At 40.6% G+C, this 72,089-nt stretch overlaps 3 protein-coding genes and 1 pseudogene across 6 annotated transcripts; 1 reads left to right on the forward strand and 3 right to left on the reverse strand.

Annotated features, from left to right (window-relative positions):
* Positions 1-718: 718 nt before the first annotated feature.
* Positions 719-5,003, reverse strand: LOC133720575 (abscisic acid 8'-hydroxylase 4-like). 2 transcript variants are annotated; one of them, XM_062146962.1, is made up of 9 exons: positions 4,688-4,996; positions 4,247-4,568; positions 2,596-2,745; positions 2,261-2,509; positions 2,085-2,174; positions 1,931-2,009; positions 1,430-1,536; positions 1,216-1,334; positions 720-1,006 (listed from the first exon to the last, which is right to left on the reverse strand). In XM_062146962.1, exons 1-9 carry the CDS (start codon positions 4,870-4,872, stop codon positions 874-876), a joined length of 1,434 nt encoding a protein of 477 aa, XP_062002946.1. In that variant the 5' UTR covers positions 4,873-4,996; the 3' UTR covers positions 720-873. The 2 variants fall into 2 exon arrangements, with proteins under 2 accessions (XP_062002955.1, XP_062002946.1); XM_062146971.1 differs by lacking the exon at positions 2,596-2,745 and having other exon boundaries at positions 719-1,006; positions 4,688-5,003.
* Positions 5,004-10,350: 5,347 nt separating this feature from the next.
* On the reverse strand, positions 10,351-14,509 carry LOC133720585 (uncharacterized). 3 transcript variants are annotated; one of them, XM_062146992.1, is made up of 9 exons: positions 13,700-14,509; positions 12,993-13,215; positions 12,607-12,693; positions 12,006-12,113; positions 11,761-11,879; positions 11,617-11,688; positions 11,433-11,499; positions 11,067-11,137; positions 10,351-10,565 (listed from the first exon to the last, which is right to left on the reverse strand). In XM_062146992.1, exons 3-7 carry the CDS (start codon positions 12,656-12,658, stop codon positions 11,473-11,475), a joined length of 378 nt encoding a protein of 125 aa, XP_062002976.1. In that variant the 5' UTR covers positions 12,659-12,693; positions 12,993-13,215; positions 13,700-14,509; the 3' UTR covers positions 10,351-10,565; positions 11,067-11,137; positions 11,433-11,472. The 3 variants fall into 3 exon arrangements, with proteins under 3 accessions (XP_062002976.1, XP_062002985.1, XP_062002970.1); XM_062147001.1 differs by having other exon boundaries at positions 11,433-11,515; XM_062146986.1 differs by having other exon boundaries at positions 11,433-11,522.
* Positions 14,510-28,583: 14,074 nt separating this feature from the next.
* On the forward strand, positions 28,584-31,319 carry LOC133712261 (1-aminocyclopropane-1-carboxylate oxidase homolog 1-like; annotated as a pseudogene).
* A 5,777-nt stretch (positions 31,320-37,096) lies between these two features.
* On the reverse strand, positions 37,097-40,134 carry LOC133720597 (heat shock factor protein HSF24). Its single transcript, XM_062147010.1, has 2 exons — positions 39,484-40,134; positions 37,097-38,094 (listed from the first exon to the last, which is right to left on the reverse strand). Exons 1-2 carry the CDS (start codon positions 39,694-39,696, stop codon positions 37,420-37,422), a joined length of 888 nt encoding a protein of 295 aa, XP_062002994.1. The 5' UTR covers positions 39,697-40,134; the 3' UTR covers positions 37,097-37,419.
* Positions 40,135-72,089: the final 31,955 nt, after the last annotated feature.

Here is a 72,089-nt window from a genome sequence, read left to right on the forward strand (position 1 = left end):
CCCCTAACATCTAAAAGGAAATGTAAAAGGGTAAATTTGGTGTTGCAATAGTATGATGTGACAAGATATATTATGTGGAATTGAAAATAAAATTTGTATTTACTTACATGGCATGACACCTAGGATTTGAGGCTACAAATCTTAGGCCTCATTGAGACCCCATATCATTGCCCATTTTCAAAATTTGTAGGAACCCAATAAAGGTTGAATTCATATACATGTGTTCTGCAAATCTATTAATTAAATGTACATGCAAGTCTATTGACTGAATTACATGAAATTTTTTCTATTCTTGATTAAAGAAAAAAAAAATTGTTGTTTAAATCTAACATGAGTGTAATGAAAAGAAAAAAATGAAAGAAAGCCAAAATTTGTTTCTTTTTAGAAGAAGCCAAAATAATTTAGAGTCATTAGATTTTGGAAGGATAAGATGGTATTTTTCTCAAGAATTACATGGCATGATTTGACAAATAGGTGATGTGTACAGATGACAAGGCATGACACCTAAAATTGAGGCCACAAATTTTAGGCCTCATTGAGGCCGCAAATCATAGGCCTCATTGAGGCCGCAAATCATTTTCCTACCAGTAACTACTCTGAAATCTCTTTCGACCAAAGCAAGATAGTGTTCTTAACCATTAAGCAACTAGATTTCATACGAGATCAAAATTGTGGTCACCCAAAAACTGTGATCATGAGTTTCTATGTCAGCAAACGTTCGATCCACGTAATAACTTAATTGTGTTAATGCATGTATTAAAATGGCAACTATAGTAGGTTTTAACAGACAACCAATTAAGTAATCCATATTCCTCAAATCTTGATAATTAAATTCCATTTAGGATCTACTAGCTAGGTTAATTTGTACATTCACTAGTTTGCTCTTTTATCATACAGCGCTCCTTGGCTGCCGGAATACTCTTTCCAAAATTTGGCCGGAAGTCCTTGCTGAGGTACCGGAAATGGGTCATAATGAATCCCACCATCGGACGCTGCTGCTTCCCACCTTCAACATATACAAACAAGAAGTGAACAAGTTAAATTGCTGGGAAGTGATAGATCATTACAAGTTGCATGAAACCGAAAGTCACGTCGATCTCTTTCTCGTGATGTTACATAGATACCTAATTGTTTGGTAATAATATGTATCAAGCTTCCTAGTGAGTAGTGGATAAGATCGGCACAATAGATATCCATGCATAAAGCCATAAATACCTGAACTTGTTAACGAGGTGGTAGATGAAAATAAGTATCTCAGTCTTGGCAACTTCATTTCCAGGACAAGTATGAACTCCATTGCCAAATGGCACGAACGTATTGGGTCTTATTCCAAGCTTGATGCAGTTTCAAAGATAAGAGTTAGAAGCTCATTTTCTTCTATATAATTCAAAGCTAGCACAAGCAATAGCATGGATCGAGCCACATATACCTCAAATCTTGATGGATTGAAATTATGGGGTTCATTGAAAAAATCAGGATTGTGATGAATGTTCCGGAACAAAGGCAGTACCTTCCATCCCTTTCGGATCAAGTATCCTGTTTAGCAAATGCAATATATTAACGAGACTTTCTTCGTTACATTTGATCCATCAATTTTCAAAATTTCTTAGGTTAGGTGAAATAGTTTACTGAAATTTCCAACATACTCACATGAATATGTACGAAAAAGGACTTAATTCGTGTGGCTATAAAAAGAGTGGGGTACTAGTAAATATTGATCAGTCACTAGCTAGTAATGTCCTTTCTTCAATAATTGAGCTGGATCTTTCCACAACTCGCCGGGAACGTCTCAGATTTGAACTATCATGTGTCTCCTATAGTACTGATCGATCTATCTCTTCGACTGCCCCTTTCAAATGGCTTCCATGCATGGTAAACTAAAAATTACCAGTGTAATTAATATTTTTTGTTTGGTACATGCAATATATACCTTTATATTCAACGTCTTCAACGGCTTCTCTGAAGGTGAAAGAAATTATGCTTGCCATCCTCAAACTCTCCTTTATAGCCTGAAATTGATACAACTCCATGTTTAGTTAGTTCAAAGTACACGAGCTTTAAGGAATAGATTTATCAAAACATACCCTACTGGTAAGGGGCATATTTCTAGTTTGAGCCCAACTGAGCGACTGGTTTCCACCCTCATTTGCTGCAAAAATTGCCTTCTGTTCTACCTGTATATAGTATTGGTAACTTATCTTTACCATAAGGTAATTATTGGTATTTAGTTTTGATTGAAAGCAAAAATTATAACTCTGACCTGAATAGCTTCTAGAAGTTCAGAGTAATCGTGCATGTATTTGAGAATCCAAGTCAGGAGAGTAGCTGTGGTGTCCTGAGCAGCAAACAATACCCCAATAATGTTATCAAGGATCTGGTTGTGTGTTAAGGTTTGACCCTGTTCATCCTTGAACTTCAATAAGCTTCCCAATAGATCTTTCTCGACCAATTTATTTTCCTTTCTCTCCTTTATTATCTCACCGAGAATTAAGCTTAGCCTTCTCCTTGCCTTCAAAGATGAATTTACATTAATAAAGTAGAAGTATTCAGAATAGTCACTATATAATTGTGAATGGGATCGATTATTTGCCTTACCAAGACCGACTTATTGTATGAAGAGCCTGGTAGGTTTATAGGGAAACAATTGTAACCTTTGTCTAGAGTGAAGTAGTTTTTCTTTAGCTGTTCTTTGTAGTGAGTGTTCAAGCGACCGAAGATAAACAATGCAGCAACATCAAAAGTGAACTGTCATGATTAAACAAACACACATCATATTAATTCATAAGTACTTAAAGTAGGATGAAGTCAGAACCTACTCAATTTCATGTTAATTACAGAAGCATTTAAGGATTGGAGGTTCTCCAAGATAATTAGGTAAAAGTTAGTTTACCAAAAATATTAATGGCATTTTACTAAAAAGGTTTATAAATTAGGAAAATGATTAAAATTTATGACCTCAATCTTAGGTGTCATGTCATGTCACCTACACACGTCACTTATTTGTTAGATCATGTTATGTAATTCTTGAGAAAAAGACCATCTTATCCTTCCAAAATCTAATGACCCTAAATTAGTTTGGTTTTCTTCTAAAAAAAAAATTATTTTGGTTTTTTTTTTTTTTTTTCATTTTTCCTTTTCATTACACTCATGCTTTGATTTAAACAACAATTTTTTTTCTTCAATTAAGAACAGAAAAAATTTCATGTAATTCAATCAATAGATTTGCACATACATTCAAACAAAAGATTTGCATAACACATGTATATAAATTCAACCTTTATTGGGTTCCTGCAAATTTTGAAAATATAATGTACGTTAAAAATACATATTCATATGATTATTATATATTCTTTTGTTCATTTTTTTTTCTCTTTATGTAGCTAGGGTTTAAACATTGAAATTGAGTTTATTATTTTTTGTTTGTTTTTTCCCTAATATTTAGATTGTAGATGATAATTAATGACTGCTACTAACATGGAATTTTTTCTTACCTCTTAATTTAGACATACATATTTTCCAAATTCAATTTATTAATGCTATTTTTTTTTATGAAATTAATCAATATTTGGAAAGAAAATTTAATGCATATTTCTTGACACCTAATTCAATATATTAATGCTATTTGGAAAGAAAAATTATAGGAAAGAATTTAATTAAATGAAGAAAAATATTGGTCAAATAATTTGTAGACATATCTCTAAATTAGTACATAATTAATAGTTGATATTTTTTTCATCATCTAATTAAATTCATTAATGTAATTGATTCACCCCCTACATCTAAAAGGAAATATAAAAGGGTAAAGTTAGCATTGCAATAATATGATGTGGCAAGATATATTATGTGGAATTAAAAAAAAAATTGCATTTGCTTACATGGCATGACACCTAAGATTTGAGGCCACAAATCTTGGGCCTCATTGAGGCCCCATATCATTGCCCTATAAATTAATTCTAAGAAAAAAGAAAACGCCAAATTTGAAATATATATGCATGCAAGACCCGTTGATCTATATATACATTCACATGTTTTTTTTTTTTTTCAATCATCAGTTCAAGTCTTGTTTGTATATTTTAAGTGTCGATATTGTCCTTATGTCTTTACATAAACAATGACATTTTGAAATTGGACACAAAACTATGTAATTAAACACAAACACTAGTAATATACTGTAACAAGCAAAGAAGCATTCAATTAACTTTAGCTAGTAAGTAGCCAAAAAAGGAAAGACAGAGCTTTAGCCAACCTTCTTCAATTCATAAAAGGTGTTGACAATTTGCCCACCAGACCATGAGTCCAAGGTAGAAATGGCAATGGCTTCAATATCCGGGACTAAGTTCTTGATAGCATCCAAGGACAGTGATTCTTGGACTAATCTTCTCATTTGAGTATGGTAGTCATCTTGGTGGAAGAAAAGTGCCGAGGGGCCAATCAATTTTTCCTTACTTTTAGGGTATGTTGGCTTAAACAAATGTGCCTGAGTCACCAACACAAACCGGATAGCCTCTGGGCTACACAGCATCACACCAGGGCTCCCAAGAATATGGGTCTTGAAAATTTCTCCATACCTGTGCACAACCACCCCAAGATAAGGACGACAAACTTGTACGACAGTGTGGAATGTCAAGAACAGTACGGTTAAAAGATGACACGCACATCTTTAGATTTGATAAGATAGATATATTACCTTTGCTGCCTAGTGCCAAAGAAGACATTTGGATTTTGAGAGTAGAGTTGCAGGGTTTCTCCAAGATATGGCCATCCCATTGAACCTGGAGGAAGCTTTGCTCGGGGTTTGTTTCTCGTTTGTTTTCCAAGTAATATGAAAGAGAGTAGAGCAAATACAAAACAGTATAAAAGAACAGTATTCATTGCTCCCTTCCTCACTTTCTCTAACTGATGATGGTGTGGTCTTCTCTCCAAACTAGCTAGTTACAGGAAAAGGAAGATGGGCTGTGCTTATATATAGGAAGGATCGATCACATATTAAGCAGAGCTGCCTAGCAGTCCGGCCGGTAGTGACAAGTGAGTTCACCCATTTAGGCTATTCTCTTCCACCAAATTTTTCTCTTTCCTCTGTTCTAAGTGCACAGTGTGAGAAAATATGTGGAGTCCTGTCCCCTATCAGTTTAAGTTAGGCTTATACTGTCTTATACATAGTTCGGATCAGTGATATGTTTATTTGGAACATAACTATATCAAAATAAGGAAAAACATATATTCTGATTTAGGTTTATGAGTTACTGTTCGTTTACTAACACAACAGAATCAAAATGTTTGTAACACAACAGAATCAAAATGTTTGTGCCCCCTATACCTTCAGGAATGAGATTGATGAATTAGTAGGTAATTTCATCCTCGTTAGTTATTTCTTCAGCAGTTTATCTCGTGATCGAGTGTGTTTCTTTCATTCTAATATTTGTTTAAGAATGATTTGTCCACTTAAAATGCATGATGATGTGCATACGTTTATCTCAATGCAACCAATATTCTGTTTTGGCAATTCTGTTAAACAATTTAGCCTTCTTTGTGTTTTTTTTTTTTTTTTTTTTTTTGAAAGGGGTTTGGAACCCAGCCTAGCTGGGAGGCTCAGCCCCACGCCCGGTTCCATTTATTATATTAATAGTAAAATTTTACATCGGGGGGGACATAGCACCTATACCCCGAGCTACAGATAAAGAATGACAATAATCCTTATAGAGAACATCCTGTATAATAGCAGGTGTCTCCCCTAACCAAACATCATCCACGGAACAACTACTAGCAAGATGTGCAAGCCTATTTGCAACACCATTTGCTTCACGGTAAATATGTCGGATTCGAATGGATTGGAAAGCGTCAAAATACTCTTTACAATCATCCAGAACCCGACTTACCTCCGAGAAATTCTTTTCCTCACTCTTGAGAGCAGCAATCAGGATGGCAGAGTCGCTTTCAATGTCAATGTCAGCCCAACCTTGGTGAATACCAAGAAGTAGACCAGCTCTACACGCCTCCGCTTCCATATTTAGAACCGAGTGTGCATGTACAAAAGGTCTAGCCAAAGCAGCAATACCCATGCCAGAATCATCCCTTACCACTACTCCAATACCTCCACAACCATCCTCCAAGCAATAAGCCCCATCAACATTAATTTTAAGCCTTCCACTCGGTGGACATTGCCACTTAACCTTTGGCCTGCTCTTGTTCTTCACTGCTTTAGGATGGTATTTTTGAAAATCCTCCATCAACCTCATCGTCCACTGTATCAGATTCATGGGTTGAAAATTGGCCCCCTTCCACAGAATATTATTCCGCTCCGTCCAGACTGCCCATAGACCCATGAAAAAATAATCCCTCTGATCCACCATTAGAACATCTAGCACCTCCATTACCCAATCCACCATATTACCCGCTGGGTGTGTTAGAGTATTTAATTTCAAAGGGCCAAAAAGCCAAAAACAATGAAGTGCATGACATGATTTAAATACATGCGTACCTGTTTCTAATCCATCCCTGCAGAAAAGACAAAGTGGGTCCTCCACCCTCATTTTCCTTCTCAAAAGAGCAGACTTGGTAGGCAAAATATCATGCAATAAACGCCAAACAAAGGACTTCACCTTTGGAGGCACACGGGCCCCCCACACCACCATCCAATATTTGTTGTTCACTTTGCCGCACCCATTCCAAGAGGTGGAGGCCTTGTCCTTTTTGTCCATTAAACTATTAAGCACATGGTACCCACTACGAACACTGTAAATGCCTTTTTTATCAAAATGCCAGATAAGACGATCCTGCGCCCCACGCAAACTTAAAGGAATGCATGCAATTTTCTCAACCTCACCCTCCGTAAACAACCCCCTCAGAAGCTCCAAATCCCATTCATTAGTGTCAACATCAATCAGATCCATCACCCTCAACTCCTCTGAACCCTCCATCATAGGAGAATAAGGTCTAAAATGACATGGCTGCGGGACCCATGGGTCTTTCCACACTAAGATATTTTGGCCGTTCCCCACCTGATACCGCAACCCCAATTTCAGAACCTTCCTACCAGCAACAATACTCCTCCACGTGTAAGATTCTCCTCCTTTTAGTGTTGCATCCATGAAGGAACAGTGAGGAAAGTACTTGGCTTTTAGAAGCCGTGCAATAATCGACTGTGGTTGCTGGATAATACGCCATCCCTGCTTCGCCAAAAGTGCTTGGTTAAAGACCACCATGTTTCTGAATCCTAAACCTCCTTCCTTCTTCGGTCGACAAAGCTTCTCCCAAGCCATCCAGTGAATCTTCCTAGATTCATCCTCATCCCCCCACCAAAACCTAGCCACCAAAACCTAGCCTTCTTTGTGTTTTACATCTTTAACTAATTTTATTCTTTTATTTTTTTAATTAAATTTTATCGGGCATATTATTAGATACTTCATTCAATACCGAACTAATTTTTTTTTTCTTTTTCGAAAGACTGAATTAGTTGACAGGAGCCAAAAAATAGGGTTTAACTCATTCAAGCACAAGAGCTTGACGTACTGTGGCCTTTACTAATAGCGTAGACAATATATTCATCACAATTTTATACTTTTGTCCTTTTCAATTAATCATATGATTCACATGATACATATGTTTGAAGGAGTTCACAATTGTTAAAAAAAATAAGTGTGACCTTTTTTCTTTTCAATTAATTGATAAATGTGATTTGTATGTTTTAAGGGATTAATTAGATATAGGATGTGATTTAACAAATAATTAGCCTAAACCTCGTCACATGTATTTCAAATAAAAGTTACTAGCTAGATAAACATAAACTACGAGATTTTATCTCACCTTAGTTTTTCTCCCCAAAACCCTAGCAAACAGCTACCTTGTCGTTCTCCCCTACCAACCTCACGTCTTCCTCCTCCATGGCATCCATTGACGTTGTCACTGCTTGCTTTGCTGCCTCCTTGGCCCTCGCTAACGGAGGTCAAGCCCTAGACCTAGCAAAGATTGGTGGAGGCCCTGTGCACAAATTCTCCCAATCTTTTCTCCTTGGAAAACCCCTCACTCGCAGGCTTGTGGACTCTGTAGCCTTCAAGTCTCACTTCCTCTGAACATGGATGGTGGAAAGGGATTTTAGGGTACAGGAAAGAGATGACAACCTTTTCTTGTTCTCATTCGAATCAACCCGGGACCGGAATAAGGTTCTCAGAGGAGGAGTTTGGTGTTTTGATCGTGCTTCGGTCTGTTTGGAGGAGTACGACGGGGTTCTACCTATTGCTGAGGTTCCGATGAAACATGTTATGTATGAAGAACCTGATAACTTTATTCTCATTGGGAATCTCTTGGGAGGTTTTTTGGATTATGATAAGAAAGAGTTTTGGAAAGGAATTATTCGCATCTTCTTCTCACATAATATCTCAAAACCTATTCTGCTTGAACGCAAGATTTTATTGGCTACAGGGATTGAGATTGTATTGAAGTTTCAATTTGAACATCTCAAGAGTAGGTGCTCTCAATATGGCATTATTACTCATTTTGGGGCCAAGTGTGAGGAACCTAATACGGCAATCTCTACTTCTAGGGTTTTGCACTTTGGTGGCCCTTCAACATCTGGAGGATCATTCTCTTTCTTGGCCCAGAATATTCGTGAATTACCTAAGCCTTCCTCTGCTTTGCTGAAGAAAAAGAAACATGTTATTCGAAGGTTGGAGAGATCGTCATCAAGCTTAGACCCATCTGGTGTTACCGTGCAAGACATAGATAAGGAGGAGGCAAGAGAGCCTACTGCCTGTTGTGCATGGTGTGGAGGCTTCGGTCTTTGCATCAATGGATGGTGTTTCTGAATCCACTCCTCCTGCTCAAGCTATGCAGATGGAGACTAGGGTTTACAAGAAACGAAGTAGGAATGGAGGTTGTACTCCCTCCCCAAAGAAGTTTAAAACAATTCTGGGTGGTAAGCTTCTTACTCTTCAAGCAGATGCTCTTGGTTTGGTTGAAGCTGACAATGAGAGTGAGCAGGGAATTTTGAAGAAGAAGGTAGGAAGGCCTCTTGGGAGCAAGAACAAGAACTTTGGCCCACAAAAGAAAGTGAGTAGGGCTCCATTGCGTCTCACTTACCCTACTGCTGCTGCTGTTCAGGAGGTTAGCCCTAAGGACAAGGGCAAAGGAAAGCTCTAAGCTTTCTATTTCTCAATACCTAGCTTTTGGATTCTAATCTTTTGCTATTTAAGTTAAGCTTCTCTAATTGTACATCAATTGATGGCTCTAGGCGATTAGGGTTGCTCTAGTAAGGATTTAGGTAGTGTTGGATTTGTTTCATATGGCTAGGTCTAAATATTGAGCTCATTCTGTTTACAATGAGGGTTACATGTCATTTGCTTGGTAGCTTAGGCCATATAGATTTTATTTGGTGTAAGACAGCATATGATGTATGTGTTTTCTGGCCATAATTAAGTAATGAAATTATTTATTTCTCAAAAAGAAAAAGAAAAATCACTAGCTAACAAATAGATCTGTTTAATGTTTGAAGGTAGTTAATTTTCTTTTCAATTATGATTGACACAAGCTTCTAGTACTCCGGTGGTAAACTTTTTTTTTTTATTTATCAAAAAAGAACTTCATTGAAAATGAATCAATTACAACGAGTTGTGGAAAGCTTTTTAGCAAACACCCAAGTGGTGAATTGCCCACAAGATTCCCATACTAGACTTCACACTGAAAATCCATACTGACACACTGATGGAGCCAAGCATGCCCTGACTCCAAACAAAGGAAAGGCTGACTAATTTTTAACGCTTCCTTTGCTAACCGGTGAGCAATACCCACTAGGCCAAAAAAGCTAACAGACAACGGACCAAAATCGTTGTGTGATTTGGACGATCTCCGTTGTGTATCGGAGCGTTGTGTGATGAAAAATGGCACAACGGTGGAAAGCCGTTGTATGAAACACAAACAGTCGACAGTTTCTTTGTTATCAGCGTTGTACCTTCCCTCGGCAGATGTCAGGCACAACCATGCCGCGCAGCCATGCTGTGCGTGGCATGTGCATCCTTCATACAACTGAACTTGTTTCCAAGCTGTTGTTGGAAAACCTAGTCAGACAACATTTTTTTTAATTTCTCCGTCGTCTGATATACTATCACACTTCAGTTGTACATTATAATTGTTGTGTGAATTGATTTTGGACAACGGAGTTCAGTTTTTACCATTGTGTGATTGTAAAGAGTGCATTGAGTGAATGGCCTAATTTTGTGTATTCAGACAACGTTGAATTGCCACGCTATAGAACTGTTGTACAATCATTTTCATTTCCTATATTTTGTGCACAATAATGCTCCATTTTACCTAATGAACGCGATCAATTGGAAAGAAAACACATTACAAACCATCAAATGAGTAATCCAACCCATTATGTATACATCAAATGTTAAAAGGGAGCATTTCCCAATCATCCAAGCCAACATTAAAAGATTAAAAGAAAAAAAAGTATTCTAATACATGCCCATCTACTTGGGATATCTAAAACTGATACAAATTATTCCAAAACAAGATAGCATTCTAGTGCCATGCCATTCTGTCCTTCTTACCAGCTTGAGGATCTCAGTTATCTGCGAAAGCAAGAGGAGGCTGGATTAATATAGAACTTTAATCTGTACATGTACGCACAATTGGGACTTTCAAAGTGATACTACTATGTTAGTTAAGTCCACAACCTATGGTATTAGCTGAAGCAAAAGAAAAGGCTCAATGCATACAAAGCTTTAAGTTGTACATGTATACACACAATTGGGACTTTCATAGTGATAGTACTATGTTAACATAGCATATGCTATCTGTGAAAGGAAGAGAAAAGATTGGATTAATAGAGAGTTGTAAAATCAATTCCAATTAGTTGTGTATTTCAATTCCAGGTTTCTTTCAAAACAAACATATATAGATCATCAAGGTCTCAAGTGTTTTCCCAAAGTCACAACATCAGTCAATAAAAACAAACGAGAAAACCCAGAAATAATGAAAGGCTCACTGAATCGAACAAAAAAAGTTATTGAAATTGATTAGCAGCTGATCAGATTCAAAATTGCAAACCATCATAGATCCAGAAAAATTACCATGCAACAAATCTTCACACTCTATCAACTACAATTAAGTTTCTTCCCACCAGCTCCAAGCTCTCAGCTACCTACAAAAGCAAGAGCATGTCTAAGGTATAGCACCAAGCAAGAGAAAAGAGGTAGTATTTGGCACTTCTATTAAAAAGAGCATGAAAGGTATCAAAGTGATAACAGGATCTTCAACCGCTCATATTATCAATTGAGAAGAGAGAAATATAACTCGTTTTTTTAGGAATCTAGAATTTCAAATACATAGATTTAAAATCTGAAAACATAAAATCAAAGGGGAAATCAAAATACAAGCCTAGGAAATAAATTCATAATGGAAACGAATTCGTATGAGAGAGAGAGTTTTGTTATTACCGAGAAGCTGCATGAAGGAGCTCATCCTGCAAATTCTTAATTAAGCTCCTCCATATCCTCTAATCTCCTGTTCCAACGCAAGTCTGCCCTCTTCAAAAAGTTAATAAGAGATATAGCATCAAATAACTAAATAGAAAGTTGGCATACAGCCTAAACTAACTTTTTTTAATTCTTATACAATCACCTTGGAGAGAACACCCAGTCCAGAACATGGAGCATCCAACAGAACTTTATCACACTTCATAGTATTATTGTCCTGGAGAAAAGATAAGGACCATAAGAAATTTCCTGTCCCAAAGATCAATGTTGTATAGAGGTGATAACTTACAGTATAACTACGCATATCAACATTGATAGTGGTGATGACACCATCTACTTGGTGCAACTTAGCCATTTCTTTGAGGATTCTCAACCACCCTTCATTTATGTCAATTGCATATACCATACCTGAAACCCAATGATAGTAAAAGAAGATTAGAAAGTAAGATCCAATTCATGATACAAGAATAAGAATTTCAAAATTCTTCCTCAGTGGGTTAATATAGAAAACTAATAATTTAGATAATGAATTACCTTGGCCACTCAAAAGTGACGCCATGTAAAGAGTCTTTTCTCTAGGAGTAGCACAACAATCACTAATGCTTTCACCCTGTTGAGGATCTACAACATAAACTACCAGACCTGCAATGAGATTGCAGTATACAGTTTAAGAAGATAGGCATATAAAAGGTCCACCAATAATAACTTAAAAACTAGAATATACTCTGAGCAAAATGGAACATAGTATAATTCATACCTGCATGGGTTGAATTCCTTTATAGTAAACACAAGACAACCAATTATAGGTAGTCTAGTACAATTGAATTCCCAAAATGAATCAATCATGCATTGCAAATAGGGTCGCACAATCATCAGATTGTGTGCACTTGTGAAAAAAGATGAAGAGCATACCTTCTGGGTTCGGTCAGAGGCACACTAAACCAATCTTATCATCAGAAACTATACTTCAGAGTTAGAAATAAAAAGAGCCACAGGCAATTGATTGGTTGATAAAAAAGCAATCATAAAATAATTAGAAATCATATAAATTTGTAAAGAATATAATATAGAACCCTAACATACAGAAATTGAAATTGAAATTGTAGGGAAAAAACTTGGGATATGAACAATATACCTGATAACAACACCGCTATTGGCTTGGAAAGCAACGAATGAACTCCAGTCATGGTAATGTCACAAATTATGCTGCCATACCATTTGCCTGCAAAATTTACAGTTTACATTAGAAAAGGAAACTTCAAATATACATGTGTAACTATAGTACTAAAATATGGCATAAGTTTGCTTGTATTTCAAAGAATTAGAAAACTGAAAATTTATAGTTAACACTTATCTTAAGAATTCCAGAACAAAAGATGACAAACAGGACTATGAGTTAAACATTTTGAAATCTACTGACTCGTGTAAAGCCAAAAAGTGTAGAAGGCAAAGCTATGTAAACCCTTATTTTTGTAATCACTTTGGCAAAGCAGTTTGACAAAGGAATCAAGTGCCAAGCACCTTGTAGACAGGCCGATACCCAGCCGGAGATATTGGTCCTTCAACCTTTTTTCCAGGTAAAGGCAGCTGAAGTGCAGCCTCAAAATTTGCCATAACATGCGATGATTTTCCAGGCAATGGCTGTAGGTCTTGGCCATATGTCAATAAACTTTGCAGCCCATTTTGTTTCAAGTAATCCCAAGTTTTAAAAAGAGAGCCATCAGCATGTACCATTGTATACCATCTGCAATTAAGTATCAAATTCGAATCAGCATATAATAGGTTTACTGAGTCAAATAATCAAAGAACAACACTTGATGTTTGAAGCCTAATTCTTTGCATTTTGTCATCAACCAAACAAAGCATTCCAAAACAACAGAAAATGAAACAAAATTAAGACAAAAAGCAATCAAGTTCTCAACGGATTTGCATGAGACATAAGCTTCATATACAACTTCAAGCCTTTCTATAATAAAAAAAGCAACAATCTTACACTTCCCTTTCTCTCAAAACTATAAAATTCTCAATCTTTAAACATATGAGATTTGAATTTCTTTCACAAACCAAAGAAATAACAAGAAGTCAAGAACCCATTATCACCCACGATCATTCAATCTCAGCAAACCCAATTTCACATGATCAAACACCAAAATCGAATCTTTACAAAATAAAAAAGAAACCCAAAACACAAACGATTGATACACATAGAGATAGAGAGAGGAGCTTACAATAATGACAAATGGAGGGCAGAAAGTAAGCAGTGAAAGCATGGAAGCGTAAGTCACCAATGGCGAGTGTACAGTCTTGCTCTCCACCATTGTTTCTGAATTGGGTCTCTGAGAATGTGGACTGCTGAAATGAATCTGAAATGGAGTTGACAGACTCACTCAGAGAAGACTTGGCTTTTGTGGTACCACTTTCTGGTACCACAATCCCATTGGCTTTTGTGAATCTTAAATTTACAACCCAATCCCTGGCGGCAGATCTGAACAGTCTCTGAACCTCCTCTATCTCCTGATTCGTATCATCCTCTGTCAAAACAAACAACCAAATTAATCCATTTCGAAAAAGAGAGACATAATGAGTAATCGATGAGCTGTGAGGAGGCTCTCTCTAGAGGCTTCGATTGGGTCCAAGAGGAACGTGGAGGCCTTCTTCTTTAGCTTCTAGGTAGTCTTGGATTCGAGCGAAGACTTCGACAGGGTGCTCTGACTGAGATTCTTTTAGGGTTGACTTAGGGTTTGGTGACGGGTAGGCTTTCAAGAACTGGAGTCGATGGCTAGGTTGTGGAAGAAGGTGTCGGAGCCATTAAGGGGTTAGATATGGAAGATTTAGGGTTAATTTGCAGAGAAAGAAGTGAAATTAGGGACAATGAGGACTCGAGAGAGAGAGAAATTCCCGAAGCGCGATGTTGAAGGATAGTTGAGATTTCTGGGAGAGAAGAGAATGAAGAGAAGATGAGAGTGAGACAGGAGGGATGAGAAGAAGTTTTGTTGTATTTTGACCGAGTGTCGAAGACAAAAAATGAATATTGGTTAGGGGTGCTTCTTTCTTTCTTTCTTCAAGGACGCATATCGTTTTTTTTTTTTTTTTTTTTTTTTTTACTCATGACTCATACAACGGATGAATCAAGTTCTGTTGTCGGATTATCTACGTGTAAAATTTGAGCTGAGAGCCTGAGAGGGAAAACTCCCGCCTATGTACTATCACAATATCAGTTTTGGTGTAAATGCTTATCCTTGCTCATTCAGACAACATAAATATATCATTACGTTGTAAGAACCTAAAATCATCACACAAGTAACCAACATTTCAAGCAAAATTTCGTCATTTTGGGGCACATCCAAATGTTGCCTCCTACATTTCCCTCACTTGGACAACACAAAGCTAAACACTACAGTATGACATTTTACAAGTAACACTCATACAACATAAACAAGTAAACTGTTGTACTATGTAGTAAAAATCAGTGCATGTGAGGTGAAATTTGGAGCCAAATTTGAGTGAAGGTCGGAGGGAAATCAGCCGCTCATTTTTTTTTCATTCACACAACAGATTATTCTTGTATTTGTTGTGCAATCACCTTCCAACTAAAATCTTTTGAATTTTAACAGGCTTATACAATGAAATTTTCTTATAAGAGTTGTATGATTCACTTTCCCACATCACACAACGAATTTTTTTTTTCGTTGTGTAAAAAGTGTTGTATGTTAAGGTTATTGGCCTAGTGCCATTGCCTTCTCGTTTCACAAAGTGCCCACTACAAGAATTAACAGACTTAACTTCATCCAAAATATGTCCTTCCAAACTCAAATCATCAGAACTATCACTGAAGCTATTAATAACTAAGAGTGCATCACCTTCCACCTCAAGGTTAGAGAATCCCACATGCAGCGCAAACCATAAACCATGCAGCAACGCCAAGGCTTCCACCGGTCTTGGAGGGAGATTCCCAACTTGTGGTACTGCCATAGCTCCTTTCAACGCACCATTACAGTCTCTAAACACCACCCCCAACTTAAGGCCCTTCTTCACATCACAGGCTCCATCAAAATTCATCTTAAGGTAGCCAACAGGAGGAGGTTGTCAGGTGACTTGAGTTGGAGGAGCTACCTTCTTCATAGGTTGAACCTTTTGTGTAGCATTTTCAAATTCAAACTGCCATTCATCTACAGCCTTAATTAATGCATCCGGTCCCAAACTTTTCTCCCCATGTCTATGGAGGTTTCGGTTACGCCAAAGCAACCATGTGATATAACAAAATTTAGATAACTCAGAAACCGAAGCAGTAGCATGTACATGATGTAGTAGATCTAAGAATGATGGTTCAATCCAAGAGGCATACTTAGTATCAACTCCGCTTCATGAGGTAAGAAAGTAGATTGTACAAGAGGCACATTCCATGCTCCAGAGGCCGTGAACAAAGTCTCCACTTTCTGATGTATCAGAATTGAAACTGGACTCACCACCTTAAAGCCAATTGGACAAGGCAACCACCGATCCTTCACTATACTTACTCGTGTTCCATTTCCAATTCGCCAACGAGTACCATTATCTATCACTTGCTTACCCCATAACAAACTCCTCCATATAGCTGAAGGCGTGAGCCCCAGCAAAGCATCTAAAAAGCAAGATTTTGGAAAGTATTTAGCTTGAAGTAATTGGCTTACCAAAGAGTGTTTACCCCAAAAAATCCTCTAGAGCTTGCTAACATTGCTTGATTAAAGGCCCTCAAATCTCTAAAGCCAAGACCACCCTCCTCCTTCCTTTTGCAGAGCTTATCCCAACTACACCAGTGGATTCCTCGCTTTTCACCTCCTTTTCCCCACCAAAACCGGCTCACTTTTGATTGAAATTTCTTACAAACTCCAATAGGCAACTGGAACACACTCATTGAATAAGTGGAAATTGCTTGAGCAACAGATTTAATTAACACAAGCTTACCCGCTCTTGAGAGGAACTTCCCTTGCCATCCTTGGAGATGAAAATCAAGCCGCTTGTTTAACTTTCTGAATACTTCCTTCTTATTTCTTCCTATAGTGGTAGGAAGCCCCATATACTTTTCATGAAACTCAATGATCGGCACATTCAGAATATCTTTAACTTCATTCATCACTTGACTATCTGCATTCGGACCAAATGACAAAGCCGATTTCTGGAAATTGATCCGTTGACTTGCTGCAGATTCATATAGAAGTAAGCACTGCTTTAAAGACACACTCTCCTGAACCGTAGCGTTGACAAATAAGAGGCTGTCGTCCGCAAAATGCAAGTGTGAAATGGAAGGAGCTGTAAGCGCTACCTTTACTCCTTGTATCAACCCAAAAGAATCAGCATGATGTAGCAGAGCCGAAAGACCTTCAGAAACAAATAGGAACATGTAGGGTGATAGTGGGTCACCCTGCCTAATACCTCTTATTGGCCTGAAATTACCAATTGGCTGACCTTTCCATAAAACTGAAAATGAGACAGAGCTAATACACCTCATTATTAAGTCTACCCAATCCTCCACAAAACCCAACTTTATCATCACTGCCTTCAGGAAATTCCATTCCACCCTGTCATACGCCTTACTGATATCCAATTTAAGAACCATTTTAGGAGATGCAGTGCTTCTTTGTGTACGGATCGTATGAATAGTTTCAAATGCTGCAATAACGTTGTCTTGAATGTTCCTTCCTGGTACAAAAGCACTCTGTGTACAAGAGATTTTGTCCGGGAGAAAAGCTTTGAGCCTATTAGCTATAGCCTTTGAAATTAACTTGTAAACAATGGAACAGAGACTGATAGGCCTGAATTTTGTCACCTGCTGAGGACTTACGCATTTGGGAATCAGAGATATATAAGTGTATGATTGAAATCCTGAATCTCTTTACCCTCATTCAGTACTCCAAGGCAAAACGCGCACACCGAGTCACCCACCACTTACCAATAACTTTTGAAAAATAAAGCAAACATACCATCGAAACCAGGAGATTTCTGAGCAGCCATATGTTTCAAAGCATTTTCCACTTCCCATCTAGCAAACTTTTTCAAAAGCTTTGCATTCACCTCATCTGTCACTTTCTGTGGAATCTTGTCCATAATGAGATTAATATTGCCACACCCTTCAGAACTGTGAAGGTTTGTAAAGTAGGATACGAAAGTAGATTGAATATCAGACAAGTTTCACACCAAGTGCCAACCTCATCAAAAACCCCCAGTACTTGATTTTGGTGTCCTCTGCCTTTAGCATGTGCAAGAAAGAACTTGGTATTGCGATCTCCTTTCTTGAAGCCAATCAACCCTTGAGCGTTGTTTCCATAAAGTCTCCTCATAATTAGAATATTTTTCCAGCTCCTCTTTGATTAGCTTACGCTGTTTCTGATCTTCCTCCAATTTGACGTCAATAGGAAAGCGTTGGAGATTACTTTTGACCCATTGAACCAAGTCCCACACTACAACTAAGAGCCATTAGTTTCTAATTCTTCCTCTCCTTGCCAAGTGTTTGCAATTTCTGTTCTTGATGAGATAAATGTGAATGAGGATCTCGCATTGAGTGAGGAGCATTATTAGAGCTATGGGTGGTGGCTATGGTCTTAACAAGTTTCAAGGTGTTTCCATTGCCTCACAACCGGAGGAGAAGAAGAATGCAAGTGAGGATGTTCTTTCTTCTATGTCTCAATGCATTACTATACTATCCCAAGGTCAAGCCACCATCCAAAAACAAATGGGACTATTAGAAGTGCAAATGAGTCAAATGGCAAAGGAGCTTAGCACACGTCAACAAGGAGCCTTACCTTCACAATCGGAGCCAAACTCAAGAGGAAAACTCCATGAATGCAATGCCGTCACCACTCTACGTTCGGGAAAGGTATATGATAATCAAGTTTACATGCCCTCATCTTCTACTTTTCATTCAAATCCTTTGTTTGATGATGATGTTGGTTTGCATTCATATGGGGCCAAGAGAGAAGAAAATGTACCTCTTGGCCATGTTGTTGATAACCAATTGCATACACATCATGATTCTATTTGTCATAAGGAGGATGGGACCGGAAGGGAAGAAAATGTACCTTCCGGTAAATATGGAGTGAGTGATGTGACTTTGAATGCCACAAGAAGAAATAAGGGGGTGGATAAGGTAGCCGGAGGGGAAGAAAATGTACCCTCCGGAGGAGCTCTTCTTGGTAAAGGTTATGGTTTCTTGTCCTTTGAGAATGATGCGAGAAAATATGGTTTGATTGATAGTGACAAGGAAACAGCTTTATTGAGAAAGAACACTTCTAGGGATGAGGATATTTCGGCCTCAAGATTAGATGGTGAGGCCATGAAGGCTAGGGACCCATCTAAGGCCGATGACACCTCTAGGAAAGTTCTTAATGATATTAGACCCACATCCTATGAGTTTGAGTCATCTACTTCAACCGAAAAAGAGGGGAGAAATATGGAGGAAGACCTACATGTGCATGATAGCTCTAGGGATAGGAGTGGTCCGGTCTACTCATCACTAGGCGAGGCCTTGAGGGCTAAGAACCCTAGTGGGACCGTGACTACCCTTAGGGGCACCACCAAGAGTCTCACCTTTGATCCACCTCTTGATTTGAGTACACCGGAGCCTCAACTTCCTTACCCTAATGTGCCAAGAAAAGAAAATGTGAAGAAGGGTGGGAAGAAGAAGAAAGTTGGCTTGATGTCCGAAGTGCATGATATTTTGAAGAATGTCAATGTCAATATACCTTTGATTGAGCTCATTCGAAAAATGTTGGTTTATGCAAAATTTCTAAAGGACTTGTGCACCCATAAGAGGAAGATAAAGAATGATGAGCGGTTCGAGATTTGTGAGGAGGTTAGTGCTATCTTACAAAGACGGATTCCCCCAAAACTCAAGGATCCGGGGAGCTTCAATATCTCTTGCACTATTGGTGAGAAAGTCTTTGATAGAGCTTTGATGGACCTTGGTTCAAGTGTTAACATTATTTCTTTTGAGACTTTTCGGAAACTTGACCTTGGGCCTATTAAAGCTACTCCTATATATTTGTAACTTGCGGACCGGAGCATTATTAGAGCTATGGGCGTTGTTGAAGATGTATTAAACAAAGTTGACAAGTTCTACTTACCGGCGGATTTGGTGGTATTAGATATGGATGATGAGCCTCATTGTGACAAGGACATACCTATCATTCTTGGTAGACCTTTTATGGCGACCGCGGGGATAAAAATTAATGTTCAAAAGGGCACTATCAAAATGAAGGTATTGGGAGAAAAAGTATTACTCAAAAGGCTTGAACCCATTTACCCTCCGGAGGTGGTAAAAAGTGTGCTTTCTATTAACTTGGTCAAGGGCAATGAAGCAAAGAGAGATAGAATTTTTGGCCCATTAAACCAAGTCCCACACTACAACCAAGAGCCATTAGTTTCTAATTCTTCCTCTCCTTGCCAAGTGTTTGCAATTTCTACTCTTGATGAGATAAATGTGAATGAGGATCTCGCATTGAGTGAGGAGCAAAAGAATCAAATCAAGACAATAAGGGAGATTTGTGGGTTGGACAAGAAGAAGAAGAAAGGGTATCTTGAGTGGAACGCTCCGGTGAATATCAAGTTTCTTGCATCATCTTGTGGAGGTTCTAGTTCTACCAAAGCTTGTGTGGGTGGTGGTGGAAAGAAGGAGCCACCTTGAAGAGACTAAGTTCTATAGACTGGCTTGGGGTCTTTAAAAACAAGCGCTTCTAGGGAGGCAACCCTACGTGGTTTTGAAACTTACTTGTTCATTTTGCATCAATAAGGCTATTTAGCCATCTTTTTGGGAGGATGGGAGGTGTCCGGAGTTTGAAGTGTGAAGAAAGCAAGAATGTAGTAGTGTGCAGTTTCAGTCTAGAAAGTTCAGTTGATTTTGGGTGGCTATAGCTTCTGACTTACATGGTAATTTGAGCTGAAATTTTCTGGAGCTATTCTCCTATATGTCTATTGTCCTGTGCCAAAATATCAACCCCTTTGAGTTACTGTAACTCTAGTTAATTAATAGTCAATGCATAGAGGTCAGAACAGAGACAGCTACTGTAGAGTGACTTTGGGAAGCTACACCTTCTACATTCCCAGCAATTTGGAGTTAAAATTTTTCAAAGATGTGTCTTCACATGTCCTCTGTATACAGGAGAAACAGTTTTTTATTTGAACCTTCCTACCTTAATATTTTTATGTTCCAAGTGACAGAGGTTAGAAACAGGGCACACCAGAAACTGCAGAACAGATCAGTGAGTTTGGAGGCCAACTATTTTTGACTCAGAATTGATTTTTCAATGAAATTTTAGTAGAAGGTAACCCCTTGAGTCTAGTTTCATCTGCAGTTTGTCTCACCCTCTTTTCACCTCTGGAGCTTCAGATATTTCTGTTTTGGTAATTGAGGGTCAGCAGAAGACTTCATGACAGATCAACAACTTTGACCAGCTATAGATTTCTTCTCGGTCGGACATAGGTGGATCATTTTAGTTGGATAGAAAGCTCTTTGAGTCTCCTTTCCATTTCATATAGTATCACTTAATTATCTCTTTCTGTGTTTGAGATATGGGTATTTGAAGACATAAAGGTCATTGCTGGAAGTTTTCTGCACTCACTAGTTTTGTTCACTCGGGTTGGTTGAACTTCTTTGCACTTTCATTTCATCTTTGGAGGCCATTAGAGGGTTTTTGTGAGGTGTGTTGGATGTGTTCAAGACCATGAGCTTAATGGAGGACTCTTTTCCTTATTCTTTGAAGTGGTTATTATGTGACGCATTGCTCAAGGACATTTATGTTCTAAATGGAGTCGATCTTTTCATGAGCACCTAGAGCTAGCTTGGAGCATACGTTAAGGAAGTCAAGGCCTTGTGCCTTGAGGTTGGTGTCTCATATTTGTCTGCTCCGAAGGTCATGAGCAATGGAGGTCTACAAAGGGGGTTTTCCGTATCTTTTCTCCGTATTTAGATTTTCATTTTCATAGTTAATTTTTGTGCCTTCGCCCGGACTTTACTCTCATGCCTAAATCCGACACGGATTTTAGCTTTCGAGCTCATTTTACAACATTGAGGTCAATGTTGGTTTTAAGTGTGGGGGTGAGGGCTCGGATGCCCTTTTTAAAAAATAATAATAAAAAAATATATATATAAAAAATTAGATTAGCTTTTTGTAATTAGAATTTAGTGGTTAATGCCTTTTTCAACCCCAATGACGAGACATTGACTTAACTTGTTATGATTGTGGATAGATTAACCATGATCTAGAACTTTGAATTTGTTTTGTGATTAAGTGTATATGTGATCTATGCTTGATTATATGTGTGCACATAGCCTATGTTAGGTTCGTTCATCATAGTTAGAGAAGCATATAGATTATTCGATTAACTTGCATGCCCTTATTTGTGAGATTTTGAGCCTAATATCTATAGTGTATGCATCGTTCATTCACTTATTCTTTCATGTGTGTACAATTTCATGACATTGCGTATCTAAAACTTGCTTGAGACCTCTCGAGGCTACTTTTAGCTTACGACGGGATAGAAAGGATTGAGGCATTTTGGGTTTACCACCATGGCCAAAGAAGCATGTGCCCAAAGATATTTACCACTAGATTGCCACTTTGAGCCTATTTATATATTTAACCTTTTTGTTCATTTGCACCACAAATTTCTATACCTAGCCTATACACTTTTATCCTACCCCTCCGTGGTAGTCGGTGAAGCAATTTGAGAGAATGACTTTATGTTTGAGTGCTTCAAAAGAAAATAAAAGTCAAAAGTGTGAGGTTACAAAAGAATAAGTGTGGGGGTGAGTGATTTGTATAGAAAAGAAAGTTCTAAAAAAAACAATTTGTGAAAATAGAAAGAAAGTTCAAGGAAAAGAAAAGTAGAAGAAAAAAAAGAAAGAAAAAAAAAGAAGTTGTGTGAAGAAAAGAAAAAAGAGTATTACGTAGTATAGTGTGGGTTGTACATTGGGATTAGAGTGAGTGAGTTAGCATTTGAAAGCAAAAGTCTAAAATCTCTATAAGTGAGAGTTGCTTCACCGATTTCCTTGGACTTTGTTTTTCCTTATTTTTCATTTCTATTAGCCACTCACCCTTAGCCCCATTACAACCAAATAAAAGACCTCTTGATCTTGAATGTTGTGAGCTACCTAGCGGAGATGAGATCGAAGTGCAAGCATATGGCGACGCGTGTTATGAAATATCTTTTGAGTGAAACACATATAGCCCCTAAACACTTGAGTGGTAATATTTAGTAAACCTATGTGAGTTTAGCGGGTTATGTTGGGTCTTTTATATGCCCATTTGATTATGGTGGATTAATTTGACACATGGTCAACACATGCATATACTTGAGCATCTATTACATGTGCATCTTAATTGCCTTACAAATTCAAAAATCTTATGTTGTGCTTACATCTTCTTCATGGTCATCTACATAATTAGTTCTCCGAGGGTTATGGTTGGAAAGACTAATATTGCACTTCCTTTATGTTTGTGAGTTAGTAGATTTTCGGATTATGCTTACATTTAGTTTGCTTGGGGACAAGCAAAGTTCAAGTGTGGGGGTGTGATTACATGCATTTTTATGCACGTAGTTACGTTCTAAACACTAGAATTAAGCTAATCTCCAAAGTAATTATTATGTAATTATTATATTTTTATTTATATTGTAGTAAATAAGTGGAGTTGTGGATTTCGGAAGAAGTTGTGCGAAATTGGAGCAAAATGGGGTTTCCGACAAAAGGACGAAAAGTCAACTGATTGACCATCGGGTCAACCAAGTCAACTTGACCCGATAGCATGAAGTCCAAGGCCCAAGACCAAAGAAGCACAAGTGAAGACCCAAGTCCATTTGTATTACATCTTTGTATTCAAATTTCAAATTCAAAATTGATGTAATGACAATAATAATTAGTGGACCACACACATCACACATGTGGATGGAGATATTTATTTGTGTTCACACTAGGCACACACTCACTTACACTTTTGCCCTCCTATTTTCTTTATATTTTCTAAAATGTTTTCTACACTTCTAATTCTCTACATTTTTATTAGGTTGTTTTAGTCTTTTCATTTTACCCATTTTCTACTTGTTTTTGAGTCATTGGATCTAGGGTACAAGTCCAATCTTGACCCTAGAACCCAAGGGGGTATTTAAACACCTTTGCACACACATTGTAGTATTGCACAAACTTAACACCCATTTTTCTACACCCTAGGCCTTTTGGCCGAATTTAGAGACCTCTCCTCCATTTTCCATCTTCTCTCTCATACTCTCTCTCTCCTCCATTTTTAAATCTCTTATCATTTTCTCTCAAAATTGGAAGGAGCAATTAAGGAGCTTTCACTTCACATCATCAAGGCTTCATCACCACAAGGGATTTTGGCTTTGGTAAAGAGTGGGGGCTTAATATCAAGTTGGGTTCATGTTTGCCTATAGCAAATTGTGAGCTTAATTTGTGTTCCCTCTCTCCTCTATCATTTCTCTTAATTTCTTATGTATTGGATGATGTATTTGAGTATGGGTAGTGAGTAGTTCAATTTTGGGAGTTAGGGTTGTGAAGCCCTAACTCATCTTGTATAAATATTGATGCTTTAACTTTAATAAATGCAATTTCCATTGTGTATGCTTCAAATCCGAATTTATTGGTCCTTAGAAGCATGTTTCTAGGCTTTGTCACCCTTTGAAATTATGTTGTGGGCAATTGTGATGAATAGATTGATAAATTGACAACTTATTAGTCTTGTGGCATCTAGGATTTAAGTGTGGTGACCATTAGCTAGCTTAATTGTAGCTAAGCTTGCTTGGGTCTCTATTATCTTGCTCTCTAGGCCTCTAATTTTGGATATTGCGGCCTTAACCGGCGTAACACCCAAATTAGAGAGTTGATTGTGGCCTTAACCGGCATAGTCAATACACCGAAAGGATAATTGGTTTAGTAGCTTTAACCGGTACTAGATACGGGACTCGACACATAGAGGAAATGCATGCATTTGTGTAATTGGCATAGATGTTTACAATATAGTTAGTGTGAATCACCCGACACTCCCATGTTCCCATTAATTTGAAATCCAAATTTAATTTCTTGCTTGATAATTAGTTGTTTGGTTTTTGTTTCTGGTGGCTTTCTCCGGGTACCTCACACAGAATGCTATACCGTCTGGGGTACCGATGCACCTCCTAAATCCTGTACCAAGAACACACGCTTAGAGGGGTAAACCGTACCGGACGGTTTACACCTCTCCGATGCCTGAGTGAGAAGCTAATATAGGTGTATAGTAAGTAAATAGTAGACAAAGGAGTTATTACCCGTAAAAGGTGGTTGTGCTAATGCCTTTATACTCGAGCATGTGAAGGAAGTCACCCCCATCTTCGATGTGGGACACTAGTTGTTCTTCTGATGCCATATCAGTCCTCCTATGTGTAAATAGTTGGGCTGTGCTGGCCTTGCCCAGGGCCCTGGGTGCCCGGGGTGGCATCCCAAATGAGCCCCGCCATGGTGGGTCGTGAACCCGGCCCATGGCATAGTACATGGGAGTACCGATGGGGCCCAGCCGATAGTGCCAAACTTAGTTGAGACTTCCCTAGTATGTACAGTTTTATTTTAGTTTGCATTTAATTTAGTTAATTCCCAATTCAAAACTCTCGAACAAAATTCTACCTCCCATTGTGCATAACTCATTTGGGTTACAAGTTAGTGGTTTTGATTAGGCTTAGTGTGAGCTAAGCCGAGCATTGCCAAGGCTTGGTGCCTTGTGAATATTATTTTATTTTATTTTATTTTTCATTGTATGCTTTTAAGTTATTCTAGCGCCAATTACCTCGGTTAGGTCCAACACCTAATCCCCGAGGTACGATAATTAAGGTTTTAATACTTCCCTTACTTGACAACGATTCGTACGCTTGTGAGAGTTTATGTATCAAGTCAAACGTCAATGTGGAATTCATGCAAATTTGGGAAAGCCACTACTGCTGCATTATTTTGGAAACCCCTATCCAATCTTTCTTGAACAGTTCCATTACTCCAGGTGAACAGAGGAACAGAAAAAGCAACTCCCTAAAGGGAACAATCATCAATAGCTCTACTAAATCTCTCCATCTGACAAGCAGGACGCAATCTTCCTTCACTTTTCTCCCCATCATTTAGAATTTCGTTGAAGTTCCCAAAGACAATCCAGGCTATATTAGGAAAAGATTGTGAGAGACGCCGAAGTGCCTCCCAAGAATGGTGCCTCTCACTTGTTTCTGGATTACCATTATATCCTGTTAATCTGACTTGTTTATTGTCAATCATGACCAACGCATCAATAAAACCAATTGTGGCATCCAGAATCTGAACTTGCCTTGAATCTTTTCAACAAAAAGCCAAACCTCTCCCTCGTTTACCTGTCCTCTCTACTACCTTGCAATTACTAAACCCCAATGAACTACCCAATTTCTCCATAGCACTCTTCTTCTTGTTTGTCTCCATCAGGAAAACAAAGTCAGGATCTTGAGCCCTTAATAACTTTTTCAGGGCATTAAATGTGAACGGGTTCCCAAGCTCGCTAATACGCCCAAAATAGGCGCTCAACATAACCCTGCAAAATGTAGTCGTTAGCAATATAGAGTAAGCAAGGATCGTTCAAGCCTGGGATTGAGGGTAACAAATTAATCACACAAAATAAAAACAAACTAATTTAAACTAACTAAAACAAAAATCAAACAAATAAAATCTGAAACTAAACAAAACAAAAACGTCAAATACTAGAAAAGAGATAAAAATATGGCAGGAAACAGAAGGGGATAGAAAGGTGCGTTGCAATCCTAAGTAGAAACAGATTTTGGGGTTTTTGGTTTTTTAACGAAAATAAAAGAGAATACAAAAGGAAAATGATTTTGATTTTAGGTTTTGAGAAAATAAGATGGAGAACATGTTAGAGACTTGAAAATCCACCACCAATTACTTTCGAACAATGTTAAGTTAACCTAGTTTCAATTACCAAGGTGTGAACAGAAATCAACCAAGAAACAAGTCAGAGCAGATCATGTCCCTTATTAATGTTTCCCTAATTACTTAGTCTACGTGAACGCACAATAGCTAAGCCTATCAAACATGCAATCAAGGTATATAACGCTATCCTATCAACAACACATATAGTGTCAACATATTTGAAGCATTAAGATCTCATGGAAACGATTGATTATAGAGTTGCAGTCTAGTGTGGAACGTCTACCTAGCATGCTCTTCTAGTTGTTTAAAACATCAGCTTTTGTCCAAAGCCTTGTATACTTGTGGATTAGAAAACAAGAAGATTAGGTGAATTATTTTCTAAACCTAGCTCCAATTACATGCATAAATCCTATGTTCGCGACCATAAAACAAACACATGCAAAAGTTTTCAATCAAACAGAAATAAACAACCAATTCACACCAAAGATCAAGAAACTAGATTTAATCTAACATATGTTCTACATAATTGGGGCTTCAAACCTTGCCCCTAACAAAAAGAATGTTAGTTACACATTGTTTTGAAAACCAAAATAAAACAAATAGAGAAAAAGAATAAAAAGATGGTGGCGGATGAATAAGAAGGAGAGATAGAAGAGAAGGTACAGTGAAAGGTGTGGTCGTCTTCAACGTGTTTAGAGCCTCTATATATATGGAATTCACAGCCCAAGTTTCCTTTTCCAATTCTGCTTTGAAAACCTTCCCTAGTTGTTTGAGGATTCCTTTAATTGGTGCTCAATTAAATGATTTTCAAACCTTGGTAATCTTGTCATAATCTTGTAGAATTATTCTAGGACTCTCCTTAAGATTTTCAGTAGCAATAACCTTCCAAAAATGCACCAAAAATTCGTCCAAAGAAGATTTCTGCCAAACTGTCCTGTTTTGACTAGGATTCAATTTCTGTCTCTGAAGCTTCCTTCTTGGACAAGGAAAGACTTTTTCTTGACACGTTTCTGGATGGTTCTTGACTCCCACGTGTTCTATGACATCATATCTTTTAGAATGATCAACAATATTCAGGAAAAACTCCAAGAAAGTCGCCGGAAAAGATCTCCCAAAAAGCTTCGTGAAAAGCTGACAGTTTCTGCCTTATTGGGAAGCCTGCTTTGACTTTGATTTTCTGCTGCCTCGTTGACGGTTTTGACCAGTTCTTTGGCTCTTGTTAAAGTATAACATCATGTATTCAAGGATCGATGGCCCTTTCACTACTAGAATAATGTCATTAGACATCACCACTATTATATCGATCAGGATTGCACCTGATGTTAAAAAACATGTTAACATCAGTTTGTGAAAAACCGATTTCTATTGTTATTATAGACATCAGTCACCAAATTAAACGATGAGAAAAGTTTCATTCGAAAAATTTTAAAAAACGCAGAGGGACTAAGTTTTAAAGTTTGAGAAGCGCGGGACCAATTATTTCATTCCCCTCCCACTTTTTTCCGCTTTCTCTAAAACTTTCGAACCCTAGCTAATAACAACTCTCACAATTTGACTTCAGCAGCCCATTCACCTTGTCGACCTCATCGTTATCCAAGCTAACCTGCGTCGAGTCCCCGACCTCCTTCTCCAACCTAACCTGCTCAAGTCCCCGACTCCATTCTCCGACCCAAGCCGACCTGACCCCCCCTCCTCCCTCTCTTCGGCGCCATAGCCGGCTACTTCTCCTTGTACCCCGGGAAGCCCGAAGAGGTCGACATCGAGTCCGGCGAGACTCGGCGAGGTCTTGTACCCCGGCCTCAGCATAGGCGAGAATCAGCTCCTCCTCACCACCGCCATCTCCTTCTTCACTGTTCTCTACTCTCCGCTCAACGATCTCCTCAAGGGCAGCCCTGGCCTTCTCATGTTCTTCGCCTTCCTTCCTTTCATTTGTATGTACCATCCAAACCCTAATTTGATTCTCGATTTGTGGTGTTTGTTGGTGATTTAAATGTTGGTGCTGGATGGTTCAAATTTAAGATTGAAGGTTTAGATCGAATATTGTTAGTTGAAGATAGAAATTCAGATCTGCTCCCACAATCTATGTTCGATTCGGACCAAGCTACTCTCTCTCTCTCTCTCAACCCTCACCGGAAAAGGTACGATTCCTATCTTCAAGTCAGAGTTTCAATTGAACATCCGCTATCAAATTTTCAGAGATGAAAAGTTTGATTTATATCAATTCCGTTGCTAAAGGTTTGGATGTTTAAGGTGATATAGAATTTTCAATCGAAATTCTCAATATGATTATTCTTCATTTCAACTTTCAGCTCAGCTTTGAACTAGTTCAATATCAGAGATTCATTTGCTTGTGATTTTTACTCTTTATTTTGTTCATGCAGAACAATCAGAACCTGTTCAGGCTTTTGGGCTTTGCGGTGTAGTGCTGGTATTCTAAGCTTTGCAATCAAAAATTAAGATGCAGGTTAGATACAATTCGATACATTGCTTTTGTTTTTAGATTTTTGTGTATGGATGTTTATCCAATTGCTATATAGGTTGAGAACATGTATGATATGATGATGGTGAGTTTAGCAGATTATTACTAGTTTCGAGGGGCTGTGGGTATTTGGATTTTTTACTAGTGTCATAAATCTTTTGCTAGTGTGATACATGTACTCCGTGGCCTGATGACAGAAAACCTAAACTAAAAGCTTTTGATGATACAAAGGAAGGTGTTAAAGGCCTTGTAGATGCTGGCATAACTGAAATTCCTCGAATTTTTTATCATCCACGGATCCACCTGAAGAATGCTCCATTGACAATACCTCTGGTTTAGAAGAAGTCCAGTTTAGCATTCCGGTCATAGACCTAGCTCGAAGGCCTCTTCGATCCAACTAAACGAAAGGAGATTGTTGCAGCTGTTAGAGAAGCATCAGAGACTTGGGGATTCTTTCAAATTTCCAATCATGGAATACCTTTTGATGTGCTGGAGGAGATGAAGGACGGGGTACGTGGGTTTCATGAGCAGGATACTGAAGTGAAGAAACAGTTTTATACTCGTGATCACTCCAGTAGTCCATTCGTCTACAACAGCAACTTTGATCTGTATAGTGCACCGGCAACTAATTGGAGGGATAGTTTTTTGTGTTATATGGCTCCTACTCCTCCTAAGACAGAAGACCTGCCAGAAGCATGCAGGTACATGAAGAGTGTTGAACTCTTTTATGTTTTTGCTATAATTGGTATGTTTTATGAGTGTTTATTTAATTCAGATTCCATTGTGAATTAGACGGTATGATTATGTTTTGACATTTCCACTTGTTACCAGAGGGAAGTTAATACATTGACCAGCTTAAGGGTAGGTGTGTTGGACAACAGACCCGTAAGATAAGAACTTGTAAGCAGATTTATACAGATGGGTAGGCAGAGTCACATAACAAGCAGTCTTTGCTAGTACTTAGCCTGTGTCAGAACTGGCTCAGTTGCTTATCTGATATCGGAGGGGTTTTAGGGTAGAATGCCATGGACATGAAGAATCATATTTCGAATAAGAGAGAGAATCTCTTGGTTTCTTCTATGAATGAGTGAGCAACTTTACTATAGGCTAGCTAGTCGGTTGGCTTGAATTGCAAAAACCTTGTCCCTAGCAATAGGTTGTATTGAAGAAATTACCATTCTGCATAAAGAAACCTTCTATTTAACAAGTTTCAAGCCATTTACAATTCGATATACCAAAAGGAATTGGTCATTAGAAAAATATAATTGCAGACATGTAATAGTAATAAGCGTGTGTATACCCTACACACATATTATATACTATTGTTTTAGGAAAAACAAGATGGTATATATGACTGCCTCATATGGTTTTCTGGGTTTCCAATTTGCAGAGAAATCCTTGTTGAATACTCGAAGCAAGTAATGAAGTTGGGGAAGCTATTGTTTGAGTTGTTGTCAGAGGCTCTTGGGCTAAAACTAACTCACTTGAATGATATAGATTGCAGTGAGGGGCTTCTGGTTTTAGGCCATTACTATCCTACTCGTCCACAACCAGAATTAACAATAGGCATAAGCAAGATAATATTGGTGGTCTTCAAGTCCTCCTGCAAGATAATATTGGTGGTCTTCAAGTCCTTCATCAGAACAACTGGATTGACGTACCCTATGTACCGGGTGCCTTAGTGGTTAACCATGGAGATCTTATACAGGCAAGTTTAAGCATCGATGCTTCTTTTCAAGTAAGAAATGCTGCTTTGCTTGTTTATCTCTTAGATCTTGGTAAATTTAGATTTCCACACGGCATTTTGGACTTTGTTTTTCGTCCTCTCAAATCTGAATAGTGGCTATCTCTTTGCTGCAGTAGCATCATTGTTGCTCTTGTTGATACAATAGTTCTTGAAGGCAACCTGTTCTTTTTAGGTAGTTTCAACCTCTATCTGTAACAGTTTGGGACCACTGCAACAATTTAGGAAGTAGGATTTGAAATCTGATCAAGATTAGGGTGACTAAACCGTATGAAGCATTTTAAATAGTCTTTCATGAGATGATCTGTTTATTTATTTATTTGGTTCCCGTTTTGCTGTTTGGCAATCATGAAACAGAAAAGTTGAATTGAAATTTGCATGTGTATTTGATCAGGTACAGGCCGCTATTGCTGAAACAGACCAGCCAAAATGGTGGGAAAGAAGTGTTCCAAATATGATAGACATACATTCTACTCGAGAATGCTATTGAGTGCTTTAGGTCAAGATTAGTTATTGTAGAATTCTAAGGCACTTGGTGTGGTCCTTGCCGTGCATTATTTCCTAAGGCAAAAATGATTATATTACACTGTTCAAATCATGTTAAAATTTGTGCATGCCTGTGGGAAGGATTATATTGGAGTTGCCTGCTGGAATGTTGGATGTTGACAAAGGTGATATTTTTTGGAGCTGCAATCCATGAGGTCTCTCTCTACTAGCTCAATTGTAAGATGTACACCATATTTTTATGTATACAATCTATGCTCTCAGTTTCAGTTCTGAGCAAGTAATTGTTCCATTATGTAGTGGTTGATTTTGGTTCAAGTATGAAGTATATCTTCCCTCTAAATTATGATCATCCTTACACTGTTCAGAAATGAGTTAGCTAGTGACGTCTATACATAAAGTTTAAATCAGTTATAACTATAAAAACCGACGTCCATTGAGACAAATACATCAGTCTCAAAATGAAAATCGATGTCCCATTAACCATAGGAGATTGAATTATTATGTTAGAATCAATGTGCCACAAACTAGTGCACATCATGTTTTAGATAGAGATCGATGTCCAGTATAAGTATTGTCATCGATAAAGACTAGAAAACCGATGTGTGAAACAGTATCAGTCATCGTTTTTAAATGAATAACGATGTTAAAATGCATAGTTGTGCTGTATGATATATATTTCTTTAAGCATTAAAGGCAATAAAATGATGGTTTAACAATAGTTAAACATACAAATTTGTTATCATTTAAACGTATTTACATTGATTTATTATGTGTAACCGATGTGTATATTGATACTAGACATCGGCTAAAAACCGATGTCTGGATTTTCCGGACCTTTCTCATCACCCACTAAGACATCGGTCGGAAATGTTTTTCTCATCGGTTTTTGGCCGATGTCTGAGGACATAATTCTAGTAGTGTTTATGAAAATATACAGCTGGAAGAATGCGAGAATTGCTCCTCAAAACCGTTCCCAGAAAGCTGATTCTGAAACTGCAGTTTTCTGTTTTGCAGCAACTGTTTTGCACAACTTTTTCCGTGGACTTCCGTTGTAATTTCTGGCCAAAAGGTTGATCAAACTTGGTCCTTTGCATCAGTACTTCATTATCCATGGATTTCTTTGCTCCCTTTAAGCTCCTATTTCTCTTGAATCACTTCACGAACAACCTAAAAAGAAAATAGAGTTAAAATTGACTTTTAAAAGGAAATAGCTAAGAAAAGTGTAAAGGATTGCACACTATATTTGTCGCATTTATGCTCCTATCACCCGCGCACATTCCAACTTAAGATACTCATTGTTCGTGGTGGGCCAGTACAGCGGGTCCTACCACTTTAGTTCCCTTTGCGGAACTAGCACAATTTGCAGCCACAGTCTTCTTCTTCAAATTCTTACTCGGTGAGCCAAGACTGAACCCTTTACTGGGGGAGCAGTTGAGTACAAAGCCCTTGCTTTTCCTGCCTTTACTCGGAGAGGGAGTCCCCTGCTTCAAGTCACCATTGGTAAACTTCTGTTATAAAAGAAAAAGGAAAAAAGAAGAATGTGAGGGGAAACTTTTGTTATAAAGTAAAAAAATGAAAAGAAAAAAAAATGTGAGGGTAAATTGATAAATAGAAACTTAAATATTTTTTATAGTTATTCGAAGATATGAAAATCATGACACTTTGAGTTAAGATATGAAGTTGAATACAGCGACTCCAAATTAAAATTCTGATAAATTACAAAAATTTAACACACAAAGTAAAAAAATTGAGCTTCATAATACGGGGTTCTATTCCTAGTGAAACAATGAATATGTGAGGTTTTGCTTTGAGGTTGTCCAATACTTTGATATTTCTCCTTCATGTGAGAGAAACTCTTTCATTTGTTCTCATTGAAAACTTCCTCACCCTTCTCTAAATAAATACAGACAAACTGAATCTCTAGTTCGGTCCGATCGATATGACAAGAGTGGTTGATTGGGAGAGCTCTCCACAGTGCCGGCCAAGATTCATTAATTAGCGTAGCAGTAAAGGCAAATATGTAACCGTATTCTGGAAAACCTATTCTCATTTTGGTTTGGTTTACCTAATAAATATTCCATGGATTATATCCTCTCGAGTTCATGAGAGACGGCCAGACTACATGAGTGAAATCACTAGATCCCTGGTCTCTTTGGCATCCCCGTTGAGTTAGGGACAAATTGATACATGACATATACAACACATAGGTCTATCGATCTTCATCTTTTAGGGCGAGCAAACCATCGGATCTCTATTAAATACTTGCAACATTTCAACAAAAAATCGATTTTAGAAGGAGCACCACTGTCTTTTCATTTAGTTAAGAACACAACGGCGACTTCGCAACTGGTCACCGTTTCGGATAACAGTCAGAACCAGAAGAATCTCATCATATTGTACTATGACCTTGCCATCCACCCAACCACATGGGAACCCAAGTATATGTGGCGCAGACGTGGAAAGTACCAGAACGAGGTCCCATTCCCACGTCGAAGGTCGACGATAAGCTTAATATGTCAATCTAAAGGTTGGGATGTCTCGTGCCTGTCACTGTGTGATCATGGTACGCGGGAGAAACTTCTACACCATTCTAGCAAAGGAGTTTCAGACCAAAACAAATTCTAGCAAAGCAGTCCTTGAAAGCTACAGCCTACACAAGGGTCCCAAATGTCACCGACCAAATTACTATATGCTTTGTACAATTGTACTTGAAACTTGATGACAATTAAGGAGGGGCACGGCTGGAATTCACCGAAGGCAACTCGTACTGAAGGATGTTCATTTTAGAAGTCGCCGTTACGCCAAACTAACTTTAGGGGCTTGGCCTTTATATATACTTGTAGCAAGCAAAACTGAAACAAAGATGGATGAACGCATGCAGTAGAAACATGAAACACTTTATTAATTTCTCAGTTTGTTTTGCTGCTACTGTTAACTTTTTCAGTTTTTCCTTGAAATCTTGTATTTTCATGGCTTATGACACTCCAACATGGAAACTTGACTTTCCTAACCTTGACCAGTCCAAACGTGCAATCTGGTCAATTCATGTCATGGTTTTTAATTCCACTACAGCAATGCAGAGTTTTGATCATCCAACCAATGACTTAGATACATGCTGCAAAGCATGTACATATTAGTATATTACTTATGCATTTGTGTCCTAAAATTATGAAAATTGATTTGTCTTCCATGTTATTTTACCCTCTTTAATCTATTTCCTTTTATTTGCAGGAAACCATGCATTAAGAAGAAAATGATTAAATTGGCCTTGAAATGCAGAGATTTGAAGTTAGGAGAGGAAGACACGGAACTTGGAAGAAGATTGCAAATCGACTTTTCCGGTCAACTTTTCCAGCAAACCGCCACTCATGGAGGATTCTTTCTCCAGCAGGACCATGGTTGTGGGAATCTCCCACCATTTGAAATTCAAACATCTCCCTACATTTTGTTATTTTGTCACCTTGAAAATTTGGGACCATTTGGGGGATAATGGTGTAAGAGCATCTATTGCACATCTTGGGACCAAAGGGACATAGCTAATCAAAGAGAGGTCAAAGACCTTATCTTCATCATTCTTGACTTCATTCATCATCTACATCTCACCAAGACATCCCCTTTTCTCTCTAGAAAACACACCACCATTACAACCACCATTTCCACCACTACTCAACACCACAAGTCATCTTAGAGACTCTAAATTTCACCACATCATGATCTTGGAGACCCATCTCTACCAGCTCTTCCAGCATCATCAATAGTCACTCTTTAATTACTTTCTATCTCTTTATGTATTTGATGTTTAGTAGAATGTTGAAGTTTGTGTATCTAGGCATGAGTGAGTAGTGAACTAGTTGGGGCTAGGCGTTGAAAGCCCTAGCCAAACTTGCTTGTATTGATGCTCTTGTTTATAAATTGATGCAAATACATGTTGTCATCCTCACATTCTAATTCAATAGTTGAATGCATTATTTAGACGTAATCAATTTGAGTCAATGTGTTTGACATGACATGAAATTTTTCCTAGAGATTGATTACCTTTAGGCAAAGAGAAGTATGAAAGCACACCATGTGTGCATGTGAGGGTAGTGAGCGAAAATCACCTAGAGATAGGATTGGTTTGCTTGCTTGGTTACCTAAACTATAAGCTTTATGCATTTACGGGAAAAGAATTGAGACATATCCGGTAATTGAATTTGTCCCTAGGTAGTTAATGTACTCTAGACTTATCCGGTTAGAGTTGATAAAATCAAGGGGATTTAAGCCTTAGTAGTCATATCTAGATGCTAAGAGGGTAGTTGAACAATTAGCATTGCACCATTCATATTCAATCACTTTAATGCTTGCAAAGGAGGCAAAAGGTGAAACCTGATGCCTTAACTCCCATTCATTTGATAACAACTTGTTTAGCCCAGCTTAGTTTACATTACTTGCTTTAGTAGTTTCAATTTGAATCGAAATCATTCTCAACATCAAAATCAATTCTCTATACACCATCTTGCACATACGTACTCACCACGAACTTTGGTTCACTTGTGAGCCTTTGTTTGTGATTGTACGTTTGCATATTCTCTCTAGTTTACCTTTGGACTTCCCTAGCTGGTTCACTTGTGAGCCTTTGTTTGTGATTGTACGTTTGCATATTCTCTCTGGTTTACCTTTGGACTTCCCTAGTGTTAGGGGCCGCACTTGTAATGCCGCAAGCAACCTTGTCCAGGGTCATTAGTTAAGCCTTTGGTTGGTTTGCTTGCGTGCTAGGGATGTTTTGGTAATTTACAAACTATGTAATTTATTTTATTTAGCAATTAGTCTCCTCGGCCTTTTTCATGTTTCCTCCTGCCAGGTTCATGTAAGGCCGATATGCTCTATAAGGAGGGATTCCTAGTCGACATAGTTTGGACTACGGAACTAGTATAGGTAAGCACATGTACTTTTGCCTCCCTTACCGTCTTACCATCAATAAAAGAGGAATTATTCAATCATCTGTGCCCCGTGAGATTGCTCTCTGATCTTTCCTTTTGATTATTCATTGTTCTTCGTGGTTGCCCCAACATTCATATAATTCTGTTCTTGCTTGTCACTAGCACTATTTTAATATCGTGTGGCTTTCATTGTTCCTTGCAAGGTACTCACTTGGTTGACTTGCTTGCTAGCAAGTGCCACACGGTCTGCTTTGCGCATTGCAAAGTTCGGCCCGTGACACCTAGCTAGAGTGAGATTTACCAATCCCTTGGGTACGATATTCCTTACTAAAAAATCTCACTACACTATAACTTGACTCTTATACTTGAGGGTGGCTTCAATGCTAACAATATATTGAACTTTTCAAAAAAAAAAAACACACACATTGTGGGCTATAAGAATTATTGTTCTTCACTAGTGATCCATTATTGTAAATATATATACCTTAAACATAACCAGCATTTTTCATGCTCGAACTTAATTTGAGATTTTGGAACATAAAGCAAATTATGAAAATCGACAACAATATTCATATACATGTAATATGTCTTAGCTAAAAGTTTTATTTTAATAACCAATCACTTTAATGTCTTGCTTAATTATAAGCTCACGCTACTAGATTTGGTATTACTCTACTTCTATAGAATGATATCGTTTTAACCCACTAAAATATCTTACTAAACTCTTCAAGTCCTGCCCTAAATCCCAGGTATTGGAGGGTTGTCAAATGCATGCATAAACTCTTTAAGGGGCAGTATAGCGGCATTTGATTTGAAGATGAGGCTTCTAGGGTTGCCTTGCTATGTTTGTGGTGTGAAAGGAGGCTAAGGGCCCGGCCTAAACATAAAACAAAGCAAAATCTTAGCCAGTATGGCTTTTTTCAAACTCTCCATGTACAAGCCAACACAACTAGAACATCTAGACGAGATTAGTTGAAAACCATACGCGCCCTTACAATTAGTCCTAATTATATACCATTTACTTCGAATAATGATTGAGAAATAATCGTTCATAAACATTCATTTCTCAACAATGTGAAATATATATTTAGGCAAATTTCCCCAAACATTCAAAAATTACAAAATCTACTTTTCTACGAGTATAAAGGGCAGAGACCATTTAATCTCCATCTCCCTAACAGAGGTCTGTAATCTTCAATTGTACAAGAAGTTTCATAAACCAATTCATCATCCTTATTACAATTACATAACACACCCATCTAAACAAAGTAAAACTCTATTGCTTTCCATGGAACTATTGGATTGATAATTCCATAACGTTTCGTCTTCTATACGAGCCGATCCATAGGCCTTACCAAGTTACCATATGCACCGACCCCAGCTTTTTAGTTGCACACCTTCCCGCTCTTCCTGAGCGGCGCGTGAAACTCCGCCATCTTCATCTTCTTCGCTTGCGGCCCACCACCACCACCACCCGATTTCTCCTCCCTCCTTTTCTTCTTCTCCTCGTTCTCGTTCCCCTTCAGCCAAACCCCAAACAGTTTCAAACCCTCTTCTTCTCCCGCCACAACTTTTTCGTCATTATCATTCTCACTGTGACCACGACCATGATCATCAACATCACAACTGGACCCTAAGCTTCCTTGCCGCATAATCTGATTGATCTGATCGGGCCCGACCTTCATGTACTCCATCAGAAACGCCACCAGCTCATCACACTGCTTCTTTGTTTGTGCAAGCTCCGAGCTCAGCGTCTCGTTGTCTTTCTTCAGTTTCTCGTTCTCGCCGGATAAGTCCACCGCCTGGCACACCGCCGCCGCTGTCTCCACCGATCCCGGATTCTTCGAGTCCGGCGAAGACGTGGAAGTTGACGCCAGGTCCTCGCCGGAGTTGGACGGGGTTGACGGGGCGTCTCCGCCCGATTTTTCAGCTGCGTTGGCCTGAGCCGGAGATGAAGACACCGATTTGCGGCGGCGGATCTCGGAGAGCAGCTCCTTCTCACCTCGCCGGAAGTTGTCGTTCGCGAACTCCCATTTGTCCGGCACGGTCTTTCGAAAGCCCTGAAAAAGACAAAAAAAAAAGGTTAATTAATTCGTAATTAAAATTAAGCAGGGTGGGCTCGATGGTAATTTCGTCATATAATTATTGGGATTGCACCACAGACAACGGCGCGCATGCGCACTTCTTGGGCCCAAAGGTACGGCGCGGACAATTTAGAGATCTAAATTGGGCTGCGATTTCTCGATGCTTCCAGATGGTGGGCGCAAACATAGAAAATTTTACTTTTTTTTCTTCTTTTTTTTTTTTTTTTTTGACGAGATACTTTATTTTCTTCTTTGAAAAAAGTTTAATTTTATATAAACAAGTTGATTTTGTTTTAATAATAAAAAACGCGAAGATGAACTGCAGCAGTTCCTGGTAATTTCGCGATACTATTTTATTTTGGATTTTATTTTATTTTAATCACACTTTCAACGAGGTGACTTGGGAGATGTTTAAAAGAGAAAAAATTGAAAGAAGGCTATACCAAACCCTGAATTAAGAAAAAGAATTGACTATTGAGAATCACTTTCAACGTTTTCCTTTTCTTTTAAAGGGAGTTTTTAATTTTTTTTGTCTTCTTTCTTTGTTTTCACATAGAGAATCTTTAGATTTCACATATAGGATCTATTTCTATTTTAATTGTAATTATCACGAAGAACATGAAGCAAAAAATTCTATGAAACATTATATTCTACGATCTAATTTAGTTTCAGTTATAGTTCATGCAAATAGTCTTACGTGATATATTTAACACATTAAAGTATCTCCAACAGCTTCCCTATAATTTCTCTATTATAGGGAAGCTAAAATTAAAATCTCCAAAAAAAATTCTGCTCCAACTCCAACAGATTCTCTATTTTACAGATTCCATAATTCTTTCCTAAATCCTTCCCTAAAATTTTACAGATTGCTGTAAATATAGATAATTTTGTTTTCTCTCTCATCACTATCTCTATTTTAGGGATAATTATAGGAAATCTGTTGGAGCAAAACAGCCAAAATTTTCCCTGAAATTGAGAAAAATCATGGGAAAGTTGTTGGAGTTGCTTATACCAATAGATCTACGTATAAATTTATATCTCGTGAATCAGAATAATATAGAAAAATAGAAATTCACATCAACGATTTGTCCTCGTTGGTTTATGAACCATGATTTATTGAGGCAGCAAGTATGAAAGAGTTTTTTTTGAGAAGGCAAGTATGAAAGAGTTTTTTTTGAGAAGGCAACCAATAGATCTACGTATAAATTTATATCTCGTGAATCTGAATAATATAGAAAAATAGAAATTCACATCAACGATTTGTCCTCGTTGGTTTATGAACCATGATTTATTGAGGCAGCAAGTATGAAAGAGTTTTTTTTGAGAAGGCAAGTATGAAAGAGTTGGCTTAGCTAGTTAACTCACATAGGTGTTAAGCTGGCGAACGAAGCTTGAGAAGTTGTTGTGCTTGAAATAATTAGGCAACATATCCCGGGCGAAATCCACCGTCTTCCAAACCACAAACGCCGTCCCACTTCCGTTCCAAGATATCACGTCGTCGCTGGCCGGATCATCCACCAACTGGAACGTCTTCATCAGAAACGGCGCCGGAACTGACCTTTGAGCCATTTTGATCATCTGTATATACTTCTAGATTCTAAAAATTGTTAAAAACCCGGATTTAGGGTTTGGAGAACAGAATAATACTCGGTTAGATATAGCTAGTCTAGATTAGGAGGGGTGTTGAAAAGGAAGAGCTAGCAACTGAAGAGAAGAAGGGCAGTGAGGAACTCCCAACCCCAGCAATAAAACCCAGCGAGGAAGAAGCGAGAGAGAACAGTATTGGTTCGAGCTTTGCCTCTACCAGCTTCCATGGTTAGTTTGAGGATCAGTCTGAAACAAACCCAAAACCAAGACCATAACTACTCCTAATTCCTTCCCCCAAAAGAATAAAGTGATACGAGTCTTTGTTGCTCATCCGTGTACGTGACTTTATAAAGGCACAAGAGACCAATTAAAGAAAGCGATGTGGGTTCTAGAAATTTGAAGAAGAGAAAAAAAACAGAGGCGAGAAAATAAAATAAGTTCCACTTTAGTCGTCTTTCAAAGATGAGATAAGAGTGGTGGAAGAGAGGGACAAACAACACGCTTTTTTCTTTCTTGAAGAAAATAATGAGAGAGAGGGGTTCCCTTAATTTAATGGGTGGTGGGATTTAATTTTGTAATGGGAATTGGTGGGAGTTGTTCTTTGATCCGTTCTTTCTCTTTGAAGGAGGAGGGAAGCTTCCAATGTGTTTCACTGTTTCTTGAAAGAGTGGTCTGTTTGTATAAACCTACGCGTGGCTTTCACTGCTTTTTACTTTAAAGCGTGGAAGATCGATATAGAAGATGGGAGAAGAAGAAAGAAGAAGGAAGCAAGGACAAGAAGAACAATTGCAAGAAGATTTGGCCAACAAGGTGGTGATGAAGTGCCTTTTCTTTTCTTTTCTCACCTAACTACTTTTCGGACTTTGATATTGCTTGATTTCTTCGTAGCCTTTCTTTGTTTAATGTGTTCTTTCTCGTTCAACAGTGTTCTTTTACTCGGAGCTCTTTGATCACTCAAAAGTAAATAGTAAAAAAAAAAAAAACATAATTAAAAATGTTAGATTATAATTGATTAGGATTGAATTGTAATTAACATGGCTTGACAATTAGTCTTGCAATCTATATATTCAGAAATGTAGGTATTAAACTTCGTCTCTGATGGGAGAAAAGTCGATGACAAAATGAGTCTGTCTTTAAAATAGGCATAAACTTTATTCTAAAAAAAAACAGCAAAAAATATATAAAGTAACAAGACATAGACTTTTACCTTCGTCTCTTATGGAAAGCAATAATAATTAAGCCAGGTAAAATGGAATTTTAGAAGTCAAGAACAATTTTTGTTACTGTGTAGTCATATCGAATTAATTGAATTTGTTAGGGTGTACGTTCACAATTGACTAAAGGATGTATATGAATTGGATTGCCACTAAATTCGGTGAAATTCTTTGTCTATAGTGTATAATTTATTCTTCTACTAAATAAAGACATGCAGCCTAACGACATCTAAGTGGTAGATTCATTGATTACATGGTTACCTTTCCTCTCAAAGCAATAGAAAAGTATTAACAAAAATCAAAGAAAGAATGGGAGAAAGTTACTACATATATATATATGCACAATGGACCTACTTTGAAAATTAAAGGTTACCAAGTACTTTGAACTCTCGATAACCATCCAATTTAGTAATAATTATGGAATATTGGTGAGATATAACTTCATTACGAAGATAAATTGCCGACAATTTGCCACCATGATTAAGGAATTAAGAGGAATTAATGATTAGACACTTACCTATCGATCAGTGGCAAGTTTATCTATCTCAAGCGCATAGATTAGGTGTCATCGTAAAAAAAGCGCATAGATTAGGAGCTGATTAGTGCAAAAACCATTATCAGTGGCTTAAGCAACTTCGTTCGTAAGTTAATTGAATGGATCTAACTTTATGGTGATCTAAAAAGGGTAAAAGAATGTGTTTATGTGATGCAAAATTTTATATGGCGGTCAGAATTTATTTTACCACAACAATAAACGTCATTAGATATTGTTATTAACGGTAATAGTATGTAATGACTTCTTTTGTTTTGTAATGTACTTTGAATTTGAATAATTTTGAAAAGAATAGACGTGCCTCTATTGTAGAAAATACACATTTTGTTCATGATATTAATTAAGGATATGAAAATTGAAAGAGAAGTTTCAAAAATGCAAATTTATCTTCTTAAGAGTATGGAAGCATACGATTATCTATCAATGAATTACATGAAGTCTTATTAATTGCAATGATTAAGAAAATTGTGGTAATTGATGTGACAGAAAGTCCAACCTATCACAAAATTTTATTAAATGGCGTGACTGTGTCACATCAGCTACCATATAAGATGGGATGTGGGTGGTACCCAAAAAATAGTTCACTTAGCATTATTCATAAGTATGGAAGTATACGATCATCTAAGTGAAAGTGAATCGGTCAAACAGATGATGACAAGGCAAATATCCACAAAATTGGGTGGAAATATTTGATTTCTAAGAAGAAAATTTCAACATGAAATTCAATTGTCCATTACCAACAATTCCAAATTTCCGATCATGAACAACAAAACTCGTATTTGAGGAGTACTTTTCTTGAATGAAAAGCATATATAACCTGATCGATTAGAATTTTGTGATGGAGAAACGTGGAAGGGAATGACAGCTATCTAGGTGGTAATAGTCCTAACCACAACAAAATTCTAAAGCTAGCTGTCTCAAATCACAATTAAGCTGCCAAGCTTTCGTTTTCCAGGAGCTGAAAATAATCTTTAACGATATTGGTAGGCTACAATAGCGTGAAGTGAACAAAGCCTCACGTATTCATAGCTAGCTAGATACAAACTAATTTGGAATTTAATCACTTCAGATCCTAACATTGACTTTCTTCCCTCTCTAGATACTTTTCAAGTTCAAACTTGAATGGCCCCCGTGACCGAATTAAGGAGAAGACAGAGGCACAAAAATGACACAAGGACATTCGAACTTAATTTCCTATTTCAAGTCATTATCAAGTACTTATTGGTTAAGTACTAGTAAGTATTTGATCGATCAATTAATTGTCTTGGTTAAGTACTTCTACTAAAATTAATTAGCAGTAATTGACACTAAATTATCAGGGCTTTGAGACTGGCTATGGTGGTGGTGGTGGTGGTGGCGGGTGAGAGAGATAGTGACTGACAATTAAGAAGAAAAAGAGAGAGAATCGTAGGAGTGAAGGAGCCTTTTATTTATATATATATATATATATATATATATATATATATATATATATATATATATATTATCAAATAAACAACTCATATACAACAACTAATCTATTGTTATGTTTTATTAATAAATAAAATTATTAATGAGTTTTTTTTATTATAGTTAACCATAATTAAAACCTATACGACATGACAAGTTTATAGGACGGTCACATGGTGTAATGTGGTGAGCAAATTTGATTCTCCTAATAAAGGGTGAACTATACAAACACTCCCCTCACTTTAATGTAACGTTGCACTAAATTACGGACCCAATCAGATACCTTATGTAAAGAAACTAATACCGAATTATCTTCTATTTTGATTAAAACCAACCCAATTATATGCGACATTTTAATTATAGAAATTTTATAGAGAGAGATAGACTACATGTTAGCATCTGATTAAATTGATTGTCAAAACCATTGAATTGACATTGTGTATTTGTGTATGTGCGCGTACTGCTCAGACCTTGTTTTTTTTGTCGATATTTTTTGCTTTTGGCGCGTTTACATGCACATTATTGGTATAGCTAGTTTTGAATAACTCAACAATATAAAACCTAACTATCCAGAAAACCTAGAAGCAAAACAAATTTAAAAAAAAAAAAAAAAAACAATAGATAGAAATTTAACTGCGAAAATGGTATCCGTCCAAAACCAGCTTGTACCAACTCTTTCCTGCACATACCTCAAAAGTCTCCGTTTCTTTTATTCTTTTTTATTTTTGGTTTTTGAGTAGAAGAGTATTCCGTATTTTTGTAAAGCATAAATAACAATTTTCTTTAAATTATAATCGGGTATATCGAGCTTCTGAGTGTTATCCATCATTCAAATTTTACTTCCGGGAATGTTTAGTTTTGAACCTTTTGATTCAGTCAATTAAGGGATGGGATTGAAACCTATGATTAAGGGATACGTAAACCATCTATTTGGTCTTATATTCCAACAATTTTCATAACTTGACTTGAGGAACACATTTTGCACTGTGCACATGAAATTGGTCCTCATAAAGATTCAAGGAAAGTGTCCTCGCGCGGGCACAAGACTGTTGAAAACTGTACGCACCACAATAATTTAAACAATGGAAGTCATTTTCAGGAACTATAGCAAAGCATGCGCTTGTCGAACAGGCTCATCGATCCTAGGGTTTCCGTTGAAAACCAGAAAGGCATATATACCTAGCTAGCTAGGGCACTGAAATTTCATATACAAGAGTCAAACCAATACACAGATCATATGAAGGGGCAGTTGATATGATCTCCTCCTATTACTTAAATCTCATATTAATTTCTGTTGGTGAAAGTATCGGTGTATAAAGATGGAAGACAGATGAAATAGAAGAGGGGAAGAGACCATGACCATTGAAACTGTCATGGAGGATGGACCGACGTGCCTTGAGGTTTAGGTTAACGCCATTTCTAAGTAGTTGAATTAATCCTAGGAGCCATGGGACAGCTGTAAAATGTAAGCTTTGTAATGAAATTTTCAAAACATACGAAAGTTAAACGCGTCTTTAGGTCCTTTTGTTGGACTCCCCTTGAAGCTTTCGATGTGGTTCCATCAGCTTAATGAAAAGAAGAAACCTTTAATATATATATATATATATATATATATATATATATATATATATATATATATATATATATATATATAAAGTTTAAAGTAGGACGTATAACTATTACCAATGCTTCCAAGCAATCTCTATCCACAATGGGAACAATGTCAAAATAATAAGTCACATATATACAATGCTGGGATTAATACAGAGTTTAGTCCAACTTATGGACAAATCTTAAACGTTATCAAAAGACATAATTCATCTTTGTAGCTCCCACGAAACAAGTTGATGAATTACAAGAACCCACACCATCTTTAACCTACATGGTCACAGAAGTTGAAGAAACGCCTCTACTAAATCTGTGTTTTAGGTTAGTCCATTGGTAAAGATTTCTATCAATATATCAGAATTCGATAATAATATACAATTTGATTAGATAATTTTCTGTAAAATAATTTAATAAATAAGTTATATATAGAGAGAGAGAGGATCAGAGGCGGACGTCCGCAGGGCCGGTCCTGAAAATTAAGAGGCCCAATGCGAAAATTTAAATGATGCATTATTAATCACGACCTCAATTAGAAGAACTAAGAAAAATGTCTTGTATAAATAGAAGGAAAAAATAGTGGAGGCCTAAAAACATAAACAAGGAAGGAAAAATATAAAGACAAAAAAAAAGTCAAGAAACATAACACAGATCAAAGAAGAAAGTAGAGAGGCCTTAGGAATGAAAAGAAAAAGAAAAAAAAATAAAAGAAGAGAGAAGATCACAAAAAAGGCAAAGAAAAAATTAAATAGAGCTAAAGCACCCGTAGGTGTTGAACCCAAGACCAATCAAGCCTAACAACTTAAAGCAGAGTTGCCAACTGAACTGGACAACAATTCTCTAACTTCTAACATTCTTGGTGTATATATTTGTTAAAGCCATTAAAAAATTGAACTAAGAGGCCTTCGAGAACCAGAGGCCTTGTGCGGCTGCTCCATTTGAACACCCCCAGGGCCGCCCCTGGACGTCCGCACTGCCCTAAAAGTGCGGACGTCGATGCTAATACTCCGTTCAGGCAGTGACGGTGCGGCGGGACTTGCCGGACGGAGGCCAGGGTCGATCTTGACCTTCTTCTTGCTGGTGGATTCGCTGGCTACCAGTTTGCAGTCGCTGCCCAGAACCTTGAAGTTTTAGGTGAGGTCGCTACCTAGAAGCGGTCTGGGATGCCTCTGGCCTCCGTCTGACAAGATTCGCGCCCCGTCAGCGCCTGATTGCTGCAGAAGTATCGACGTCCGCACTCTTGGGGCAGTGCGGACGTCCGCCCTAGAACGAGCATATATATATATATATATACAGATCTTATCCAGAGCGGAGCTCCGCTTTGAAAATTAACGTGTGAAGTTCGAGTTTTCGGTCACTTTTCGGTCGCATATCCACATCTCGACCGTTCAGTTTTTAGATACTAGTGTATAGATCGTCTCTGCAAATTTTCAGCCAAAACGATGATCGTTAAGGTATCTAACTCGCTTAAACCAATGGACAAACTGAATATGTCTAACCTGAACCGTACTAGCTTTAAGGCAGTTAACAACACCTTAACGATCATCAATTTAGCTGAAAATTTGCAGAGATGATCTATACCTTAGTACTTAAAAACTAAACGGTTGAGATGTGGATATGCCACCAAAAAGTGACCCTAAACTCTAAATGCGCATTTTAATTTCAAAGCGAAACTTCGCTCTGGATAAAATTGATATATATATATACGGAGCGGTTCCAAAGAGGAATATATATATATATATACACGGAGCGGTTTCAAAGAGGACGTCTGCACTGTTGTTAAAGTGCGGACGTCGACGCTGCAGCTCGGCTCGGGCGCTAAGGAGCGGCGGGGCTTGCCGGACGGACGCCAGGGATCGGACGGACTGGTCTGCAGTCGGTGGAGTCGCCGGCGATGTGGTTGCAGCGCTGCCAAGAAACCTGTAGTTGCAGGTGAGGTCGCTACCCAGAAACCTGCAACTCCGACCTCGAACGCTGCCCAGAACCGTCCGGAATGCCTCCGGCCTTCGTCCTCCAAGCCCCGAGCCGCCGTCGCCGTCTGGAACCCCGCTGCTGCGTCGCCGTCCACACTTTAGCAAAGTATATATATATATAGGGCCCTTCCACTAAGGGATCCCTTTTTTTTGTCTTTTCTAGAGATAAGGCATTAGACTAACTTTTCGATCACATTTCAGCATCTCAACCGTTCAGTTTTTAGGTCCTAATGTATAGATCATTTCTGCAAATTTTCAGCCAAATTGGTGATCGTTAAGGTATTAAACTAGATTAAATCAATGGACGAACCAAATCTGTCAAACCGGAACCATTCATACTTATAATTTTAAATCGCAGTTTTGAATGCCTTAACGATAATCAATTTGGCTAAAAATTTGCAGAAGTGATCTGCACATTAGGACCTAAAAACTGAACGGTTGAGATGCCAAAATATGATCGAAAAGTTGTCTAATGCCCTATCCCTATAAAATACCAAAAAAAGGGATCCCTCACTAGAAGGGCCCTGTATATATATCAGATCCTATCCAGAGCGAAGCTCCGCTTTGAAATTAACGTGTGAAGTTCGAGTTTTCGATCACTTTTCGGTTGCATATCCACATCTCGACCGTTCAGTTTTTAGATACTAGTGTATAGATCATCTCTACAAATTTTCAGCCAAATTAATGATCATTAAGGCATTGATAACTGCTTTAAAGCTAGTACGGTTCATGTTGACAGATTCAGTCTGTCCATTGGTTTAAGCGAGTTAGATACCTTAACGATCATCATTTTGGCTGAAAATTTACAGAGATAATCTATACAGTAGCACCTAAAAATTGAACGGTCGAGATGTGGATATGCAATCGAAAAGTGACCCAAAATTCAAACTTCACACTTTAATTTCAAAGCGGAGCTCCACTCTGGATAAAATATATATATATATATATATATATATATATATATATATATATATATTTGAATGCCTTAACGATAATCAATTGATATATATATATATATATATATACATATATTTGAATGTCTTAACGATAATCAATTGGCTAAAAATTTACAAAAGTGATCTGCACATTAGGACCTAAAAACTGAACGGTTGAGATGCCAAAATATGATCGAAAAGTTGGTCTAATGCCATATCCCAATAAAATACCAAAAAAAGGGATCCCTCACTAGAATATATATATATATATATATAACACTAAGAGAAATGAAGAAGAAAAGAAGCAATCTCAATGAAGGACTAGAGATCGAGGCAATGAAAATCCAAAGACATATGACCTAATTATTTATTCCCTTAACAAGAATTTCAACGTTGTAGACGAGATTACTAATGGAATAAGTTCTTTGTTTTGAGGGTGAGGGGTAGTAGTGCATGATATTGTCAATTGGGATGTCCTCGGTCATTTGAGACTTTCATTAAGTACATTTTAGTACAATGCACATGACACATACATGGGTTCCAAGAAGTAAAGAAGGAGCGAATGTCAACTCGATCACACCAACTTTCAAAGCTTGCGAAAGGGATATAACTCATTTACTATTAGCAGTTAGGTTTTATCTATTAACAACTTGAGCAATTTTATAAAAAGAAAATACAGTTGCACTACTTTGAATATATGCCGTTCTATACTTGTATAATCACTAAAAAATACAAAAGTGAAATTAACGAACTAGGTACTAGATCCAAAAGAAAATAAAAAGGATATATTGTATACTTTTCCCACACTATTAGAGAATCTGGAAATGTCTAAATTCAAATATCTATTCACAATGATAAGAAAAAAATGCTATATTCATGCGTATACTCATTGGTTTAGGGTCTGGTGGTGTCCTCTGCCAAGCCTCCTTCTGTTGCAGGACGACAAATGGTCATTCAACTCTCTTGCACATTTTATTCCTCTTGTACCACAATGACAAGTGTAGCTAGGCAGGTGGAGTAATTGTCAATTTGTACTTTGAAAGTTAATTGTTTTTCTTTATAAGATATTTATTTTTTGTAATAAGTTATCGGTGTTTAAGGAAAACTGAATTATGAGATAATTGAGTCGTACTTTCATTGATAATAGAGGCCTCTTTATATAGAGGATTACAAGACATAGTATCAGAGTTGTACAAGGAAAGATAATTGTACAATTAATTGGATATCTATGAATATTTCTGAGAATATCTCTAATTCAAAACTCTACTACAACTAGGTCAAGTAACCTAGAGTTTGGGCCAGACACATATCCTGGATTTACTTGAACACTCCCCCTTGTGTCGCCCAAACGTGGTGATCCTCTCGTTGCCTCATTAAAAACCTCACCGAGTAACAAAAACCCAGTGGGACAAAAATAACCTCGGTCGAAGGGAAAAAAGAGCACAACACACCCTTCACGTTTCGAGACCATACATGTAGACATCTCCCCCTGATGTCTGCATCTCCCCCTAATGACAACGGTCATGGGAATTTGGATAACTTCCGCAAATGATGCTACCAATATGTTTCTCGAAATTGGAATTTAGGCAATGACTTAGTAAGCAAGTCTGCCACATTGTCCTCAGATCGAACCTAGTTCACTTTGATCTTGAGGAGAGTCTGTTGTTGCTGATTATGCTTGGTGTTGTCGCTTTTGATGTAGCCTTGCTTTATTTGTTTAAAACAAGCAGCATTATCCTATACGCTCATAGGCTCATCTGTGGTAGACTTCAAACCACAATTGTTCGAAGATGCGTAACTATGGATCCAATCCATATACATTCACAAACCACTTCGTGAAGAGCAATAATCTCTGCATTGTTTGAAGATATAACGACTAGGGTCTGTTCTGTAGACTTCCAAGATATCACGGTCTTTACCCATGGTGAACACTTAACCAGTTTAGGAATGACCTTTGTGTGGGTCAGAGAGATACCCAATATCAACAAAACCTTCCAAAACACTTATGTAGTTTTGGGGTGGGGATAGAAAACGCAGGCCAGCGTTGGCGGCGTTTCTAGTGTGTGATGGGTCCGAATCCATCATCTCTCTGTAGGGATAGAATAAACCCATATCAATCGTACATCTCAAGTATTGAAAGATATCTATTACACCAATCCAATGGCGTCGCGTTGGCACACAGCTATATCTAGCTAACAAGTTCACAGCATATGAGATGTCCAGTCTTGTGCATTGAGCTAAGTACAATAATGCACCTATGGTACTTATGTAGGGTACTTCCGCCTCTAGCACATCTTCGCCATCATCCTTCGGACGAAGAGGATCCTTTTCAAGATCAAGACTATGGACGATCATGGGGGTGCTTGAAGGCCTGACCTTGTCAAAACGCCTAAGCATCTATCAACACGATGCTCAAGTTCCAAATCCAGACATAATCATGTTCTCCCAAAATCCTTCATCTCAAAATCGGATTTCAAGTGTTCAGCGGTTTCCCTTAATTCTTTAAGGGCGCCCAATTAAGATCATGTCCAACATGAACCGCAATAGAATCCGAAACTCGTTTTGAAAATGCGCGGGCATATCCCTTCCCAATCAAGTAGTCACTTTAATAAGTGTTTCAACCTTATTGTAAACGCGCTCCGTGGTCTAGAGCCACTTGACTTCGGTAAATAAAGTTCACCATGAACCTTCATGTATGTTCCGTATCTAGATCCCCATAGAGATATGTAGTGACCACATTCATAAGCTGCATGTTTAGTTATTCAAAAACTACCAAACTGACAAGGTAGTGGAGTGCAATAACATCCATTACGAGAGAATATGTCTCATCGTAGTCGATTCCAGGGAATTTTTGTGAGAAGCCTTGCTCTATAAGGCAAGATTACCATCTCTTTTTCTCATCACGCTTTCTAACAAAGACCGATTAGTCAATAGGTTTTATGTTAGGGGGTGTTGGCACCACTGGCTCGAAAACCTTCTTCTTTGTTAGAGAATTCAACTTAACTTGGTGTACATACATGTACATTTGCAAGCATAATTAGCTATAATGGGCTACGCTCATTGTACCGCCAGAACTACTAATTCCCGCCAAGGGAATAACATGCAGATACACAGCCAGGCGGGCAACAGCCTGAGCCTCGGATCACCCCCAGGTCACCGCCGACGCGCCGCCACGCGTCGCGCCAAGATAACATCAGAAGCTCCCAGAGCTGGGGACTGAAGCACATCAGTCCCACATCGAAAACAAAGAGAAGATCAACCTCCTCCTCACCTATAAAAGGTTCTCTCCTCTCTCCTCATTAATCACGCATTTAATACTTACCTACTTTTACTTTGTCAACATAAATACATTGACTAACTTAGGCATCGGAGAGTCGAAGGCCGCCCAGCGCGGTCTCCCTCTGACGCCCTCTGTATTTTACGTGACAGGTAGCGGAAGCTTTGAGAACGTCACAAGTATTGATCCGCATTATCAAAGGTTTAGCTACCGCTGAACTTTTAGACATTAACATTGCCGCCGTCTGTGGGAATCCCTGAACAAAAGGTCATCCCACCACAATCACCATGACTAACGGTAACGGGGGAAACGCTGAAGAACAGGCAGACCAGTCCACCATTCCCCAACCCCCAAACCCAGCGGTAGGCGTTAACCGCGCATTATTCACAACCCCAGCCAACAACCCCGGCGGTGAGGAAAATCCAAGCAGCAGCCACCTGCCGGGCCAAGATCTCACCACTATGTACGAGCTGGCACTGGCGGACCTCCACAAGGCAAACAGAGAGCGTGAGGAGGAGCGCAGAGAAAATGCTGAGGCCTAGAGACAAGTGGCTACGCTGATGTCACGCTTTGAAGAACTGAAGAGGACGCTGGAGGCCACCGCCAACCCAGCGCAGAGCGAGCAATCACGCAGCACCAGGCGTAGTCGGCCCGGCACCGGCACATTGGTACCAGGGCCAGTCATACAGATGCAGGTACCGCTGGACCCACCTGAACTATTGGGGATGGGACCACCGCCCATCCCCCAACTAATGTTGGAGCAGGAGGCGGAATCACTACCGCACACCAACCGCTCGGAAGCTAGGGCGAGGACAGAGGGCAATCCGCTTGCACTGAGGCGCATGCAGGTCCAGCGGAATGTCCAGGCTGGTTCCGTCGGCGATGCAACCGCCCAGATATTGGAAAGGATGCAACAACTGGAGCAGAGATTGATCCGGGCGGAGTTGGGCGCCCCAGCGCCAACTCAGAATCCACTTTTCGCTTCCAGACCTGGGCCCTTCACCGCTGCGATTCTGTAAGCTATCAGACCAGCGTATGCGAAAACCCCAAAGATGTCACATTACATCGGCATGTCTGACCCCTTCGTCCATATGGACACCTTCAAGAAGGTCACCAACAACAAGGGATTTGACGACGCCACCTTGTGCCACTTGTTCAGCGAAACGTTGGATGGCGAGGCAATGAACTAGTTCTTCGAATGTCCGCCAGGTCCATCAGCTCATTCCATGCACTATCACACGCCTTCCTCTCTCGGTTCATCTTATTGTCCGCCGGACATCACAACACAAGTCAGCTGTTCAGCGTCAAGCAGGGGGAAGACGAATCACTGAAGGCATTCGTCACAAGATGGCGGGCGGCAGCGTCTCAGTGCCGCGACCTAGACAAAACAATGGCATCGGCAGCCTTCAAGCAGGGACTTCTCAAGGGGCCATTCCTCTATCACCTCAACTACAATCATCCAAATGCGGCGTACGACCACGTCATGAGTGAGGCGGTCATTCACGCCCAGGCGGAATTCATCACATATGGAGAAACCCCACCGCCACCAACAAAGCCAACACAGCCATCCTCCAGTCATTAGGAAATCGCTAACAAGACCACTTCAGCGCCGTCAACTGACAAGAAGAGGGAGTGGCAGCAGGGCCACCACCAGAACAAGCGGCAGAGAGACCAGCACTACAACAAGGGCAACCGCCCAACCCATGGGGATAACCGCTGACAGGACCCGCCCCAGATTTCACCCTGAAATCTGAAGTGGCCCTGCGGGGTCCACCTTAGAAGAAATTCTTCCAAAAATTTGGCAGAACTTCTCCTAAAATGAACTACCCAAAACCTGTAGAAAGAAAATTTACACTTCTAAATCAACCCATCCTTATCCTCCTGGAGCCACCTGCTCCCCAAATCACAACTCCAATTTCACAAATAACAGTCTCAACCCACATTACAAGATTAATTTCACAGGTTATCAGAGCAATACTATTCCATTAGGTAACAAAGAACGCAGAAATAGAATGAGTACGCGGAAGCAATGCTGTTGGCTATGCCTCGACTCCATGTATGCCCGACCTCATCTAATTTCGCCTGCAAACTGGGCATTTGAAAACCGAAGGGCCCAGGGGAAAGTACGTAAAAACGTTAGCGTGAGTGGACAAAAATAAACAGATTAAAAAGAAAAAGATTTCATACTTTCCCACGTTTATTTCTTTAAAACCAAACCCGATGCATGCAGCAATAAGAAGACTCATTTAGCTTTAAAACCAAGAATTTAAAAACGATACACCGACTAGCCTCGCTAGTCACAACATTCGAAGATTATAATGAAAAACGGAAATCTCGTTTCTCAAGAAAAGAAATAAGACCAGCCCCGCTGGCTACAGTGAAAATCGGACTAGACCCCGCTAGCCCAGCAATAATACAATGAGTAGGGGAAGATGATAGCCATACAAGTGAGCCTCCCAAGCTTGGGTGATAGCCTCCCAGGCTAAAATACTCCCATAACTCCCGTAATATACCCTTACGCCACTAAGTGTAGCGATAGGATACCGGGCTACAGAATTACTGTCACAGAGATAGTAACCTGCGCCACAAAGGCGGAAGGGCTACGGTGATCCCATCACCGCGCCACAAAGGCGGAAAATCAATGCTAGCATGATAAAATCACCCCTCAGTATGGCACGGGGAAACATAACCGAAAACCAAGTAAATCCAAAATACATAAGGCTTCCCCCATCTCTCGTAAAAGAATTTCCAACGACGTGTCCCACACGCCAAGATAAACTCAAATTCAAAACAAATAGGAGAGAATAATAATAAAACATAGTCTCCATAAATCGAAACAAAACCAATTCCAAGATCATCATCAAGGCATTCCCAATGCCAAAACCGAAAGTCGATAAATAAACAAGAAATAACAATAAATCAATGGCGTGTCCCACACGCCAAAATATTCTCGGGTCAATGATGAATAAGCATGGAAGTTCAATAATGAACTAATATTTCATTTTGGAAAATACCATGGAAAATACTTTGTTGAAAAAAACAACATAATTCAAAGTTTCAAATCCGGGCATAACAAAATTAATATCCAAAAATCACAACCGGAATAATTCATAATCACTTCATGAAACTCATCAATGAAAGTAATTCCTCGAGATAAATCGAAATCAGAAATCCGAAAACAATTATATGCTCAAAATGTAATATGATAAATAACTAGAGCATTACTTTAAGAAATAAATGCATGCATCATTATTTAAAAACAAAAGTCCACTCACAGTACTATTTAAGCGTCACGCGTACGACTTCCTTCATCGAGCGATGAGTCGGTACCTCGTCCTGTACACAATTATTCGTACATAAATAATTACCGGACGGAAAATAATTTTACGATAATCAATAATTAAATCTCAAAACCCATAACCTCAACTTCTCCAATCCTCTTCCGCATCCAACCAAACTTCACCAACACTGCCTACTCGTCGATTCCAGACTATATAACAATTATGGAGGAAATCCGACAATCGGATCCACGATTAACATTAACCGAAATCCAAATCTTTAGAAATTTATAACCGATTCAAAACTCCACCAATCCTCAACAAACTTCATATATAAGCTCTATGATAATTATAGAATTTAACTAGCCAGAAATTGAAATTAAAAAGCTACCCTAGCCGCCGTTACCGCCGCCCAAAGTGGCGGCGCAGCCGCCACTGCCACCAACTCCAATGGCCACCAAAATTTGGCAGTAACACCTACTCAACACACCCATTAATTCTTTCAACTGTGACCAAGTTAGAAAATGAGCGGAAGTACCTCAACAATTAAGGGGAAGGTTGAACCCGAACTGTGAATACTTCAAACTTCAAACCGTCGATTCTTCCTCCACGCTTCAAATCTCGGCAAAAGCTTCCGGGAGCATCATCTACGTCCCAAGGCGCTCCCAAGAACCTAACTTGGTCGTCTGGGGTGGCCGGAATCGGAAGATATCAGCCGGTGAAGGGAGGCGATTTCCAGCTCGAGCTGTGCGGCTTCTCGGCCTTGTATCTCCTTCCACAGTTCATTTTTCACCCCGATGTCTTCAGAGAAATTATAGGCGACGTCAAGGTGAGAAAAATTGCTTTTGGAATCAAGTCGATTGGAGGCCTGTGGAGGAAGATATGGCCGGACAAAGAAGACCCCAGAAAGCTCGGTAAGTTTCTGAAAAAATATTGAAACTTACCACAGTATTTTCTCTATATATAGAAAGTTACTATGAACAGTAATTTTAGTATTTTGACCATAACTTTTGCATACGAACTCCAATTTTTACGTACCACATATGCACGTGCTCGGTTTAACGTTATCTACAACTTTCATGAAGAACATTTTCTCAAATTTTGACCCGAACAGAAAGTCATCTTTTAGGGCCCCCTAAAAGTACCGAAACGACAGTAAAAGTGAAAGTAAAGGTCGTTTACCGTCCAAATGACTAGTAAACAGGTAAATTAAGATACGGGACGTTACAACCGCAAACAGGCGGAGTCCTCTCAGCGGTATGCAGTGTTTACAGTCCTCACGGCCTCGTATGAGGAAATATACAATCAATGCAAGGATCAGAGCCCACCGCCACCCCCACCAAAATACCCAAAAACGGGAAAACCAAGAAACACCGGCAGGTGGTGCAAGTACCACGAGGACAGCGGTCACAATACCAACAGCTGCAATGCTCTCAAAACGGCCATTGAGACCTTGTACCGTGACGGCAAGATGGAGCAGTTCAAGGTGCGCCAACCGCCACCTGTGATCGCCAATGTTGAGACTTTGGGCCGCATCAACACCATTGACGGCGGTGCCCCAATCACTAGCATGTCCCACAGGGCAAGGAAGCGCTATGCACGCGCTAATCACCCAAAAGAAGTCTGCAACATCCGCTACAAAAGATCCGCCAAACTCCCAAGGTCAGGTTGGGAACCTATTACCTTCTCAGAGGAGGAGGAGCGCGGAGTGCATTTACCCCATGACGACCCATTCTTGGTCGACGCCATTCTTGGCAGATTTTCAGTGGGGAGAATCCTGGTGGATAGCGGGTCCGCTGTCAACGTCATCTTCAGCGGTTGCTACGACCATCTCAAACGGAACAAGAAACTACTTCAGGATCACGAGCCACTGCTCAGCTTCTCCGGGGACGTCATGCAACCGCTGGGGTCAGACTACATGCGGCTGGTTATTGGCACTAGTCCATGTATGGCGGAGGTACATACGGAATTCATAATTGTACGTTGATTGCTTCAGTTTGTATAACGCCATCATTGGACGGCCGACACTCAACAAGCTCAAGTGCATCATCACTGGATACATGCTTCTCATGAAGTTCCCCACGCCCAACGGCACGGGCTGTGTGAGGGGAAGTCAGCAGTTGGCATGAGAATGCTATTCAACAACTATAGCGCGGTCAACGCGCCGCCATGAAATTCTGACGGTGGGTAATCAGGCACCGCCACCAAACATCTTTGAGGATCCTAGAGATGAGGAGAAGAAGTATGTAAAGAAGGAGCCGGTCAACCCGGAGACGTCGTTGAAAGTTGTCTGCATCTCGGACGAGCACCCTGAGCGGACGGTCCGCATAGGCGCCCAGCTAGACCCAGAGGTAGCGGCGGAACTCACTCAATTCCTACGTGACAATGCTGTCGTCTTTGCATGGTCATAAGCGGACATGCCAAGTATCTCTGCTGATATCATCACACACAAGTTGACCATCAAACCATCCTTTTTTTTATCCCATCAAACAGAAGCGGAGGGCCTTTGATGAGGAAAAATACCGGGCAATTGGAGAGGAGGTTGCCAAGCTCCAGGGCATTGGGTTCATCCGCCAAGTCATCTACCCCCAGTGGATTTCTAACTTGGTCATGGTCAAGAAGCCCAGCGGAAAGTGGAGGATGTGTGTAGACTTCAAAAATCTCAACAAGGTATGCCCAAAGGATAGCTTCCCACTACCTCGCATTGATCAACTGGTTGACGCAACCGCCGGACACGAGCTCCTTAGCATGATGGACGCTTTCTCCGGCTATAATCAGATCAAGATGCATCCCGGCGACCAGGAGTGCACCACCTTCACCACCGACAAGGGCCTCTACTGCTACAATGTGATGCCTTTCGGTCTGAAGAACGCCGGTGCAACTTATCAACGACTGATGAACGCCATGTTCGCGGAACATCTCGGAAAAATAATCGAGGTCTACGTGGATGACATGTTGGTCAAGAGCTTAAAAGCCAGCGGACATGCTTCTTTGGCGTCACCGCCAGCAAGTTTCTGGGTTATATCGTCAGCGAGCGAGGCATCGAGGCTAACCCAGACAAGGTACAAGCCATCCTCAACCTGGCGGATCCTGAGTATAAGGTGCACGTCCAGTGCCTCCAGGGCAAGTTAACCGCCCTTTCTCGATTCATCTCCAGACTCACTGATAAATGTGCCCCATTTTTCAAGCTCCTCAAAACAACTCACAAGAAAGTCATCAACTGGAACCCAGAGTATCGGGCGGCGTTCCAGGGCCTGAAGGAATACTTAGCAGCAGTCCCACTCCTTTCCATCCCTGTGCAAGGAGAGACACTGTTTATATACCTAGCAGTATCAGTGTCAGCGGTAAGCTGCGCCATTGTCCGGCGGGAAGGCCAAGAGGAACTCCCAGTGTTCTACGCTGGCAGAGGCATGAACGGAGCAGAAACAAGGTATATCCTCCCTTGGAGCGACTAGCTCTCGCACTCTTCGTTGCCGCTAGGCGCCTCCGCCAGTACTTTCAGGCCTACACAATCCATGTGTTAACCAATCAACCGCTGAGGCAGGTAATGCAGAACCCTGAACATTCGGGACGCCTCAGCAAGTGGGCCATTGAGCTTAGCGAGTTCGACATAGACTACAAGCCAAGAACCGCCATGAAAGGCCAGGCGGTGGCGGACTTCATCGCTGAACTCACCGAGCGTCAGCCAGAACCCGGTACCGAGACAGAGCCCTGGAACAGAAATTGTAACCGCTGAAGAAGCAGCTCCCCCACACTCAGATTGGAACCTGCATGTGGACGGCTCCGCTAGCGCCAAGGCCAGCGGCGCCGGAGTCATCTTAACAGGACCCGGGGGACTGAACGCAGAGTACGCATTAAAATTCAACTTCAAAGCTTCAAACAATATGGCAGAGTACGAAGCACTCATCGCCGGCCTACTCCTTGCCATCGACTCAGGTGCTGACAGCGTCAACATATTCAGCGACTCTCAATTATTCGTTAACCAGGTCAACGACAGCTTCCAAGCCAAGGACCAGCAGTTAGCGGCATATTTGGGGTACGTCAAGACGCTGCTCAAAAAATTCAAATTTCACACCATCACACAAATCCCCAGGGAAAAGAACGCCAAGGCTGACTCACTGGCGAGACTGGCAACCGCCCAACCACATCAAAGTCCAGCGGACACAAGAGTGGAATGCCTTGACAAGCCAAGTATCACAAAGACCCTGGCGGAGATCTTCAGCATCGAGGTCAATCCCAGCTGGATGGACGAGATTATCGAATACAAGCGCAACGGGACATTGCCGGAGGACAAAGTCAAGGCGCGACAGCTCAAGCGGAGAGCAACCCGCTACAACATCCAGAATGGCAAACTGTACCGCAAGGGGTTCACCCACCCCAACCTCCGCTGTTTAACCCCAGAGGAGGGAAAGGTCGTGCTGGCAAGGATCCACGGCGGAGAATGTGGAAACCACTCGAGTGCCAGATCCCAGGCCAACCGCACAATGCGACAAGGATACTTTTGGCCCACACTTGGTGATGACGCCCGGTAGATATCTAGGTCTTGTCACAAATGCCAACAGTATGCTGATCTCCCACATGCACCGGCAGAGCCGCTGTCAATCATTATCGGCCCATGGGTTCACTCTACGTGGGGCCTCGACTTGATGGGAAAATTCCAAACCGCCAAGGGCCAGTTCAAATACATCATTGTTGCTATCGACTACAATAGCAAGTGGATAGAGGCGAAGCCACTGACGGCAATAACCATCGCCAAGGTAATTCACTTCCTCTGGAAGAACATCTACTGCCGCTATGGTGTCCCACATACAATCATTACAGACAACGGCATGCAGTTCAACAACAAAGAACTCATCTCTTTTACCGCCAACCTCGGCACCAAATTGAGTTTTGCATCTGTCGCCCATCCCCAAACCAATGGCCAGGTCGAAGCAGCAAACAAGATAATCAAGAAGCTGCTAAAAAAGAAACTCGACAACGCCAAAGGTTTGTGGGCGGAGAAGCTTCCAGAAGTTCTATGGGCCATCCGGACAACCCCAACTTCCGCCACCGGCAAAACCCCTTTTTGTATGATATTCGGAACAGAGGTTGTCCTACCTGTTGAAGTAACTCAGCCTACCGCTAGGGTCGAAGGCTACTGCCCAGAGACCAACAGTGACGGCGTCAACCTAGACAAGGACCTCCTGGAGGAAAAACGACACAAGGCCCATTTGCACAACTTGCAAAACAAGCAGCGGGTATCGCGTTTCTACAACGCCAGAGTCAAAGCCCGGAACCTCCAAATGGGGGACTAGGTAATGAAGGAAGTCATTCCACCGCCAACAAAACTCCGCCCAACTTGGGAAGGTCCATACAAAATTGTGGAAGTCGTTAGCCCAGGCACCTTCTACTTAATGGGCAAGGATGGCGTCACAACGACCCACCCTTGGAATACCGAACACCTTCGGTATTACTACAAATAGTCATGCCGCTACCCAGGAGCATCTTGACTTAGCTAAATTTTTGATCAATATTTAGCTAAGGGAAGCTACCCAACAGGTACTACCCCACTTTTGTACACGCTGATCAATCAGCTATCAATGAAACGAGGAATTATTCAAACCATTGTTCCCAAGTCTAGCACCGAGAGCAACTGGCAACGCCAGCAATCGTCAGCGGACCACGTCCGCTATGCGGTGCACTTGGACCAATCTTAATCCCTTTAATGTTTCATTGATTGGCAAAAGAAAATCCTAAGTCAAAACCCTAGCGGTACAGGCATATCATGACAAATACCAAAATTCAAAATTTCATTCCATATAAAAATGTTCATTACAAAAATTTGTTACGCCTCAGCGGCTACAAAAAAAAGAGGGAGGTTCCAACATCTCAGGGGTTGGCCTCAGCTTCTTCACCTTCAGCTTGCGGCCGCGGGTGCGCGCGGCTTGTTTGGTCAGACCCTCGGGCGGTGGGACTGGGAGTCTCTATGGTACCGTCCGCCCGAGTATGAGCCGCCAGGAAACCAGCACGGGACACCTCCGACTGGGTAGGAGGAGAAGTCCGCTGGGAACCATCCGCCGGGCGTGCGCTGCTCTCTCCACTTCCCGAGCGAGCACCTTCCGCTGGGACAAGGACCACATCCTTCGCCGGTGGGGCATTCTTGCCTGCCGGCACAGTAGGCTGGGCCGCCTTCGCAAAGTCAATAGTGCCCTTCTGCTTCAACATCTCCAAGTTTGCTACGGCCCCAGCCTTCGCCGCCTCAGTCATGGCATTGTTATACTCCGCCGACTGTTTGAATGCCTCAACAGCGGCGGCTGCAGCACTGCTCCCTTCAGCTTTCAGGCGGGCGACCTCACCCTCCAGCCTCTTCACCTCGGCCAGTCTGGTGGCGGACTCCCGTTGCAGGATATCGATCTTCTTATCCTTAGCGGCTACCCGCTCCTGCAGCAAGGCCTTGTCCTGCTCCAACTTGGAGACGCGTTCATTCCTCTCCAGGTCCCGCTTGATGGCCACCGCCAGCTTACCACGGGCGTCCGCGGCGTCACAGTCCGCCTTTGTCAGGCGCCGTTCCACCTCCGCCAGCCTGTCCCTCGCCTCCGCCAGCTCCCTCTGAAGACTTTGGACCTCTTCCCTGAGCTCCCGCTCAACCCGGGGCTGCTTCGACGCCGCCAGGAACATCTCATGCAGCCCAGCTGACAATTGACCAAAGGCCGAGCTATAGGGCGACTGGTCAATAGCCATTGGCCGCGAAATCTTCGCAAGGCCGCCAAATCCCAGCCCCTCGCAGAGATGGTAGAGAAACTCCCGTTCACCGTCAGTCATGAATTCGGCATACGCGGCGAACGAGTCCAGGTCACTCGCGGGCGTCTCTCTCTCCACCACAGGAGCCTTGGGCGGAGCTTGCCGAGCCTTCTTCTGCTGGCGGACCCCGATGGTCTCCACATCGTCCTCCTCTTCCTCGTCGGGGGAGTCAATCTGTCGGCGCTTTCTCTGGAGCACCCCTGTGTTCCCGGCAGTGGGCTTCGATCCCTTCGCCAGCGGATCCTCCCTTGCAGTTGTGACAGTCTCCGCCGGCTGCACCATTCTCTCCTTTTGAGAACCACGCCAGTTGGTAGGCACCCGCTCCTTCTGCGGCGCGGCGGTAGCGGATCCCTTCTTCCCGCCAGCCACATGGGCCCCCTCCTGAACGACCGGCAGGCCGTCACCACCAAGGTGGGAGTGGACGGGCTCAGCGCCAGCGTCTCGGGGTTCACAACAGTCTACTGGGCCGCCAGCCCTTCGGCGTACATGGACTCCAGGAAGTTTTCGATCTCGGCGCGGTCCATGGCCTTATCGAAAGCGTCGCGGCTCGCTTTGTTACCTGGCGGAGTTTCTAAAAAATAAAAAAATATATATATAACCAGTTAGCCTGAGGTACTTTGATCGAAGGAACAATGTGGCGGAGATTTCTTACCAACGGCGCGAGTTAGTCGTTGATCGACCAACAACTCCCAACCGGTAAGAAGACGGAAATCCAGTAAGTTGCGATTCCGCCAGCAGCCTCTGATGCGTGCCAAGCGACACTCTTCTTCACGCGTCAGGTTATACCGCAATCCCGCTGCACAAACACAATAATCGTTAGTAAAATTATAAGTCTACGCATGAGAGATACCGCCAGCTATGTTCAGCGGAGACCGGTAAACAACCTCGGATATGTTGAAACTCCGATTTAATCCTAAACGTCGGCTCCCCCTCGTTGGACCCAGCTTGGTACTCCCACCCCTTCATGGCAACGCAGAAGGTCCCCCGCCAGTAGGACATGGAATCCCTTAGGTTCTCAATCAGCTTGGGCGCTCCCTGGCGGTGGCTCAAATTCACCTGCCCTCCGCAACCTTGGCGCTTCACATACACCAGCTCGTAGAAATGAAGCACTTCCACCACAGTAGGTCCCTCACAACCGGACAACCGCCATAGTGAGTTCAGCGCCAGCATTAACCGCCACATATTGGGGCAAATTTGCCCAAATGCAAGGCCAAATTCGCACACCAAGATCTGAAGATTTGGCACCAGCGGGAGTGTCACTCCTTAGTGGAATATCGCCTCATGCACGGCGGCAAACCCCTCTGGGAGAATCGACGCCTTCTCATCCACTGTCGGCGGACGCAGCTTCACCGAACCCGGCAACCGGAACGTCCGCTTCACCCAATTAACGGCGGCAACATTCATCCGCCCTCCTGCCTCGTCAACAGGGGTGCCGTCCTGGAAGACCCACGCTGACTCAGCATCCTCCCCCGCCATCTCTCCCCCACCAGCGGAGCCAGTGGCGGCACTGTTACTTGCCAACCGCTCATCACGCCTATTTTTGGCAGCGGCGGCCTCTCCTGCCCTAGAACTCTCCGGACGCGAGGCATGACCCATAGCTACTTCCCAGGGTATGGTCTGTAGTTGCTCAACCTCTAGCGGTTCTGGCAGTGAGGTTCCTGCATGGGCAGACGAACGCAACGAGTCAATAAATATTCTATCCGCCACGCCGAATGACATGTCAGACCCGGAATCCTCACTGCTCGAAATCTCTACAACGTTAGCCATCCCAAACCCTAAAACCCAAATAAGTTAGCGCAAACAAGATCTAGCCTATGCCCAAATAAGTTTTAACCAAGAACATCAAGAACAGTTTACCCAGAAAATGCCAAAACAAGAACAAACACTCAACCCAGATTCGACCATCTAGCAAATCCCGAAATACCAACCCTCTGCCACACACCATAACCCACCCCCAAATCCCACTTCACAACTCGGAGCACACCAATAAAGACCAGATAACACCCAAAAAAAAAAAACAGAAACAAACAGAAAACCCAGCAACCAACAGAGCCAATGAAACAGGAATGGGATTCGAGATACCAACCTCAAACCAAACTGGTGTGATCGAGAGCGCTTGTCTTCACCGGTGATGATTTCGTCCCCCCAGGTTCGATAACTCCACAGAATCGTAGTAGTCCTCTTCACAAATCGTAGACGAACAGAGCTTGAAGACGACGACTCAGGTTTGAAGTTTTCGCAGAAGTGTCAAATCTCGCTGAGTTCCCCCCCCCCCTTTTATGTCAACATCAAAGCATTCTAAACCGTCCACTCAAAAACGACATCGCGCACCAGCCGTACACGTGTCCCACGTCTCCACTTACTCTCCGGATTAACCGAGGCGTCGCCTCGGTTACGGAATCCATATTTACTAACATTAATGGCGAGAAGACAGCCAGGCTTAGGAGACAAACCTCCAGACGCTAACCCTCTAGGGGTTGGACACGTGTCGACCACCATCACACGAAGCATCTAATGGAAGTAACCACTTAGGAAGAAGTCACCAACCATCCGAAGTCTCCGTTGAACGCAACCCCGCCAGCGGAACTTCTCCCTTGTCATCTTCCAAGGGACGGAGTCTCCGCTGAGCGCAACCCCGCTAGCGAACTTCTCCCTTGTCATCTTCCAAATGACAAAGTCTCCTCTGAGCGAAACTCCGTCAGCGGAACTTCTCCCTTGTCATCTTCCAAGGGACGGAGTCTCCGCTGAGCGAAACCCCGCCAGTTAAACTTCTCCCTTGTAACCTTCCAGGTGACAAAGTGTCCGCTGAGCGAAACTCCGCCAGCAGAATTTCTCCCTTGTCATCTTCCAAGGGACGGAGTCTCTGCTGAGCGAAACCCCGCCAGCGAAACTTCTCCCTTGTCACCTTCCAGGTGACAAAGTCTCCGCTGAGCGAAACTCCGCCAGCGAAACATCTTCCTTGTCATCCTGCAAGCGGGGCGGCTTCTGCTACACACCTTTAGCGGAACCCCATTTTCCAACTTGCCAGCTGCGTACTTTGTTCAGCACAATATCGCTCAATAAAATACTGTCAGGCACGTCTACTGGACGCTGCTTCCTGCTACAGTCAGCGAGGGGATATCCGCCAGCGGCGAATCCCGAGGCCACGCCTCACTCTGACAACGACCGCCACGCGGCGTTACCTTCAGACCGTCCCTACGGGACACGGGGACTTGTCAACAGTCTACGACGGCCCTGATCAGGCACGTTGACCCCCGTCATTTGGGTACTAAAGATTGGGCTCGCTACCCAACACCCTCTGCTCCGTGTAGCTCCCCCTCAACAAACAATTTGTTGACCGTCCGGAGGTCTATCTTCGCCGGGGAGTGGGGGACTCCCTGGGGGGCCTAGCAGGGGCCCACCCGAAAGGGCATAAAGCGTTTGCTCAGTAAATCCATGGTTGACAACGCACTGACGCTAATTATGCTATTGCAAGTCTAGCGGAAGATAACGTTTCAAACCGCCGAACAACTCCCCAACCAAGATTGCCCTCCTTGACTGGGGACTTGGGGGACTTGTACATACATGTACATTTGCAAGCATAATTAGCTATAATGGGCTACGTTCATTGTACCGCCAGAAGTTTTAATTCCCGCCAAGGGAATAACATGCAGATACACAGCCAGGCGGGCAACAGCCTGAGCCTCGGATCACCCCCAGGTCACCGCCGACGCGCCGCCACGCCACGCGCCGCGCCAAGATAACATCAGAAGCTCCCAGAGCTGGGGACTGAAGCACATCAGTCCCACATCGAAAACAAAGAGAAGATCAACCTCCTCCTCACCTATAAAAGGTTCTCTCCTTTCTCCTCATTAATCACGCATTTAATACTTACCTACTGTTACTTTGTCAACATAAATACGTTGACTAACTTAGGCATCGGAGAGTCGAAGGCCGCCCAGCGCGGTCTCCCTCTGACGCCCTCTGTATTTTACTTGACAGGTAGCGTAAGCTTTGAGAACGTCACAAGTATTGATCTGCCCACCGGATCAGCGTTAACAAAGGTTTAGCTACCGCTGAACTTTTAGACATTAACACTTCGATCGCATCTTTCCATTTAGGACAAATTTCTCTACGTTGGCATTCATTCATCAACGGAGTGTGGTTCGATATCATCGGACTCAACCAACTCATGTGCAACTACATCATCAATTATGATGGAGTTTCTATCCCATGTCTCATGTACACTAGTGTAATTTTCAAAGAGCTCTATATTTTCAAGAATAGGTTATGACGTTGAGGCGTCCCCCAATGATAACCATAACCCTGAAGATTCTCATGAGACAGATTTTGAGTCTTGATGATCAAAGGATTGGAATGTGCCAAAGTATCCTTTGAACCCACGGGCCTCCCATGCATCCTAGCTGGGGCCATGGCCTATAATGCCAGAGTGCCACTCTCTTTGGCGTTGGCGCCATGCCTACCTCCGTGTAGGGTGGAGCTACGTCCTCTTGTAAGGATGTCTTTCCTTGCAGGTATGTTTACAGCAGATATGTGTGATCTCGTCACTTTAGTGGGGATCGAGATGAGACATAGTGGGGACAGACCACGACAATTCTTGTCGTTCCTGCAGAACATTCATGTTCTTATCTCCCCCTAACAACAGGAAGAATGTCTCATCAAAGTGACAATCCGCAAATCTAGCGGTAAGAAGATCGCCTTGCAAGGGCATTAAGTGGCGGACGATTGTTGGAGTCTCAAATCCAACTGAGTTGTCCATTCGTCTGTAAGGACCCATCATAGTGCGCTGTGGCGGCGTAATTGGTACATAAATGGCTCACTCAAATGTGCATAAGTACGAAATACTTGTACCTAGTCACTAGCTGTAACGCAGAGGTAGATTGAGTGGCAGTGGGTCGTAGACGAATTTGCATAGCTGCATGCGATATTGCATCACCCCAAGCGGATATAAGGAGATTGGTGCGCATTACCAATATCCGGCCTACCATCATAGTCGTTTCCTCGAGACCATTTGGGTGTGTTCATGGAATATGATGTCTAACATCAGTCCCATTGCAATAACTATCGAAAGTTTTCGATGTAAACTCTCTAGCATTGTCAAATCCAATGGACTGAATGGGATGATCCGGGGAGTGAGCCCGTTGTCATATGATATTTGCTAGGAGTGTAGCATAAGCAGCATTTACGGGAGGACAATGGCATAACACGTGACTAGCGTGTTTGCGTATCAGTCAATATTATGAGATATTTAAACGTCCGCAAGTTGGTTGAACTAGTCCACATAATCCCCACGGATTCTGTTAGCATTAAAGTCACCCTCAAGTGCAAGAGGTACAAGTTATATAATAGGGGATTAAGTAAGGATGTCGAACCCACGAGGATTGGTAAATCCTTTCCTAGCTAGGGAAAACCTAAGGAAAAACTAGAAGAATATGCAAATGTACAATCACAAACAAAGGCTCACAAGCGAACCAAAGTTCATGGTGAGTATGTGCAAGATGGTGTGTAGAGATTTGATTTTGATTTTGAGATTCGTTTCTATTCAAATTGAAACAATGAAAGCAAGTAATATAAACTAAGCTAAACTAAACAAGTTGTTATCAAATGGATAGGAGTTAGGGCATCGAGTTTCACCTTTTGCCTCCCTTGCAAGCATTAAAGCAATTGAATATGAATGATGCAAAGCTAATTGTCCAACTACCCTCTTAGCATCCAGATAGGACTATTAAGGCTTAAACCCCTTTCATTTTATTAATTCTAACCGGATAAGTCTAGAGCTAACTACCTAGAGACAATTTCAATCACCGGATAGGTCTCAATCCTTTGCCTCTAAATGCATAAAGCTTAGAGTTTAGGTAACTAAGCAAGCAAACCAATCCTATCTCTAGGTGATTTTAGCTCACTACCCTCACATGCACACATGGTGTGCTTTCATGCTCCCTTTTTGCCTAAAGGTAATCAATCTCTAGGAAAAACTTCATGTCATGGCAAACACATAACTCAAATTGATTAGGTCTAAGTAATGCATTCAACTATTGACTTAGCATGTGAGAATGACAACATGAATTTGCATCAATTCATAAACAAAAGCATCAATACAAGCAAGTTTGGCTAGGGCTTTCAACCCTAGCCTCAACTAGTTCACTACTCACACATAGCTAGATACACAAACTTCAACATTCTATTAAACATCAAATAAATAAAGAGATAGACAGTAAAGGGTGACTATTGATGATGCCAGAAGAGGTGGTGGAGATGGGTCTCCAAGAACATGATGTGGTGGTAGTCACCTCCTTCTCCTTGCTCCAAGCTCTTGATATTGGTAAGAATAGTGAAATTTGGGATCTCGAAGGTGAGTTGTGGTGTTGAGTGGTGGAGGAAATGGAGGTTGTAGTGGTGGAAATGGAGGTTTTAGAGGTGGAGATGGTGGTTTTAGTGGTGGAAATGGTGGTGTCTTCTCTAGAGAGAAAATGGATCTTGGATAGGACGAAAATGATTGAATGGAGTCAAGAATGCTCAAGAATTGGTCTTTGGCCACTCTTTTATCAGTTATGTGTGTCCTCTTTGGTCCCAAAATGTGCAAGAGATGCTCTTACACCATTGTCCCCCAAACGGTCCCAAATTGGCAAGGTGACAAAAGGACAAGGTGTAGGGAGATATTTGAATTTCAAGTGATGGGAGATTCTCACCACCATGGTTCTCCTTTGCTGGAGAAAAGACCCTCCATGAGTGGTGGCTCGCAGGAAAAGTTTGCAGGAAAAAGTCGCCGGAAAAGTTTGCCGGAAAAAGTCGCCAGAAATGTTTGCCGGAAAAGTCGATTTGCATTTTTCTTCCAATCTCCGTGTCTTCTTCCCCTAGCTTCAAATCTCCGCATTTCAAGCCTCAAATAGTCATTTTATTCTCAATGCAAGGTTTCCTACAAATAAAAGGAAATGGATTAAAAAGGGCAAAATAGCATGGAAGACAAATCAATTTTCATAATTATGGGGCACAATTGCATAAGTAATTTGTGACTTAACAGACTCTATGTAAGAACAGAATGAGTATTTTCATATCCTTTGCATAGGACGGTCTTAGTCCTAACTTCCCTAAGGAACAGGCTTTGTAAAACAAGTGAGAGGCTTTAGAAGCAACCAATGAGGATTTTGGTTGGGCCTGAGCGTCTGAAAAGTTATTTAAAGCAAAGTTGGTGATTGCAGCATCACCTAAGGAACCATCACCATGATGGACACCATCCATGGCGTCATGGATAGGGACTGTGTTAGCCCTAGGCTGGTGGTGGACGGCGGCGGCGCCAGAGGCAACAGCGGCGATCACACTTAGTCCAGGAATCAACTTTTGATTCATGTTTCGTTTTGCTCGAGAGAATGGATGTCCATGTGAATTCTTTAGTAGATGGATCATCATACATTGACTAGGATGACCTATCCTGTCGTGACAAAACCAATATGTGTCTAAATCCAAGAGATCTTCTCTCATAACTTTATTGGATTTAATAGCTCGAATAGTGACATAGAGTCCACTAGAGACACACATAAACTTCTCTAAGACGCGTCTTTGTTCGTAATCATTAAAGGTATTGCAAAGGAACTCATTTTCGTTCTCTACATGCGTTTTCGCATGGAATCCATTGGCTATTCATAGGTGCGATTTGCCCTTGGAGCGTAGAGAGTTTCTGTGACAGTAATCAAGGTGTCATTTGGCAATTGGAACTTGGGCTATTCCATGTCCTTGAATTAATACTGATGGCCTAGTCATCGTAGTCACAAAGTAATATGCTCAGAATCAAAATTGAGTCATAATGAAAAGAACTCGAAATTTTATTCATAAGCCAATGGAGTACATCATTGTTTCTTAACTATTAAGAGAATCTAATCCAAATGCTAGCTAATGCAAAACAAAGGTAGTCATTTGACTTCTTTCGGTAACTCCAAAATAAATATGACCAGGTGTGTAGAGAGATGTTGGTGGAGCAAAGCTCGCTTAAGTACTACTTATCTCAAAACCTTCCTAGACATCATCTTCATTTTGGATGAGCCTATGTGAAGAAAAACTAAACCAATGGCATTTACTACAAAGTATATGGCAATTGTCAATTACATCTCTTGGAAAAATAAAGACTTCTCAATCAACATCGCATCTGTGATCTCTTTACCACAGAATTTCATTAAGGATTTAATGCGAAGTGCTTCCGAGTTGTAATCAAGAATTGACTTGAAATCTGCTCTGCTAAAAATAGCACGCAATTTAAAACTGTTTTGTTGCCAAGTTGTAGTAGTGAAAGTAAGGGATCGTTCTACGCCAAGGATCAAGGGTTCACCTTCAATTTATGTAACCTACAAAACAAAGAAAACTAGAATGTTAAACTACTGTATGAAACAAATTGGGAAAAAAAACACAATTGGGGGGATTGTTGATTAATTCTACCGAAAATAAAGTAAGAACAAAAGATGAATCTCAATAAAGTCTGTGAATATGATGATGAGCAGTTAGGAGTTCGTTATCCACCACTAAACACAATCCAAGTTCCAATTTTTCTTCCTATGTTTATTACTAAGTCATGAGAAAGAGATTGACCAAGTTACAAAGCTAGAAGCAAGCTAAGTACCTTATATTACTTCCCTATATTGTTCTAACAAGAACAAGCGCCGTTATTAGAACCTTTTGAAGACATGCAACATAGAGATCACAAGCGGCTCCTACATTTAGAAAGTTCTAAAGCATTAAGCACATATGGAAGGATGTCGATCTGAGTGTACAAACTAGTACAACAAGCGTGTCTAGTTGCATTCCTCATCTTTGGTACACACCTTGGCGAGAGGCTTTACTACTTCGGTTAAAATCACAAAACTATTAGGTGAATTGCTATTTAACCTAGCACCAATTACATGCATATCCTATATGTTTGCAACCACATAAAACATACATATAAAAGACTCATCTAATCCAAAACCAAAGAACAATCTCATCGACAAAGTAACTAAAACATAGAAATTTATTATGAAACTTGAACCATAGTTTAGGGCTTCAAACTAGCCCCTAACACAAAAGTATTTAGCTATTCATTGTTCTAAGGTAAACACACAGTAACTGTTTGGAAACGGGCGGCCAATTTTTTTCAAGTACGGGCTCCCTTAACATCTTTTGCCAAAAGATGTTTGCCTCAAAATCGTCTCGGCCGAAATGAGGGCCGAGGGACTTGTGGTTGAATCGTCCTTCTGAAATAGCGCGGGCGTGCCAACTCGCGGCCGAATGGCCAAGCGAGGTTTATATATGATTTGCGCTTGTGTCTGACTTCTTTCAAATGATTGTAGGCCGAGGAAGGAACCCTCTCGGCCGTTAGGTTCTGATGCCTCTGTTGCAAGGACTTCGGTTAGGCGTCAATTCTGACCGGGATCTTCTATCACGTTCACTTCTTGAGTAAACTCAAAGGTTCGGGTGACAAGCGAGAGATCTATTGGGTGAAGGTACTCGCAAATCACGGTGAAGACAAAGGTGAAGTGGACTCGGTTGTCAAAACGTTGTGAGATGATATGTGTGTGAACAGCAAATCGCATTGATCCAATCCGGACTGGCCGAAAGAGATCAACGGACGAAGATTCTAAGTGCGAAAAGTAAAGCGCGGATAAATAAAGAACAAGAAAGTAAGGTGCTTGAATGTAAAGTACTGAATTGAAATAAGAAACTAGAAATGGAAAACAAGTTATAAAAGTTGAATCAAAGGCAAAGTACCTATGAGATAGTAAGGTGTAAAAGTTGTATATTGATTTGTTTGTGTGGTGCAGGACCTTTTACAATGAGCTAAATGCCTCCTATTTATACTATTACAAACATAACATTTAGGAAAGAAAATACAATTAGGCGTAATAAATTCCTTAATCGCACCATAATTGCATTCTTCTTGCGGCGCCATTATATTGATTTGTTCTTAAATATGCAATATTCTCTCTAATGCCTTCAAACTCAATAAAGTCTCGGCATTAATTATTCCAAAGAATAATTATCGCCGTTATTTCCTTCCCTTCTCATTTCTTCTCCAAAAGTTAATATCTAATAAAATCTCATAAATATGAAATTTATTGAGATATAATCTGTAAAAGCATCATATTTTCCTCACCTATCGGCCAAATATTTTATGGGCCGATTGACCAAAATTGGGTACAAACATAGCCCCCCCATTTCCTTGAGCATCGGCGAATGTCGCCGAGTGGTTAAGGAAATGTTTGCAAATTAAACTTGAAAATCTTCTCAACCCATGTCATGCATAATGAATTATGATAGAAAGATCATCGTTTGTAGCATCTACATAAGCCCCAGCCCATTTAAAGCTTCTAACCAAAAATATAAATTTGGTCTTCATGGCCTTAAATCTTCACTGATGATATGGTGAGGAAATTGGTATATTTAGAATCTGAAAATGCATCTTTTCTGGTCATTTAAATTAAATGGCCCTTTAATTACTAGACCACATAATCCACCCAAACTTACATCTCATGACCACCAGTAAATACTTAGCAACTTTAATGAAGCTCCTTGAACAATTAGGCACTCGGCCAAAATGAAGCCGATAACGAATATTGCTTGTATATATGGGTTAAAACACAAGCTTTCTTTCCAAGCACACTTTCTTGCCTCTTTCCTGTGTCGTCTTCTTTTTTTTCCTTTTTTTTTTTTTCTTTTGCAGATTCTAAAGAAAAAAAGAAAATTATTATGGCCGTTATGGAGGTGGCCAACGATGCTTTATCGCAAACTTGGAAACTTCTTTGTTTTCGGCCTTTGGTTCAAGCCTTTGGAGGGTGTGAAGCATTAAACTTAAACCCCATGTAGTAGGTTCTTGTTCTCTGGCTATTATGTAGGCCAAATTTTCAAGCTCTGCATATGTACTTGAATTACCAACTTCGGCTTCTACTTCAAATTTCGCCGATTGTGATTTTTCTAAGTCGGCTTTATTACTGACAACCATGTCAAAGTGTACAACCTCCTCACTTAAATAATCAAACTCTTGATGGTGCTTTAGCCCTCTGAGTAGATCAAAGCCATGAACTGGCTCATCTTCTTCATATATATCATCAATAGGCTCAATGTCGAGATCAAATTTGGGCTTACCATCTAGAGGAAAATCAACCTCCTTGTCAAAACTGCAACCATATTGGGGTTGTGTTTTGAGTGTTTGTAAATTCCATGCGGCGTGGCTATTAAAGTCAACAAAACTTTTGTATGCAACATAACTGTATCTCCCATTAACACCATATATTGAACTTGAGCCGTTTAGATTCGGCTCGCAGAAACTCATTTGTGAAAACACCTAATACATTAGTGT

Source organism: Rosa rugosa, chromosome 1, assembly GCF_958449725.1.
Source record: "Rosa rugosa chromosome 1, drRosRugo1.1, whole genome shotgun sequence".
In the NCBI taxonomy this organism is placed as follows: domain Eukaryota; kingdom Viridiplantae; phylum Streptophyta; class Magnoliopsida; order Rosales; family Rosaceae; genus Rosa; species Rosa rugosa.

Coding starts and splice junctions, on each gene's coding strand:
- LOC133720575 (XM_062146962.1), bottom strand. CDS start 4,872: ATGAATACTGTTCTTTTATACTGTTTTGTATTTGCTCTACTCTCTTTC. Junction 2,175..2,260: donor AACTTCTAGAAGCTATTCAG/GTCAGAGTTATA, acceptor TACTATATACAG/GTAGAACAGAAGGCAATTTT. Junction 1,537..1,930: donor TGAAGACGTTGAATATAAAG/GTATATATTGCA, acceptor TTTGCTAAACAG/GATACTTGATCCGAAAGGGA.
- LOC133720585 (XM_062146986.1), bottom strand. CDS start 12,658: ATGACTGGAGTTCATTCGTTGCTTTCCAAGCCAATAGCGGTGTTGTTA. Junction 12,114..12,606: donor AATAGCGGTGTTGTTATCAG/GTATATTGTTCA, acceptor ATCTCATTGCAG/GTCTGGTAGTTTATGTTGTA. Junction 11,689..11,760: donor TTGATATGCGTAGTTATACT/GTAAGTTATCAC, acceptor TCTTTTCTCCAG/GACAATAATACTATGAAGTG.
- LOC133720597 (XM_062147010.1), bottom strand. CDS start 39,696: ATGATCAAAATGGCTCAAAGGTCAGTTCCGGCGCCGTTTCTGATGAAG. Junction 38,095..39,483: donor TTCGCCAGCTTAACACCTAT/GTGAGTTAACTA, acceptor TGTCTTTTTCAG/GGCTTTCGAAAGACCGTGCC.